This window comes from Pleurodeles waltl, chromosome 5, assembly GCF_031143425.1.
Source record: "Pleurodeles waltl isolate 20211129_DDA chromosome 5, aPleWal1.hap1.20221129, whole genome shotgun sequence".
Lineage (NCBI taxonomy): Eukaryota > Metazoa > Chordata > Amphibia > Caudata > Salamandridae > Pleurodeles > Pleurodeles waltl.
The window spans coordinates 1,719,822,320-1,719,894,408 of NC_090444.1; positions in this window are offsets into that span (position 1 = coordinate 1,719,822,320).

The window sequence follows — 72,089 nt, forward strand, 5'->3', positions numbered from 1 at the left end:
TCGGTTCTCACACTGAGTTTGCTTTTAACGATGGCCCTGGGCAACAGCGAGGGGGAGAAAGATCTTGACTTTAGACAGGAACGGACGTCAGTTGCCTGTCTCCCGTTTGGGTAGAAAATCTCTTTCTCACAGTTGAACTAGAGTTATCAACTTGCAGACCTCAGAAAGATGAAGCGGAGTGATAGGCCCTACGGTAATGCAATTTTGACTTTTATGCTTTGCTTTGAAGTTATGCTATAATATAATCACATGTATTTGCTATGTACATTGCAACTGCGAAGTACTTTGATATATTTTGCTTTCATTGCTGCGACTACTTTTAAACGTGTGCTTCCAACCTGCTAATCTCGTCTTTCAGGAACCTCGTGGTGAAGTAATAATAACAAGAAATGTCTTTTTTTTTAACTAAGAAGTGCATTCCAGAGAGGTTTTGTAAGCTCGGTCATAAGATAAGAGAAGGAAAGCAAAACACTGGGTACTAAAGGAGGTTTGTGAAGGGATATCGATCAATAGTGACACCCCTCACAGAACTTTCCTTTGACACCTTGAAGCAAGCTATGTGTACAGCACCCGTTTTGAAAGCTCTAGATTATTCTAAGCAGTTCATAGTGCAGATTGATGCCTCTGAGCATGGGATAGGAGCTGTCCTGTCCCAAACAAGTGATGATGGTATTGACCAGCCTGTTGCTTTTATTAGCAGGAGGTTAATTCCCCGGGAGCAGCTTTGGAGTGCCATTGAGAGGGAGGCCTTTGCTGTGGTTTGGTCCCTGAAGAAGTTGATACCATACCTTTTTGATGGCTGATGCAAATGAAAGGAGAAAACCCTAAACTGTTTAGGTGGTCCAAATCCCTATAGGGAATGGACTTTGTAGTGGAACACAGACCTGGTACTACCCATGCCAATGCTGATGGCCTTTCCAAGTTCTTCCACTTAAAAAATGAAGACTCTCTTGGGAAAGGTTAATCTCATCCTCTTTCGTTGAGGGGGGGTGGGGGTGTAAGGAAGAGCCTTCCTTTGCATGGCTACCCCCTGACATTTTGCCTTTTGTTGATGCCAGTTATCATTGAAAGTGTCCTGGGACCCTGCTAACCAGGCCTCAGTACCAGTGTTCTTTCCCTAAACTGTACCCTTGTTCCCACAATTGGCACAGCCCTGGCACACAGATAGGTTCCTTGTAAATGGTACCCCTGGTACCAAGGGCCCTGTTGCCAGGGAAGGTCTCTAAGGGTTGCAGCATGTCTTATGCCACCTTGGGTACCACTCACTCAGCACATGCAGCCTGCCTCACAGCTTGCGTGTGCTGGTGGGGAGAAAGTGACTAAGGCAACATGGCACTCCCCTCAGAGTGCCATGCCCACCTCTCACTGCCTGTGGCATAGGTAAGTCACCCCCTCTAGCAGGCCTTACAGCCCTAAGGCAGGATGTACTATACCACAGGTGAGGGCATATGTACATGAGCACTATGCCCCTACAGTGTCTAAGCAAAACCTTAGACATTGTAAGTGCAGGGTAGCCATAAAGAGTATATGGTCTGGGAGTTTGTCAAACACTAACTCCACAGTTCCATAATGGCTACTCTAAAATCTGGGAAGTTTGGTATCAAACTTCTCAGCACAATAAATGCACACTGATGCCAGTGTGGGATTTATTGTAAAATACACCCAGTGGGCATCTTAGAGATGCCCCCTGAATACCAGTCCGACTCTTAGTGCTAGGCTGACCAGTTTCTGCCAGCCTGCCACAACCAGATTAGTTCCTGGCCACATGGGGTGAGTGCCTTTGTCACTCTGTGGCCAGGAACAAAGCCTGTACTGGGTGGAGTGCTTCTCACCTCCCCCTGCAGGAACTGTAACACCTGGCGGTGAGCCTTAAAGGCTCAGGCCTTTTGTTACAGCACCCCAGGGCATCCCAGCTAGTAGATATGCAAGCCCCTCCGGCCACTGCCCCCACTTTTGGCGGCAAGGCTGGAGGAGATAATGAGGAAAACAAGGAGGAGCCACTCACCAGTCAGGACAGCCCTTAAGGTGCCCTGAGCTGAGGTAACTCCTGCCTTTAGAAATCCTCCATCTTGAGATTGGAGGATTCCCCCAATAGGATTAGGGATGTGCCCCCCTCCCCTCAGGGAGGAGGCACAAAGAGGGTGTAGCCACCCTCCAGGACAGTAGCCATTGGCTACTGCCCCCCAGACCTAAACACCCCCCTAAATGTAGTATTTAAGGGTGGCCCTGAACCCAGGAAATCAGATTCCTGCAACCTACACAAAGAAGAAGGACTGCTGACCTGAAAGCCCTGCAGAGATGACGGAGACACCAACTGACTTGGCCCCAGCCCTAACGGCCTGTCTCCAGACTCAAAGAACCTGCACAGCGACGCATCCACCAGCGACCTCTGAGGACTCAGAGGATTGCCCTGAACCCGAAAGACCAAGAATCTCCTGAGAACAGCATCACTGTTCAAAAACAGCAACAACTTTGCAACTTTTTTGCAACTTTGAAGGAACTTCCCCTTCCCGCCGGAAGCATGAGACTTCACACTCTGCACCTGACGCCCCCGGCTCGAGCTCCAGAGAACAAACACCGCAGAGAGGACTCCCAGGCGACTGCTGCGACATGAGTAATCTGAGTCGACCCCCCTGGACCTCCACAGCGACGCCTGCAGAGAGGATCCAGAGGTTCCCCTGACCGCGACTGCCTGGTAACAAGGAACCCGACACCTGGACCAAGCACTGCACCTGCAGGCCCCAGGACCGAGAGGAACCACCTTCCAGCGCAGGAGTGACCAGCAGGCCCCCCTTTTCCTAGCCCAGTCAGTGGCTGGCCCGAGAAGCCCCCCTGTGCCCTGCCTGCATCGCCTAAGTGACCCCCGCGTCCCTCCATTGCTTTCAATAGCAAACCCGACACCTACTTTGCACACTGCACCTGGTCGCCCCTGTGTGGCTGAGGGTGTGTTTTGTGTGCCTGTTTGTGTTCCCCCCAGTGCTCTACAACCTCTATTTACCTGCCAGCAGACCGGAACCAGAGCACCCCAGTTCTCCATAGACGCCTATGTGTTTTGGGTCCTCCTTTGACCTCTGCACCTGACCGGCCCTGTGTTGCTGGTGCAGTGACTTTGGGATTGCCTTGAACCCCCAACGGTGGGCTGCCTATGCCCAGGAGACTGACTGTGTACGTGCTTTACTTACCTGAGAAACTTAACCAAACTTACCACCCCCAGGAACTGTTGATTTTTGCACTGTGTCCACTTTTAAAATAGCTTATTGCCATTTTTTCCTAAACTATGTGTACTACTGTTTTAAATCAAAGTTCCCTAATTACCTGTGTGAAGTACCTTGCATTTCATGTACTTACCTCAAATTTTGAATCTTGTGGTTCTAATATAAATTAAGAAAATATATTTTTCTATATAAAAACTATTGGCCTGGAGTTACGTCTTTGAGTGTGTGTTCCTCATTTATTGCCTGTGTGTGTACAGCAAATGCTTAACACTACCCTCTGATAAGCCTACTGCTCGACCACACTACCACAAAATAGAGCATTAGTATTATCTAATTTTGCCACTATCAACCTCTAAGGGGAACCCTTGGACTCTGTGCACACTATCTCTCACTTTGAGATAGTATATACAGAGTTAACTTCCTACACTTATTTACTATAGAAAAAGGGAGAGAGAAGTCATCTTACAGGTGGCCAGGTGACAGAGACCCTGGAACAGGAGAACTCAAAGGTCATACTTTTTGCCTGACTTTTAAGTTGGCAGTACAAAAATAAAGGCAGTGCTTTGTGCCTGTGAAGGCATCACTCTGATATCACAACATACAATACATGGTGAAATTTGCAGGTGTACTGAAGGTGATATTTGAAGAAAAAACTAAGTATTTCTCACCCAGAGGCAGTAAAGGACTGGCTGGACAGCTGGCAGCCACTTCAATGGGAAAAACTGAAAATAAGACTGCATAAAAAGAATCCAGAGAACAATAATGCAGACCAAAAGAATGTCATAGCACAGGAGCCAGGGCAATAGAGTCACAGGCACTTTTTGGACTCCGCAAGAGAAATAAAGGACATGCCAGCTTCCACTCATGTGCCAGACTCAAGAGTTAAATTTAGAGGTGAAGAGGTTGCATTTTAGGACTAGTAGAGAATAGTGATATTCCACTAGTGATATACCCACAATTATAGGCTGGGTCTTGTGCAAAAGTGGGGACTGTTCATTGCTGAAGGTAGTCCGTACAAAGTGATGATTTAAAGGATAACAACACTGCTGGTATGACCTCTCCTGGGTATGGGGACCACCAGGGAGGAACCTCCCTTAAAATAGTGTTGTTAGAGTTAAGTCACTGTCAGAATGTGAAGAACCTGGGGCAAGGCTGCTGAGGAGGAAACACTAAGACTGCTTTACACAATTATTCTCTTGATGAAAATCCATTTGATTATGGGTAGGAGTGGTAGATATTTGTAGGTCCCCATTGTCAGAAACCTCATAGGGCTAGAATAAACTAATAGTGTGATGTTAAGGCAGAGTGAAAGGCTTCCTTTGAAGCGGGTGATGGGCAATTTTAAATTTATAGCTGAGTGCAGTGGGCAACAGGATGGGGGAATTGGGGCATAATTTAGAAGGTGTATTTATTCATGGTTGTTTAATACCACTATTGCAGAATGTGTTTCCATTATGGAGCAAGATGGTTTAGGTGTGGCATACTGGGGCAGCGGATGAGAGGTGAGTGACTTTATATTATGGCTAACTCTGTATTCTCCAGACATAAAATTGTATCCTGGAATACCAGTGGGCTAGGTAACGAGGTAAAGAGAGGGAGTTCTAAACATATACAGCCTGGATGTGATCTTGGATACACATCCTAAGGGCACATCTTATCTGACTCTTGGGGGTGGGGTGGGGGAGAAAGGGGATTGTTATAATCACGGTGAGGAAGTTTGTGACAGAACAGATGTGGAGTGGCCCCCATGACTGGAAAGACATATTGGTTGCTGGGGTTGTGAGACAGGGAAATGGTTGGCTTGTGTTCTGCATAATTTCACCCAGTCAATCATAATGGACAATACCAGTCCCCTCCTGCTTCACCTGCCAAGGGAATGATGGTGGTAGGTGGGGATTTCAAAACAGTACTAGATCACATGGACTTATTACAGACCTGAGCATGTTGTAGATATGTGCATACAGCATCTATCGTCAGCCCCGGGAGTGGTGGGTGTGTGGTGTGCCAAACCCCTCTTACCTGGCACTGGAACCCCTGGTGTGCTGGATCATGGGGAAGCATTAGTTTAGGGTCTGAGATGGGAAGGAGGATGGGATGAGCGACTATCACTTTTTGAAAATTATATTCTCCTTCATATTACAGAACTCAAATGTACAGTATCCAGATTGCTGCACATTTGTAGAGTCTTTGAAATCTTTTCAGGCTTTGGGATTAACTGGAACAAATTTGTGCTCTAGCCCCTCATGAAATGGTCCCCAGGCCTATATTACAGCTGTCCAGTGTCAATGAGTTAAAATTGTTTTAAGAATGTGTAGGAAGCTGGCTCTGTATATACTATATCAAAATGAGATATAGTGTGCACAGAGTCCAGGGGTTCCTCAGAGGCCTAACAGAGGCTAAAGTAGATAATACTAATGCTCTCTTTTGTGGTAGTGTGGTTGAGCAGTTAGGCTTATCAGAGGGTAGTGCAAAGCATTTGTTGTACACACACAGACAATAAGGGAAGCACACTCTCAATGACTAACTCCAGACCAATGGCTTTTATATAGCTAAAATATATTTTGTTAATTTATTTGTAGAACCACAAGATTAAAGTTGCAGGTAAGTACATAAGTAAATATTTCACATGTGTATCAATACCACTTTGATTAGAATTGGCAACTTGTACAGTTTTTTAATAAACAGCAATAATCTGTTTTAAAAGTTGACAGTGCAATTTTCAGAAACAGTTCCTGGGGGGAAGAACATTTAGTACAATTTGCAGGTAAGTACAAGACTTACAGTTCCAGTCTCTGGGGGTTAGGAAGTCCACAGGTTGGGGTTCAAGTTAACCTCAAACACCCACCACCAGCAACACAGGGCCGGCTGGGTGCAGAGGTCAAGGATGAGGCAAATTTAACATGGGCTCCTATGGAGACTGGGGGTACTCAGAATCAGATATGCTTGCAGGTAAGTACCCGTGTCTTTGGAGGGCAGACCTGGGGGGTTCAGAGGAGCATCGGGGGGTGGGGGGGCTTTGGTAAGCACCAAACACACACCCTCAGCGGCGCAGGGGCGGCTGGGTGCAAACACAGCATCGGACTCCAAATACTTTCCCATGAGGAGACTCTTGGGGTCACTTAGATGCTTCAGGCTGGGTCCAGAGGGGTCGGTTCCGGACAAGTAGGAGGTCGGGTTCCCCAAGGCCAGGGGCCTGCGAGTGCAGTGTACCTTTTGGCGACTAGTATATTCGTCCGGTGCTCTCGCTGTCAGGGGGGTCCTCTGGGTTCACCCTGCAGGTGTCGTCGTGGAGGACGGGAGAGGTAACCCAGGGTGGGCACTTTCTCAGAATCACCTGGGGATCCTCTCTAGTTGGTTGGGCTACCTGGATACGGGCTGTGGACGTTGGTTGCAGAGTGGTCAGGACTTGCAGAACCAGGAGGTGCTGGAGTCCTTAGATGTAGATTCTTTTCGGACAGGACCGCTGTCCACGGGAGTACTTGGTCCTCTGTGATGCAGACAGTTCTCTGGAGGTTTGGTAGAGGTCGCTGGACCCGCAGGACGCGTTGCTTTCTTTTGCAGGGCTTCTAAAGCTGGAGACAGGCCAATAGGGTTGGGGCCAAATCAGATTTTGTCTTCCATCTTCTCTGCTGGGGTTTCAGCTAAGCAGTCCTTCTTTCTTCTTGTGAGGTCGCCAGGAATCTGATGAACTGGGTTCAGGGGAGCCCTTAAATACTAGATTTAGGGGCATGTCAGAGGGCAGTAGCCAGTGACTACTGTCCTTGAGGGTAACTGCACCCTTCCTGTACCCACTCCCTCTGGGGAGAGGGGCACATTCCTAACCCTATTGGTCCATGTTAGAAATGGGGTCTTTGGTTGACAGTCAGGTTACCCCCTGTTCAAGCAAGGACCCTCACTCTAGTCAGGGTAAAAGAGAATCACCCTCAGCTAGCCCCTGCTTACCCCCTTGGTAGCTTGGCAGAGCAGTAGGCTTAACCTCAGAGTGCTAGGTGTAAAGTATTTGTACCAACACACACAGTAACTTAATGAAAACACTACCAAATGACACAACACGGTTTAGAAAAATAGGAAATATTTATCTAAACAAAACAAGACCAAAACGACAAAAATCCGACATACACAAGTCAAGTTATGAATTTTTAAAGATTAAACTCAAAAATAGCGCTTAGAAACAAAAATGCTTCAATGAGATGTTAACACGGCGTCGTGACGGAGTCGTTCCCAACAAGCCGACACCAGCGGCGCCAGACACAGAGTCGTGTAGACCCCCAAGTACAGTACCTTTGGTGAAGAGTGAAAACAAGCCGATGCGTGAAGTCGGGGATCGCGGCGTCTGTGCAAAACGTTGAATCCGCGCACTTCGAGCGGCGTCGGTCACGACGTGGTGCGGCGACTTCCACGGAGTCGCAGACTTCAGCGGGGCTGCTGCGGCGTCGGGCCTGCGAAGAGCGTCGCGTTCCAGCGAAGGTCACGGCATCAGGTGCAGGCGGCGTTACCGGATTTAGCAGCGGCGTCGGTCCGAAGTCGTGCGAAGTCGATTTCCTTGGATTCCACCAGCTTTCCTTTCAAGGGCCCAGGGACTGGATAGGGCACCACTTGTCAGAGCAGGAGTCTCTCCAGAGACTCCAGGTGCTGGCAGAGAGGAGTCTTTGCTGTCCCTGAGACTTCAAACAACAGGAGGCAAGCTCTAACTCAAGCCCTTGGAGATTTCTTCACAAGATGGAAGGCACACAAAGTCCAGTCTTTGCCCTCTTACTCTGGCAGAAGCAGCACTGCAGGAAAGCTCCACAAAGCACAGTCACAGGCAGGGCAGCACTTCTTCCTCAGCTATCAGCTTTTCTCCAGGCAGAGGTTCCTCTTGGTTCCAGAAGTGTTTCTAAAGTCTGTAGATTTGGGTGCCCTTCTTATACCCATTTTAGTCTTTGAAGTCACCTTTCTTCAAAGGGGACTCGCACCTACATGTGAAATCCTGCCTTGCCCAGGCAAGGCCTCAGACACGCACACAGTCCTTTCAGATGAGAGTGGCCACTCCACCCCTCCCTCCTAGCAGAGATGGCTAATCAGGAAATGCAGGTTACACCCCAGCCCCCTTTGTGTCACTGTCTAGTGTGAGGTGAAAAACAACCCAACTGTCAAACTGACCGAAACAGGGAATCCACAAACAAGGCAGAGTCACAAAATGGTTTAAGCAAGAAAATGCTCACTTTCTAAAAGTGGCATTTTCAAACGCACAATCTCAAAATCAACTTTACTAAAAGATGTATTTTTAAATTGTGAGTTCAGGGACCCCAAACTCCACATGTCCATCTACTCTCTAGGGGAATCTACGCTTTAATCATATTTAAAGGTAGCCCCCATATTATCCTATGAGAGAGACAGGCCTTGCAACAGTGAAAAACGAAGTTGGCCGTATTTCACTGTCAGGACATATAAACCACATTACTATATGTCCTACCTTATCCATACACTGCACCCTGCCCTTGGGGCTACCTAGGGCCTACCTTAGGGGTGCCTTACATGTAAGAAAAGGGAAGGTTTAGGCCTGGCAAGTGGGTGCACTTGCCAAGTCGAATTTACAGTTAAAACTGCGCACACAGACACTGCAATGGCAGGTCTGGGACATGATTATAAAGCTACTTATGTGGGTGGCCCAACCAGTGCTGCAGGCCCACTAGTAGCATTTGATTTACAGGCCCTGGCACCTCTAGTGCACTTTACTAGGGACTTACTAGTAAACCAAATATGCCAATCATGGATAAACTAATCAACAATAGAATTTACAGAGAGAGCATATGCACTTTAGCACTGGTTAGCAGTGGTAAAGTGCTCAGAGTTCAAAAGCCAACAGCAGCAGGTCAGAAAAAATAGGAGGCAGGAGGCAAAAAGATTGGGAATGACCCTGCATAAGCAAAAAAGTCCAACAGTCCATGTCCTCCAAACCAAGATGGAGGATTCTTCAGGGAGGGGGTCACCTCAGCTCTGGACACCTTAGGGTTGGTCCCATCTGATGTGGTCACTCCTTGTTTTTCCTAAGTTTACAGCCGAATTGGCCGCCAAAAGTGGGGCTTTGTCTGGGGGTGGGCATCTCCACTAGCTGGAGTGCCCTGGGGCACTGTAACAGAAGGCCTGAGCCTTTGAGGCTTACCACCATGTGTTACAGTTCCTGCAGGGGGAGGTGTGAAACACCTCCACCCAGAACAGGCTTTGTTTCTGGCCTCAGAGAGCACAACAGCCTCACCCAATGGGGTCAGAAACTTGTCTGCTAGTGGCATGCTGGCACAGAGCAGTCAGTCCTACACTAGAGGACTGGGTAAAATACAGGGAGTGTTTCTAAGATGCCCTCTGTGTACTTTTTAGAATACATCCACCATTGGCATCAGTGTGGGTTTATTGTGCTGAGAAGTTTGATACCAAATTTCCCAGCCTTCAGTGAAGCCATCATTGAGCTGTGGAGTTCGTTATGACAAACTCCCAGCCCATGTACTTAATATGGCCACACTGCACTTACAATGTCTATGAATGGACTTAGACACTATAGGAGCATATTGCTCATGTAGCTATGCCCTCACCTGTGGTATAGTGCACCCTGCCTTAGGGCTATAAGGCCTTCTAGAGGGGTGACTTACCTATGCCACAGTCAGTGTTTTGCTGGCATGGCACCCTGAGAGGGATATCATGTCGACTTTGCCTTTTTCTCCCCATCAACACACAATCTGCAATGGCAGTGTGCATGTGTTTGGTGAGGGGTCCCTTAGGGTGGCACAACACATGCTGCAGCCCTTAGGGGCCCTCCCTGGCCACAGGGCCCTTGGTACCACTGGTACCTTTTAAAAGGGACTTATCTGGGTGCGAGAGGTGTGCCAATTGTGGAAACAATGGTACAGTTTTAGGGAAGGAACACTAGTGCTGGGGCCTGGTTAGCAGGATCCCAGCACACTCTGTCAAGTCAACATCAATATCAGACAAAAAGTGGGGGGTAACTGCAACAAGGGCCAGTTTCCTACAGAATGGACGTGTGTTTATCCAGAAAAATATATTTGTTGGTTATTATCTGTATGTGGTGCTGTATAGGTTTCAGGGTCACATACCCCACAGGATTTAACTGCCACTTTCCATCTTTGGTTGGGAGGCCCTATATAAGATGGTGTTACTTTCCCAGGTCTTCTCTCTCCTCCTTTAAATGACTGGAGGCAGAACTGTGACTCTTCTTTTGGGATGGGATGCTCTGCAGTTTGAGTTTGATTTTTATTGAAGCATACCACTGCCTGATGTTAGGAAGTACTACTGGTAATCTCATCTGGTGATAGGGAGTGAGGGAGATTTCTTTCCCCAGCACGAAACATCACTCAGGGTGGACCAGCATACAAATAAACCCAGGGAGCTTTGTAGCAGCGCTCTATATCAAGCGTGGGCCAGCAAATTCACCTAAACACACCCAAACAGTGATAAAGATATGGCACATGTTAAATGCATGCTTGATTTGAGCATCTGCTTTGATTAAATGCACCCCACTCTGGAGTTCAGGACTCTTTAAATAAGTTCAAAGAATTTCATACATGCAACTCATTGGTATTTAGCTGGATTTGTATCTGGCCTTTGAACAACTCAGCAACAGAGATGTTTCCATAGGTCCAGTTTTGGCGCACACTTGCAGTGCAGATAATGGGCATTACAAAGCCACCAGTAAAAATGTGGCCCGATGCTGGAGCCATTCCATAAAGAGGCAATATCCCACACCTCTAAAAAGATAATGAACAACTTATCAACTACATTGAACGAGTTTAAGGAAAAGTTTGTAATGGACGTAGCATAATGGAAAGGGAAGAAGCCTTACACACCCAAGGGAGGTGGCTATCAGGGCAGGAGTCAGGATAGTTCAAGTTGAGATTCTTTATGGAGTCTACTATACTAAAATCCAAATGGACAGGTTTGTTAAGTCTGACTCTGACCACTGCCTAAGAAGAAACAGCCAGGTGTGAACCTTTCTTCATCCCATATTGTACTGCCTCTGTGTAAGCTCTTCTGGAGGGGGACTTAGAGTCTGTTTGGAACAGGTATTGGGTGATCTCCATGCAGACTGATAGAAAATTGATAATGGGAGTCTGGAGAGAAGAGATCCACTCCCCCACCACAGATATGTGAAGTTACAGTGAAATTTAGGCTTGATGGTGGCAACGCAGGATTTTGCCCATCACTGGGGAGCGGAGGACTCCTCCAAATTAGATGAGTGGCTGAGGAACATTTGATTGATGTAAAGCGGCTGAAAATTATATAAAGGAAGAAGATGCCACAAAAATATTACAAGATATTGGATCTATGTAAAGAATACTATGGCCCAGTCTAGAGTCAGGAAGGCTGATAAGGGGAAGATAGGGACTTAATCAAGAGGTAGCAGAGTCAGAGAGGCAAATGTATGGTGCCCAATACTTGTTCAAAATGCCATGTAGTTACAAGATCATTAGGCATTTCATTATATAAAGAGTCATGACAGTTCTGCTCTTCAATCAATCAGTCAGTACTTGTAGAGTGCGGCTTATCACCTGTAGGGTCTCAAGGCACTGTGGTGGGCATGCTGATCATTGGAATAGCCAGGTCTTGAGATCCTTCCTGAATTGCTTCAGTGATGTGGCCTTTCTGGGTTTGAGAGGGAGTGTGTTCCATGTCCGGGCTGCGAGGTAGGAGAAGTATCTGCTTCCAGCTGCTCTTTTCTTGATTCTGGCGATGGCGGTGAGGGCGACATAGGAGGATCGGAGTTGCCTGGCAGGGGTGTAGAAGGTCAGGCCGTGGTTCAGGTAGTCTGGTCTAATCCACCCCATCTCAATAAAATCCACCCCACTCAATCCAGTCTGCCCCACTCAATCCAATCTACCCCACTCAATCCAGTCCAACCCCACTCTAAACCACTGCAACCCACTCCAATCAAGTCCACCCTTACCCAATCCAGCATACTCTACTCATTTTCCCAAAGAAAACAGAGCTGTTTTTTGCAAAGTGCCTAGCTGTGGATTTTGGCCACTAGCTCAACCTGCACCTAGGGAAACCTACCAAACCTGTGCATTTTTTTAAACTAGACACCTAGGGGAATCCAAGATGGGGGGACTTGTGGGGCTCTCACCAGGTTCTGTTACCAAGAATCCTTTGCAAACCTCAAAATTTGGCTAAAACAACACTTTTTCCTCACATTTCGGTAACAGAAAGCTCTGGAATCTGAGAGGAGCCACAAATTTCCTTCCACCCAGCGTTTCCTCAAGTCTCCCGATACAAATGGTACCACACGTTGGTAGGCCTAGTGCCCGCAACATGAAATGCCCCAAAACCCTATGTTTTTGAGGGGAGGAGGGGACCTGCGTTTTTGGTCCTGGGCTCAGCAGCCATCCAGGGAAACCTACCAAACCCAAACATTTCTGAAAACTAGACACCCGAGGGAGTCCAGAGAGGTGTGACTTGCGTGGATCCCCCAGTGTTTTCTTACCCAGAATCCTTTGCAAACCTCAAAATTTGGCTAAAAAAACACTTTTTCCTCCCATTTCGGTGACAGAAAGTTCTGGAATCTGAGAGGAACCACAAATTTTCTTCCACCCAGTATTTCCCCAAGTCTCCCGAAAAAATTATATGCAGGTGGCCCAGGTGCCTGCAACAGAAAAATACCAGTAACCTATAGAGATTGAGGTTAGCCCAGCGAGTTGAGAAGCACATATTTTTCTTTTATACATCTTTTAGGCTGACTCTGCTTCTGGGACCCACACAAGTGAGGTATCATTTTACTTGGGAGACTTTGGGGAACGCTGGGTGGTAGGAAATTTGTGCCACAGCGGTGATCCTACAAGGAAAAGTGAGGAAAATATGCTTTTTTAGGCAAATTTTGAGTTTTGCAGAGAAGCCTGGGTAAGAAAATGTTGGGGGATCCAGGCAAGCCACACCACCCTGGACTCCTTGGGGTGTCTCATTTTAAAACATGTCTGGGTTCGGTAGGTTTTCCTAGATGAAGGCCTCACCTGGGACCATAAACATAGGTTTATGCAAAACATAGATCTATTGCAAAACAGGTAGTTTTGCAATAGATCATTTTGATGAGTCCACATAATTATGTGATGTTCCAAACACTAAAAATTGTGAAAAGAAATGCACTTTGGTTATGTTAAAAAGACCCCTCACCCACCAACTAAGTTGGTGGCATGCTTCATCATCGGGGTCCCACCGAGACACCTAGCGTGTCACTGGTGTGCTGTGACGCCTGAGTTACAGAGGAGCAGGTTTTGTTATTTTTACCACACATACTGGTTGGATTTGGCACGAGGGTGAGTGATGGTTCAGTAGATCACATTTTATTAACAAGAGATTTCACTAAAATGAAATGCACTGTTAGTAACTCAAAGGCCAAAAAACTGAACCAATGATTCACAGCTTGTGAGCTGTAAAGCCATGACAAGGCACCAATCGCTTTACAGTCCATTCACACACCTTTCATACATGATATGCACAAGTCCATTCACGCCGCCAGCCACGGGTCCAGCACATTACAACACTCGTATCGACAGACAGCACCACTCAAGTGCCCATCACTTACATGCGCCCTCATGCCTGATACAGCAATCACACCAACTAATGGGAGTGTGTGGACTGGCGTTTGGCTGGCAGTGTGTTGCAGTAGCCAACAGCAAGTCAATATTTACACCACCAGCCAAGCCCCACCCCATGCACACCGCCAGCCAAGCGCCACCCCACACACACCGCCAGCCAAGTGCCAGTCCATGCAGAACACCATCACTTTTTTTTTTTGAACAGCAAAGAAACCACTAATTATAAATAAGTGCAAAACTACAAACACAAAAGCTCTAACTGAATACATGACAGTAATGCCAACCATAAAACTGAACATATGAAAATATAAAACAGCAGTTTACGCTCAAGGTATTTCCCAATAATTCTTATGTGTGTGGTAGCTCCTGAAACAGTCACCCTCCCACAGCCCAGGCTTTGAAGGACAACCAGGGCAGTACACCCTAGTCTCCTTCCTGATACCTCTTCGAGTACAGACTCTACATCTCTTAGCAGGAAAGTTTTTTTTGGTTGTGGGAGGAATGTGCTCAGCAAAGTGACAATCTTTCAATCTAGCCACATCATCCACCACTGCTTCTCTAGGAACTCTTCCCTGTTCCAGCACAACAAGGCTCGCTATGATAGACTCGTGAAATTTCACAAATGTCAGTCTTGACTCTGGAGAACTATCCTTGAACACAACAAAAGCATTAAAGTTGCCAAGTGGAACAGGTGAACCGCTAATTTCTTATACCAGACATAAGACTTACGAGCAGCAGTGTAAGGTTCCAATCTCTGATCTACTCTATCAACACCACCCATGTGCTTACTGTAGTCTAAAATGGACACAGGTTTGCGCACTTCAGCAGCCTGCCCCCAAACAGCCACAGGTGAAGTACTGCCATCATGTATGGTAGTTAGCATGTACACATCCTTCCTGTCTACAAATTTCAGAGCTAGCAGCTCATCATTCCGCAAGGCACTGCACTGTCCCTTCTCAAGTGTTTTACAGACAAGCTCTCTTGGATAGCCTTTCCGATTAGAGCAGATTGTGCCACAAGCAACAGTGTCCACTCTGAACAACTCCTTGAACAACTGAACTCCAGTGTAGAAGTTATATACATATAAATGGTGACCTTTGTTAAACAGTTGTCTACCAAGTTCCCACACAATTTTCTCACTAACTCCCAAAGTGGGTGAACAACCAGGTGGGTCAATACTGGAATCCCTACCATTATAGCCCCGGAAATAATAAACACATCCTGTACTACTTTCAGACAGCATATACAATTTAATTCCATACAGTGCCCTCTTGCTAGGAATGTGCTGCCTAAAAACCAAACGACCCTTGAACAGGACCAAAGACTCATTTACAGAAATGTCTTTGCCTGGAACATAGATCTCTGAAAACCGATCTACCAAATGATCAAGGACAGGTCTAATCTTAAAAAGACGGTCAGAATCAGGGTGATCTCGTGGCAAGGCTAAAGCATTATCTACAAAATGCAATATCCGAAGAAGCTCATACCGGTTACAGCCCTTGATTGCAGGAACTATAGCAGTTGCCATCAAGGGAGCAGTAGACCAATATGAAGACAGTGATGGCTTCCTTATCAGCCCCATCAAAAAAGTTAAACCCAAGAACTTTTTCAACTCTCCAAGATTTGTGGGAATCCACCAGCTAGCTCTAGAGTGTGGCCTAAGTCTGGCAGCGTTGTCCCTCAAATACTGCTCTGCATACAAATTAGTCTGCTCAATAGTCTATTCCAGAAAATATATCGTCCATAAACAACTCAAAGGAGTTTACAGGCAAAAAGATTTCCATATTAACTCGACACCCTGGGAAACCAGTAAACGCAGGCAACTTTGGCTGTTCCATGTTTGGTGCAACCCACGTGTCAGGTATTCCAATGGGAAGCCTTTCAGCCGCTGGCTGCTGCACCATTGGCACATCAGTGTCCTCCTCTAAAACAGGCCCTTCATCAGCACTGAGTGGCTTCATCATCAGATGATTCCTCTATGACAGAAAATTCCCTTCCAGAATCTTGCACTTCCTCCTCTGCCTTGTCTGCAGAGTCAGCCTCATAATCACGACTCAAAAAGCACACAAACCACCTGCTAAGCGGTCATCCTATGGCTAGCCATGATCATTCCTACAAAAAGTAACTGGACAAATACACCACCTAAACCAGCACTGTGTCAGATAAGTTATAAACAAAGTGTAGCTTTATCACTAAGAGTTATAAACTCAAAAACTATACCGCTCACTTGCCTGTAAAAGCTTGACTCACCAGCAGCTACTCTGCACAGCCACAGCAATCACCAATGATATCCCACTATAAAGAGAAAAGAAAAGAAAATTAGACATAAGACAACACAAATCTCATTGTGCATAAATCTAAGGACAATTTCACACACAATCCTGCATTCAGTACACCACCTTCAAACATGTCATTTAAGCATGGCAACAATAGTCCTTTGGAGTAAATGTATTTACTTACCTAAAACATGCAACTACGCAAACCGCAGTACAACCACTGCCAAAACCGCAACAAGCCACAGCAAAGAAAGCAAAAGCTTTGAACTAGAACAAAAAGGAGAAATAAACTGTTATTATCATAAATGCAAATACTTCGCCAGTTGATAAACACCCCACCACCAACCACTTATAAATTTTCCCTGGTGTCTAGTCTTTTCTACTTGGGGGCAGATGGGCCTAAAAACATAGGCCAATCTGCCCCCAAGAGCGGCAGAAATGGCATAGATTATATTGCCCCCTTTGGGGGGGCGACCCTTGCCCAAGGGGCCACCCCCCCACACAAAGCACACACACATACATGATCCCTGGCGCTAAGTGGATTCTTCCCCCCATGGGGGCAGGTGGGCCTAAAAACAAATAGGCCGATCTGCCCCTAAGGGGGGCAGAACGGCCCAATAGTGATTTTTGCCCTTTGGGGGTGACCCTTGCTTAAGGGGGTACCCCCCTGTTCTGCTTTCCTACTTAGCTCATATCAGAGCTTACAGAACCTCTCTGGAATGCACTTCTGAGTTCAAAGAAGACCTTTATTGTTGTTAATTCTTCCCCACCCACAAGTTCTTGAGAGACGAATTAATAGATTTCAAGCACACGTTCAAAAGAGTAAAAGTAGTCGCAGCAATGAAAGCAAAATATATCACAGTACTTCTCAGTTGCAATGTACACAGCAGATATATATTATATGATTATAATAGCAAAGCATAAAAGTCAAATTTCATCACCGTATGAGCAAGTAGGACCTATCTTCAGCTTCATCTTTCTGGGGTCTGCAAGTTGATGACTCCGGTCAACTGCGAGAAAGAGATTATCTACCCACACGGGAGACTGGCAACTGACGCCTAGTTCCAGCCTGAAGTCAAGCAGATTCGAATCTAACTCACTGTAGCCCAGAGTCATCCTTACAAAAGCGTGCCCCCTCCTCTCAGACTCGGGAAAACTACGCAAGCCTTTGGAGACTGGCCAGATCTCCTAGACTTCTCCTATTCCCAAGGCTGAGCAGAAAGGAAAACACCAAATGTACTCTCTCTTATCAGGTCTAGTCTGGTGTGAAGAAAACAGCTTGGTTCATCTTGTGGAAAAACACAGCTTGGAAGAATACAGACATCTGCGATGTTTCAACTGCAATGTCTAACTCCACGTTAAAGCCAATAGGCATCTAACCTAAATATCAAATGTAATGTCTAATGTCATGTCAAAGCCAATAGGCAGCTGAGCTGAATACAAAATGTAAGGTCTAATATCATGTCAAAGCCAATAGGCAGCTAAGCTGAATACAGAATGTAATGTCTAATATCATGTCAAAGCCAATAGGCAGAATACAGAATGTAATGGCTAATGCCATGTCAAAGCCAATAGGCAGCTAAACTGAACAAAACATATAATGTGTTACTGGTGAACATTGAGCAACTAATATGTGCAGTGGTGAAACACAAAGTCATTGGTCAAACACAATTAATAGCATCACACCCCCAACACAGAAAAAAAACAAAAAAAACAAAAAAAATCTCTGGTGTCTTTATGGTTTCTGCTAGGGGCAGAAAGGCCTAACAAAATAGGCCAAAATGGCATAGATTATAGTGCCCCCTTTGGGAGGGGCGGGACCCACACCCACACATGATCACTGGTGCTAAGTGGATTCTGCCCCCCTTGGGGGCAAAGGCGCCTAAAAAAAATAGGCCGATCTGCCCCCAATAGTGTTTTTTGCCCCTTGGGGGCGACCCTTGCCTAAGGGGTCGCCACAACACACAAAAAAACAAAAGAAAGGAAAAAGAAAAAATCCCTGGCGTCTTTATGGTGTCTAAAACAAAATAGGCAAATCTGCCCCCAAAGGGGGCAGAAATGCCCTAGATTATATTGCCGCCTTTGGGGGGCAACCCTTACCCAAGGGGCCACCCCCCACACACAAAGCACACACACACACGATCCCTGGCGCTAAGTGGACTCTGCCCCAAAGGGGGGCAGAAATGCCAAATAGTGCTTTTTGCCCCATGGGGGCGACCCTGCCCAAGGGGGCACCCCCCAAACACAGAAAAAAAACAAAAGAAAGAAAACAAAAAAAATCCCTGTCGTCTTCAGAAATGGCATAGATTATATTGCCCCCTTTGGGGGGGCGACCCTTGCCCAAGGGGCCACCACCCAACACAAAGCACACACACACACACACATGATCCCTGGCGCTAAGTAGATTCTTCCCCCTTTGGTGGCAGATGCCCCTAAAAAAATTAGGCATATAGTGCTTTTTGCCCCTTGGGGGCGACCCTTTGTCCAAGAGGGCACCCCACAAAAACATAAAAAATAAAAGAAAGAAAACAAAAAAAATCCCTGGCGTCTTTATGGTTTCAGCCCCCCCCCCAAGGCAAAAAGGCCTAAGAAAAATAGGCCAATCTGCCCTCGAGGGGGGCTGAAATGGCATAGATTATATTGTCCCATTTGGGGGGTGACTTGCCCAAGGGGCCAACCCCGCACACAATGCACACAATGCACACACACACACACACACACATATGATCCCTGGTGCCAAGTGGATTCTGCCCTCCTTGGGGGCAGATGGGACTAAAAAAATAGGCTGATGCCCCCAAGGGGGGGCAGAACTGCCCAATAGTGCTTTTTGCCGCTTGGGGGCGACCCATGCTCTAGGGGCTGCCCCTCAACACAAAACAAACAGCCACAAAAAACAATCCCTGGTTTCTAGTGGTGAAGAAACGGCCATAAATATAATGGCCACCCAAGGGGAGCGACCCTTGCCCAAGGGGTCCCACCCCCACACTGTACAAGCACACATACACACCCAAACATTTATTCCCTGGTGTCTAGTGGGCATTCCTGCTGCCCGATCGCATTGATTAAAGAGACATCGGGGGGAAAGGAAAACCCTTTCCTTTCCCCTGATGCCTCTTTTTCTGTAATCCCCCCGCCCAGAGAAAAACTTACCTGTTCCTCACTAGATGCACTGGAAGCAAATGGCTTCCAGCGCGTCTTGCACCCTTTGATGAGGGGGCGAGGGGTCGGGGTGGAAGGGGAAGCGATTCCCCTTCCAACCCCCCCAGGAGCCGCCCTTGGGGGGAGCGCTAGCGCTTTTCCACGAGGGCCTGTACCTGGATGTAATGGTTACGTCAGTGGAGCCTGAGAGGCGCAGCCACGGACGTAACCATTATGTCCATGGGGGGCAACGGGTTAAGTAGCATACAAGGCAATTGTGCACAAAATGACGTTCAGAAAAGCACAAATGCATTTAGGATCACAAGTCAGTGCCAAGCAGGATCCTTGTTTAAATTGCACTCACATGCAGAGCTTCACAAAGCCAAATAGTGAATACATCACCAGTAGATGGCAGCAAATAGCATGTTTTCATGTGTCCTTAAAGTGCTATTTGCAAAGGGAAATAAACAATTACATCGGACACTGAGTACCTTTGGAGGAACCTTCAGAAAACATCTAGGGTAGGTTTTTTCACGCCAAACAGTAATCACACATAGGCGATAATCGTATTTTTAATACTGTGTGCATAAACATACATAGACACTGCTGATGCGAACCAGTATTATAGCAATTACACACTGAGCAAACTGTACATTAACGTCCTGTGATTACGCTAGTAATTGAAATACATTGAGTCAACGTAAATTCTGCCTTGCATACATTTTGCTTTCAATGTAGTTACTCTTTTAAAATAAATATTAGCCATTTTGTAAGCACATCTAAAGGGAATCCGTTAATAATTCTGGCGTCATTGTTTTATCAAGTGATACCTTAAGCTTTCCTAACAATCGTGAATATTAGTCACCTGACAGCACTTTTCATCACTGCTGTGTTCATTTCATCGGAAAGACATGCCAGAAAGATTTCAGAATTCTTCCAATTGAAAGAAAGGGCTCATCTGGTGGCGCACTCCAAACACCAGGAACTAACACACACAGCACCACACATCATACACGTCAGCGGATAGCTGTGTCTAGTTCTGAAATAACGGAGACCTCTCCTTCTTTATTACAGCAACATAAACAAGCAAAAGCCTTGTTAACCCCCAAGCGACATAATAAGAGATAGAAACATGCTGGTGCACAATAAATCCCTTATAATGGAGGGTTTGTTTCGAAAGGGCAGGTAAATCCACGCAAACTCAAACAACGCCCTGAAAGTTCACAAAAAGTGTTTGTTTTTAAGTCCGAAACCAATTAGGGTTGCGGATTTAGGATCAAAATACACAGCCCGACATGGATAATGTCACTGTTAAAACGGAACAAAAAGCTAACATTCCTAAAACATATGCTGGGTTGAAAACAACATAAACAAGCGAAAGCCTTGTTAACCTCAAAACGTGGACACGAAAAATAAAAAGGAACATTACCAAAACAAGGGGCTGGTCATCACAGTTAAAACGGAACAAAAGCTACATTCCTAAAACACATACTAGGTTGAAAACAATGTAAACAAGCGAATGCCTTGTTAACCGCAAAACGTGTGCATGGAAAATAAAAAGTTTAAAAAAAGGAACAATACCAAAACAAGCTGGTTGGCAAACAACTTAAAAAATAGTGTGCGCACATGAACTGAAATAGCCATAAGTGCGAGGAGACAAGTAATAGGTCACTGATCTGTGGGCATGACTGAAACACCAAAAGGAGGGACAACAAAGTCAGATTAGCCACATGCACGCAAGCATTTTTAAAGGAAAGGCAAACAGACAAAGCAACAAAGAAGGGTGTGATGTTAGCCCATAGAGTGCGCTCAGCATGTCTCGTTGAGACAGCGAATGCGCTGCCTTGGGGAGACCTAAAAAGGAAGGGAACTTAGTGATGCTAGGGAACTGAATAAGAAAGATGGTTTGACTTGGATTTGATAACTCTTTTGTGTGTTTCATTCAAATTATGCATTATTAATAGCTTGATTCACAAACAGTCTACACTTGTATTCGCATGTGTATACTGACATGGAGCTAATCCACTTGAAACAAATTTACTTCAACATGTTAGCGTGCGTTTCCCTGGCTTTCGCTAACAAGGCCTCAGTTAGGCATCAGCGCCATCTTGTCCAAAACTGATGTCATACCATTATGTTATTCTCTGTTTAGAATGCTGTCGCAAATAGTTAAGCCAGAAGTGGATTTGTTGACTTCTGAATGACATTGTTCTTGAAGTAAGCCTGCTAGAGAGCCTACTCTAACACTTTTTCAAGAACCTCCCACTTGCACTGGGCTTTGCATTCATTCACAGTGGTTCACCAATTTTATTTTGTAACTGTTTTGCTCCGAATCCTCTGAATGACATTAGGTCAGAGAAGCTGAATCAATATTGATATAGAAGATTAGTGCTAAGTTGCTAGGGATACGTGACGTTTTATAAGTCAGTGATTTGATTTGTTGAAAATTTAATTCTTTCCTCACACCACAGTGAATTTGCAGTTCTAATACTTTCTTATGGAGCTAATGATTACATAAGCCCATGAATTTGAGGGTGAGCCAGATCTTTTTGGGTTTCTATGAGGGATGTGCCTCGTGTATACAATGATTTTGCTCTGCATTTGAGACTTGGCCTATTATTGATTTTGTGCGTTAGGTTGCATTGTTTTATTACTGAGAGCTTTCATGGCAATGACTTTATGGATTTTTCATATAGTTATTATTGCATTTTAAGGCGACATACAAAACCATTGCATTTCTATTTTCAAGACATATGTGTATGACTAACTTTCTGAGCTCTCCCATGCCCCCTCTGCAACCCTGGCTGCTCTCATCAGTACCTTTAAGTTCTCCATACTCCTCAGTGAACAGCCCTCTCCTACATTGAGGGTCATCCAGTTCTGCCAATTACATATAGATAGTGCTCTCTTGTGGGTTTAAATTCAGTACCTTCTCCGATGAGCCGGGAATCACCCAGCCCATCACACACCCCTGTGCATTTGGACATTTTATACATTCAAGTCAATGTTGTCAACTGTTACTCCTTGAAGGAGGCTGTGAGTATGGGGGGGTCCCTTAGTGCATTCAACGTGGCCACCCATGCTCTTAAATCATCTTCCACCTTATCATCATGCATGGTCTGTTTCATGTGGGCTTTCTCCACCAATGCCCACTCCGACATGTCACTAAGCCACTCTCCTATACTGTGAGGATTACGTGCCATCCTCCTTATGGCTACTCTTTGTTTGGCCAAAACGACCCCCAAGAGTAGGAACCTCCTACTCAGCTGATTCCCTTTAGATGTCTCAGTACCCCCAGCAACACCAGCCTGATGTCAAGTGGTATGGTCCACCACGTGGTCCTATTAAGCCTATCCACTATCTCTTTCCATTAAGAACCCTGGGGTCTACAGGACCAGGCGATATGTATAAAATCTGAATCCCCTTACCTCAAAGCAAACAATGTGCCTCCCTTGCATGATATATAATATGTAGTGTCTTGGGGGTAAGGCGTACCTGGTGTGTGTAGTTGTATTTAATCAGCTTGAACCTTGCATTGGAGGAAACTGTCTTTGCTCCCACATGGGCCTTGACCTAGTCTGCCTTTCTTCCGCCCATCTCTCTTGTATTCATAGTAGAGGTGTGATCATCACGCAGTGCCCCGTATAGGTGTGAAATCAACCTTTTACCCCCACTAGTGCTAGGAATAGCCTCAGGGTTTTTGAATGGGACGGCTCTTCCAGGAAACAGGTCCATAATTCTCGAGCTGTTGATTACATTTTCGTATACTGGAGGTATTGTCCCTGTCCCAGCCTAAAGGTCTCCGTTGCCTCCTGTCTTGTGATGAATCGTCTGTGTACAGATCCCCCAAGGTGTTACATCATCCCCGCTTTCACTTCTCCACAGTCATGTTGGCATCCAAGTTCATGAAAGGCTGCAGCACCCAGATAGGCGTGTATGGTGCACATATGGTGCACTTCTTATTACCCGTTTTATTGCCCGTTCCTACAGTCTACACATCTGTTTCACTGTCTGTCTCACCACATAGGGCATCTCCATTGGCACCCGCACCCCCTGCATCAGCAACAAGGGGAGCGAATCCACTTCACAGGAGCCCCTTAGCAGTTGTTTCTACCAATTGTCCTTTGTGTCCAGCCAGTGGACGGAAGGTTGCAAGTTGGCCACTATTTAGTAGGCCTCCACATCCAGCAACAAAAGGTCTTTCTTTTGCCAAGTTCATTTGAGGGTGTGGAGCCCAACCCACACCCACTTCCCGACTCACAGCAATTCCGTAATTAGTTTATCTGTCTCAGTGAAGTAACGCCGTAGGACCGCATACAGAGAGCCCTGCAGTATGTAGAGGCATCTCTGCAGCAGCACCATTTTGATCAGGACAACTCTGCACATCATAGACAAGTGCAATGTCTTCCAAAATCAAATAGACAGGCCTATGCTGTCCACCACTCTGCCTACATTCAGATCAGTTGATTGAGGTTCAGTTTGTGCAACTCTAATTTCTAGATACCTCACACTCACAGTCACAGTCTTCCAAGGGAGACCTGACAAAGGTAGTTGTTCTAGCACCTTCCCTCTCAGGTTCCCCTGCGGGAAGAGTGAGAACTTGGCATGATTAATGTGCAGAGGTCTTCCCATACATGTGTCTCCTGCAAAAAAAAGTCTTCTAAAACCCCATAGCGCTTCATATATGTATGCACCTTCTTTCTCTTTTTCATCTGACCGAGCCCTCGAACATTCGGTGCAAGTACCTGCCATTTCTTTTCTGAGCACCATCAGCCATCTTCTCATTGCTGACACCTACTTGATCTACAAAGGCCCCGAAAACCTCCTGGCACTTCATGCACAATGGAGCTATCAAGAAGAACAATCCAACTTCCCCTTAAACAGAACTTTAATCCAGTACAAAATTCCTCACTTTCCCTCCCCTCCCTCTGGCAGCACACGTAACAAACCTGCCCCTTCAACTGGCAACACTTCCACTTCTCCAACTCTTCCACTGAGGTCAGCAGACCTCCTCCCCAACTAGTACTCGTGCTTCGCTAGCAGTCCTCTGACCAGAGGTAGTGGCGAGGCTGTAGCACTCAAGCCACCCTCCCCCAGCCACAGGGCCACTATTGCCCCCTGGCAATTATTATTGCTCAGTAAATGCACATTCAGTAATACATTCCAAACACCCATTGCTCCATGCCCTTACCTCCTCATGCGGTATTACCACATGCTGCAGCAATCAACAAAACTGCAACCCCTTACAAGGCTACTTCCACTGCCCCCAACCATCTCCACTCTAGCCCCTAGTCTTCATCAAGCAGTTCAGGAGCTTCATTGCAAGCCCCTGTCAGTTGTGTCACTGCCCGATCCTGGGTCTCCCCTATTTCTATTGAACAAGTCTCCTGTGTCAGTCAGAGTCCCATCAGGGAAAACCACTGTGTGCAACAAAAAAGGTTGTAGAGGGTTTTTGCTTACGGATGACAAGTTCCACTCCTTCAACCTTACCGATTGTCGCACTGTGGTTTGGCGTTTTTGTCCTCATAAGGCATCTCCACTCGAAGTGCCCCCAGGCAGCATTTCTAACCAGTTGTTTGCTTCCTCCGGTGTGTACAAAAAGAGTACTTTTCCATCATGCGATACCTGTAGTTTAGTGGGGGAACCTCAAACTGTACTTCAGTCAGTGATCGCGAAGCGGCCGCTTGACTGCCATAACGTTTTTACGCTGGTCCTTTACCTATTTGGTGTAATCCGGAAAAACAGAGATGTTATGCCCTTCAAATTGTGGCAGGCCATGCACCCGAACATGTTGCAATATAATATCACGGTCCCTATGATTAAACATTCGGGCTAGGACCATCGGCCCGACCCCCTGCTCGTGGCGGCAGAACCAATGCCCTGTGAGCCCACTCAGTGTTGAAAAATAATGGCAATTTCTTGGGCTGCAGTTCCCTCTCAATCCAGGTTTCCAAAAACAGCTCTAGCGATGGACCCTCCACCTTCTCAGGAAACCCCATGAAGCACAAATTATTGCTTCTGGACCGGCCCTTGGAGTCCTCCACTCTATCCTCCAGCATTGATGTTTGTGCAATTTAGAGACTGCCTCGTTCAGTTCCTTTACCTCATGTTGAAGCTCCGAGACTGTGCCCTCTGTTTACTTTCCTAAGATTGGTGCAGAGTAAGTTCAGGTTGATTGCTACTTAGTCTGTCTTAATCACCAGCTCTGCTTTTGAGCCATTTTTTGCTACCATCTGGTCCTCCAGTGTTAGGGCATGATCCTCCTGTTCCCTTCAATTAGGTCTCCAGTCCTTCAGGTTGAATAACATGGGTGTAGTTCACTATTTTATTTGCCTATGACTATTTGGTTTGCTTATAATTCCCCATTGTGGCTTGCAATTCATAGCAGCTCTGAGTATCCTCAACCTCCCAGGGTCCCTTACACTCAGTTGGCATGAGCAGTGTCAACCAGTCGTGCCTCTGTCAGGCACTTGTGGTGATAGTACGGGTTCCCCTTGGCCATCTTTTCTGGCCTTCTTTCCTCTTCAACCCTGCTGCTGTCAGGGAGCCCCCTCCTAGCCAGAAGCCAAGTGGGACGTTCACACAGTTATGCCTGCTGTCCCCTCCGGGAGTAGTACTATACCCTGAGTGTCAAAACCCCCCTCACTGGGCCCCTCGATACGGCCGCCTTCTCCGAGCTTATCACTCATGGGCTCCCTGGCCATGAGGCTCCCGGTCTGCTCCGTCACCTCACTCCAAGCTTCCAGGGTGGGTCCTAACTGTCCCCTTATGGTACATCAGTATTATCTTAATAGGAGAACTCTTAGATACTTTTGGGCTGTACAAAAGCCACAATTGTATTTAAGTGTGCATGATGACCACCGCACATGTTAGTTATCAATTTCAGTGAGTTTCAAAACAAAACAAATAAAATGAATCACACAAGTCTTAAATCATTGCTAGTAAGGTCATAATTCAAACACAAGTGACAGCCCATCAAAATTATACATTGCTGTTAGGTCATAACTCCAAAGGTGACATATCTCAGTCCAGTCCTAACCTCTGCTTGGCCTGTTTTCTGTCACTTTCCTTGTTAGGCAATCATATGCGCCACTTGAGGGGATGTTCTTGGCATATTGTTGGTTTTGTCTCAGTTTGTGAGAGTGGGGTAGCCTCATGTTTTGTTTAGGCATATTTCGCTACCATGATTTGTGACTGTGCCCTGCCGTCCATCTGGCGAGTCTGTGCTTCGAGTGCCATGCTCTGCTTACTCCCCCCTGCCGGCCAGGTTCACCCTCCCGTAAGGCATCCCCAGGTGAGTGGCACCTGTTTTGGCCCACCGCCTTACTAGGTGAGCCTTAATACCAATGATTTTCCCCTTTCTTTTTACGTAGTTGTGTTGCGTGCTGTCCCCCGGTCTTCCCGCATGTATCCCCTGGTGGGGGACAGCGCTCCTTATACCCCAGCGAAAACCCCCAGGTCCACTTCTCCTGCCCACTTATTGGGGGTTTCAAAACAATACTTATTCCCTCATTCGCCTACGCACATTGGCGCCACGTTTGGCGCTCATGGGCGCTTGGTGGGGGGGCATGTAGGTTGTAGATGCCATTTCTTTAAAGTGGCAGCCACCAGGCCGGTCAAACCGGTTCTTTCGAGTCCCAGGTGGTGTTTAAGGCGTGGATCCAGCTCAGCCCAGTATTCAGTCTGTAGTCAGGCTCCTCAGAGCCCACGGAAAGGTCTACACTGCAGTATGCTCTCCCCCTTGCTGTCTCGGACCCGTCCCAGAAGGCACCTCTGTTTGTTGCTAGAGTCACGGCCACTGAAATACAGCACTGCCACCTGCTGCGCCCGCCTACCTTGGCTTCATCACGTTGTGGCCAAGTGCAAGCCTGCTTATAGCCCTTGCTGCTTCCAGCACCCGCAGAGGGCCTCCTCTCATTCAGGCTGCCAAGGCCGCCCAGTACCACCACTCTCTTCTCTCGACCACTCTGATGCAGTCCGCTTGCATGTGGGGCTCTGGCATGTAGGGCTCTGGCCTTGTGTCTCATCAGGTCCCATTCTCTCTGTGCAGCAAAGCAGGATCACAGAAGGTGGGGCCACCACCTTGCCATGCAGCCTCCTCTCCTTTGTTGCAATGCACCCCGTCAACCCCGCCGCCCCTAGGCTCTAGTTTCACCCTCAAGCACTTGAGACACTGAATTGGTGCCCACGAGGTAAGTTTTGGTGTCAGAGGGTCCCCGATGCCTCAGGATTATTACCAGGATCTCTGGTTGCCGACAAGAGCTACTGGAGACACATCTAGTCAGTCATGTTCCTTGGCCATGCCCCGACTTCATGCATCTAATTAGGATTTGCTGCATCTGAACTTTACTATTTGTTGTATTGTACTTTAAACTGTTAGCCCATGTCAAGGAATCCTGATGAGGAAAAATCCTGACAATAAAATTAGTGAGAGATTGGTAACAGTAGGATGTTTTGGAAGGGAGATGGGGAAAGGAGGGTTAATGATTACCATGGCCTCTGATGTTGAGCCATTCCCCTAGGGGTGATCAAAGATTTGCAGGGTCCTGAGCGTCTGTGGCATGAGACTGCTGCATTTAAGCCTTGACATGTAATGTATGATGGGTTGCCAGGGGCAGGTGAACTTCTTATCCATGTTGGCTATATTGTGCATGACACGCTCCATGGCGAGAACTTGCCACATCTTGAGGAACCATAAAGATCTGGCAGGTGGGTCCTTTTTTCTTCCAGTAAAGGGCAAGCAGTTGTTTACCTCCTCCAGTCATATGGCATGCAAGTGTCCATCCCTCCCACCATTGCGATCAGTCTCTCCCCTAAAAGAACAGTGCAAGGACAGTCGGGATAGGGCTTTTAACAGTTTTAGTCTCTAACTGACCAGGGAGAAGGCATTTTTGATCCATTTTGCTCCAGAGTCCCTGAACTGCATGTGTTCAGATTCCCTGGTCAGTCACCTAGGAATGCCTCTTATACCCGTTTTATCTGGCCTGGCCTTGGATCAAGATCGTGGCCACTAATCAGACTAACACTCTCTTCCCCTGCATATACTCCTTTTAGCACTGACATGGAGGAGAATGTCACAACCTGTTATTCTTGGATTGAGTCCACCCTAACAAGCACATTGCCCCCAAATAACATTGCAAAGCTCTAGAAAGAGCTGCTGATGCCAGAGTAGCCTGTGGAATTACATTAAAATGCACAAAAAGTATTGCTTTAGCCATTTGTCTCCAATTCCCCTATTTTATCTGACAACAGCAACTCATTGTGAGAAGCCTATAACACAGTCAAAAACTTCTTTGAACTTGTGTTGGGCAGCACTACTCTATAGCCTACTGATGAGCTATGCTCTTCTATTTCTCACTTTAACAAAGTCCAAGATATTGGTCGCCACTTTAACATTCCTTCTAACAAATCGTGTTTTGAATCTAGCCCTAGTGAAAAGCCAATTTTCATTAGTTATCTTCCTCTTATGGATAAGGCTACAAAGTTTTCATTCGTCCAGCATCACCCTGTATCCCCATGGTCTTAAGTCTCGGTCTTGGTGGTTGAACCTGAAGAATACCTGAAAGTGGTTCTCATTGATACTAGAGCCTCATCAGGTGGCCTGGGTGCAGATGGGACTTGTCTGGATGTACAGTCAGAATTTTCTATCTTAGCCTCAGCTCTATCAGTTAGTCTACTGGTGCCTGACGCCCTGCAGTATGACCTTTATTCTGTTGCAGGAGTGCATAAATATCTTCAAGAAAAGCTTGTTCTCCTTCTTCCAGGTTGTTTTGTTCCACAAAGTGGAGAATATTTTGTATGCAGTGCATCTCAAACAATTGTGATCCTTTGGAGTGTTGAGAACAAACTTCAGCCTTATATTTATCCAAATTGTATTTGCAATATGGCTTTATTAGAGCTCACCTGCCTGGTGTTGAAATCTATAGAACATCACCTGGTAAAGCTTCTTTCTTCAAGGTAACTTTTTAGGAATGCTAGTTGAATCTCCAGCAGTTATGTTGGTCGAAGTTGTATTCACTTGGTACTAAGGTTGAAATCGATTATTGTGTTCCACATTCAAATCATCATCTTTAAAGTTCACTCATAGCTGTCCTGAGAATTCATATCTTTGAAAATACTTTAATAACATACTTGAAAAGTTGTAGCACAGAGGTTTCATGCACCTGCCACTTTTGCAAACAACCCAGTTAAAATGCAAATATGTAGGCGGTGCAGAGTAGAGGAAATTAGCATTTTGGTTCCTTTAATAAGGTACCAGTTATCTTCAAGTTATTTGATGGTCTAAAAAGAATATACTCACCAGTTGGTAAAAATGCTTCTATCTAGGAGCTCAGTGTTGTTCTTTTGAAGTTAATAGGTTCACCATTTGAATTTGTGCATAAATGGGAGATTAAGGTCCTCATTACAACCCTGGCAGTCGGTAAAAAAGCAGCGGTAATAGAGCCAACAGGCTGACGGTAACAAAAATGGAATTATGACCACGGCGGAAACCGCTCAGACAAACAGCCACTTTAACACACCGACCGCCAGGGCGGAATAAACAAGCACCACAGTGGTAACTGCCAACAGCTAGGCGGAAGACAATGTACCGCCCACACTATTATGGCCGGCCTGTCCACCACCTTTTCCGGAGCGGTACCAATGACATCAAAAGCCTGGCGGAAACAGATCTCAGAAGTCAAAGGACTCACCTGTGGAGACTCAGGGACAACCACAACGCCATGGAGCCCGAGTTGCACATATTCCCCATGCCCGTCTACCTTAAAATGCATTATGAACATCAACGCCTGCGAAGACAACCACGGTGAGTACTGCCGCCTAGCACACAAGGAAGGGAGGAGGAAAAAGAGAGTGACACACACACGCAACACCCCCACCCCCAACACCATACACACAAACAGATACAGTAACATTACATATTTTCCCCATACAACTCAGGAATAAGGCAAGGACAAAATGATATGAAGAAAGTGAGTGTAATACGAAAAAATACTAGGAAAAAGTGCATCAAAATCCAAACGTTTATACATATTTACAAATGTAGGGACACTGCCCAGTCCTCAATGTCCATGGGCCACAGGACCATATCACATAGGCCAAGGCCCCACTTTACTACTGCAACAACACAGAGAGAACACTGCAGGGGCATCAGGTCGAAAATACACAGGCACCTCAGAGGGATGGGGAATAGGGGTGGGCACATCATCCAGAAGATGGTACAGCGTCACTGGTCCTTGATGGGACTACATGCCCACTGCTTGGTTCTGGTGAGTGCAAGGCCACAGTCCCTCAAGTGGGTGGTTTGCCCACTGCTTGGTCCTGGGGAGTGCAAGGCCACAGTCTCTCAAGTGGGTGGTTTGCCCACTGCTTGGTCCTGGGGAGTGCAAGGTCACAGTCTCTCTAGTGGATGGCTTCTTCAACTGATTCCGGAGGGGGCATTGTGCCCAGTGTGCATCATCCTGGGAAGGGTGGAGCGAGTGGATGGCTTCTTCCACTGGTTCTGGAGTGGGCGTTGTGCCCAGCGATGCAGATCTTGGAGAGTGCAAGGACACAGTCTCTCACCTGGGTGTCAGACCCACAGGATTTGCAGGGTCCAGGCCGCACAACAGCCCATGGATGCAGGACTACACACTGCCCGGTGACGGCTGCTCAGTGGTGGCAGTGGCGATTCAGGTGTCAGTGCTGGCATGGTGAGGGGCGGCTGTCAGGATACTTCAATTCGATTTCCTCAGAAGCAGAAGATAACTCCTCAGTCCCGACCCGAGCTACTCACAACGAATATTAATCCTTCGTGCTGAGTACCCCGGAGGGGGAAAGGGGAATGGGATGGTAGAGAGACTGCCACAGAGATGATGAACGCCAGTACTCAGTCTGCCTCTTCACATCTAAGATTGGATACAGCACCTGCAAGAGTCACAGTCGCAATTACTAGGGACATACAACATCAGTTTTTTCACTTTCTACTCTCAATGCTTAATTCTCTTTAATTCTATTATTTCTTCACTCACCCTGAGTTCTCTGTAGCCTTGCTTCTCTCTATAAATGATAGCTCTTCTTAAAAAAATGCTTATTACTGATTCTGGAAGAACTTCTATACCTTTGTTAGAGATTGGTTTTATGTTGCTATATACATATATATAGTTGGTGATAATGCGTTCTTCAAATCAGCTGATGTTATTTAATTTCTCCTGTCTTATTGTGACTTCTGTCAATACTTGTATTTGTAAATGCTTGTTTATTAAAGTTTGTTTCTCCTTTCTTACTTCGACATTTGTTGATAACTTGTATTTGTAAATGCTTGTTTATTACAGTTAGTTTCTCCTTCCTTACTTCCACATCTGTCGATAACTTGTAGTTGTAAATGCTTGTTTATTTAAGTTTGTTTCTCTTTTAAACTCTATTTTGGTTTATTACCATTGAATTTCTAAATGCTTATTTGTTAACAGTTCGTTTCTCCTTTAAACTTGGCCTTCGTTTATAACCTTGACATTTGTAGATACTTGCTCTTTTAAAGTTCGTTTTTTCTTTGACTTTAATATCTTAAACAAGAACCTTGTAAACATAAGGTTAATTCATACATTAACTCTGTAGCCTTGCCGACTTCCACGGGAACGGTCTACTATCAAACTCTTCGAATAAACCTTGACAATATTTATCAGTTTTCTGTAATATAATCTTCAAATGTAATTTTACCTCACAGGAGTTTCTGTTCTGAAGCGCACTCTCTCTCCACACAGCTGATTCCTGTCAGACCTCAGTTGAAGTGCAAGGCTTCCAGCTGGAGAGCTCGTAACCTAGCAACCAACCGATTGCAAGACTAGAACTGTAACTAACCTTCAGGACTCACAGCGGCCATCTTGGATCTTCTCTTCTTGATTCTTCCTTTGAAATAAGCGCAAGATTACTCTGCAAACCTTCTTCCAGTTTGGGCTTTGCTGTCTCCACTGAGGATATCTCTTTGCTTTTCTCATGCACTTCTTTGATTTGACTTGGCAAGTTTGTGTGGTCATGACAGTACTCCCCCTCAAGGAACAGTTCTCCAATTTAGGTTTGCTTGGGTAGGTTCTATGAAAGTTTCTCACTAATCTTGAAGCATGTACATACTCGTGCGGCTCCCAGGATCGTTCCTCTGGACCATAACCTTTCCAATCAATTAGATAATAAAGCTGGCCATTACGGATTTTGGAATCTAAGATTTGATTGACCTCATACTCTTCTGCAGAGCTAATCTGGATAGGAATTGGAGGGGAGTTTTGACGTAAATTTGGAGGACTGTTCTTTAACAAGGAGACATGGAAAACAGGATGTATCTTTAGATGAGCTGGCAACTGCAATTTAACTGCCACTGGATTGATCATCTTGTCAACTTTGAATGGGCCTATAAATCGTGGCTGAAATTTGCGATTTCCTTTGAGACGTAAATGACGAGTGGATAACCAAACTTTGTCTCCTTTCGAATAAATGGGGCTCTCTCTTCTTTTTCTATCAGCCTGAGTCTTACATGAGTCTTTTGCTTGAATTATGTTTTTTTCTAGCCCTAACTAACGTGGTCTGCAAATCCCTCACCATCTCTTCTACTGCAGGCACTGAATCATCTTCTTTACCCAACATTACGTTAGGATGTCTACCATGGTTCAGATAAAAGGAGGTGAACCCAGTGGTGGAAGGAACAGCATTATTGTAAGCAAATTCAGCTGCCCACATCAACTTGGGCCATTCCTTCTCTTTATCGAATAAATTGAGTCTTAAATACTGTTCTAACTCTTGATTCACTCTCTCTGTTTGCCCCTCGGTTTCAGGATGGTAACTGGTAGAGTAACGAGAATCAATTCCTAATCTTTTACTAAAGGCCTTTCAAAAGCGAGAAACAAATTGGGACCCCCTGTCTGAAACTAGAATTTTTGGGATACCATGGGCGTGTACTATGTGTTGTGTAAACAACTGTGCAACCTGTGGGGCTCGAGGGATTTCTTTCAAAGGAATGAAATGCGCCATTTTAGTGAAAGTGTCTACAAAAACTAGGATAGTGTTAAAACCTTGGCTACTAGGGAGGTCCACTATAAGATCCATAGTAACAGTATGCCAGGCATGGGGTGCAGTGGGCAAAGGTCTTAACAGACCTTGTGAAGCTGTTCTATTTGATTTCCCTCTTTGACATTTGTCACAAGTTGACACATATTGTCTTATCTGAGTTTTCATTTTTGGCCACCAAAATTCTCGTTGTATTAGATTTTGAGTCTTTTGAATTCCTTTGTGTCCAGCCAATTGATCGTCATGATAAGCCTGAAGAATTATTTCTTGCAGCTCCACAGTCGGAACATACAGTGCACCTTTAAAGTATGGCAAACCTTTTTTGATTTTTCTTCCTTGGCCTTCTTTGGACCACTTCAGCATTCCTTCGAATGTTAAGTTTTCTTGAATTTCTTTGGTTAAATTTTCATACAATATGGCAGATATGAACTTCTCTTGTGGAATAATCAGTTCTTTTTCTGGAGGCTCTTTAACTGCACCGGTATCAATTCGAGATAGAGCATCTGCCTTCCCATTTACTTTTCCTGGTCTGAAAGTGATAACAAAATCAAAGTCTGCAAAATATAGGGACCAACGCATTTGTCTAGCTGTTAGAGTTCGAGCTGATTTTAAAAACTGTAAATTTCGGTGGTCCGTGTAAACGGTCACTTTATGCTTAGCTCCCAAAATGTAATGCCTCTACTCACGAAAAGTTTCTTTGACTGCCAATAGCTCCTTATCCGCAATTGAATAATTTATCTCTTGTGGTGTTAATTTTCGAGAGAAATAGGCCACTGGATGTAATTGACCTGTATCTTTATGACGCTGGGAAAGGATACCTCCTATGGCAACATCTGAAGCATCTGCTCCACATAATATGGCTCATCTGGATTGGGGTGGAGCAAGATTGGAGCTGAGACGAAGGAATTCTTCAAAAAATTAAAAGCATTTTCTGCTTCTTTTGTCCACTCAAACTTCACTCCTTTCTTCAACAATCGAGTAATGGGTGTAACTGTTTGAGAAAAATTGGATATGAATCTTCGATAAAAATTAGCGAACCCCAAGAAACTCTGGATCTCTTTGACATTGCAAGGAGAAGGCCAATGTTGCACTGTCTTTATCTTGGCAGGATCCATACTAACTCCTTCTGGTGACAAAATGAATCCTAAGAACTCAACTCGTTCCACATGAAATTCACACTTCTCCAATTTTACATAGAGATGGTTTTCTTGCAACCTTGAGAGGATGGATCGAACATGGGAAATGTGCTCCTGTAGATTGTCGGAAAAGATTAAAATGTCATCTATATAAACCACGGCAGTCCGGTCGAGGAATTCTCGTAGTATATCATTAACGAAATGCTGGAAGGCAGCGGGAGCATTGCATAACCCATAAGACATCACTTGATATTCAAATAATCCGTATTGAGTCCGAAAAGCGGTTTTCCATTCATCCCCTGAAGCCACTCGAATCAAATGATATGCTCCTCGCAGGTCCAATTTGGTGTAGATTCTAGCATTCTTTACTTGATCTAATAAAACTGACACTAAAGGCAGTGGGTATCGATTCTTGATGGTAACCTGATTGAGGGCTCGATGATCAATGCAAGTTCGAAGACTCCCATCCTTCTTTGGTATGAAAAATAGTGAGGATGACACTGGAGATTCAGAAGGACGAATAAAACCATTAGCAAGATATTGATCCAAATACTCCTTTAAATGTTGATTCTCTGCTTCGGTCAATGCGTATATTCTGCTACATGGCAATATCGCCCCTGGTTCCAGTTCAATTTTGCAGTCGTAGGGGTCGATGTGGTGGCAATTTCTCAGCCTCCTTTTCATCAAAAACGGCGACTAAATCCTCATATTCTTTTGGGATTTCTGCTGTCTTTAGTGCACAGATCACTGAAGAGTGTGATGATAAACAGGCCGCTTGGGACTTGGTGGACACTTCCACTCCATCATGAAAGCAATTCTCTTTGCAGTAAGGGGAATTCATCTTGATCGTTCTTTTGCTCCAATCAATTTGTGGATTATGTTCTGTAAGCCAGGGCAGACCCAAAATGAGTTGAAATTGTGGAGCATCTATCAAATTAAAGATTATCTGCTCCTGATGTCCACCAAAACCTTGCATCTGAATTGGTTCGGTCTCATGGGAAATGGGTCCTGAAGAAAGATTGGTTCCATCCACAGCTCTTACTACTTCCAAAGTAGATTTCTTGATAAATCGAATACCCATTTTACGAGCGTATTTGATATCACAGAAATTGCCCGTAGCTCCAGAGTCTATCATAACTGAGATCCCTTGAATTTCCTTCTCAGGGGACTTAACTGATACTGTTTGTACCAAATGTGGCGCTGCGGTTTGTAAGGTATTCGCCACTCGTTGATCTAAAGGAGTTGTCTTGGGTTCTGCTTTCATCAGGGCAACTCCCTCTACTGATGAAGCTGGCCTTTTCCCGACTAAAGAGCTTTGGGTTTCTTGGGACAGTTTTTAACAAAATGCCCAGATGCACCGCAATATAAACATAGTTGATTCACTCTTCTTTTCTCTTTTTCTTCCTTAGATAAAGGACCTCGGATGGAACCAATTTGCATTGGTTCTTCTATCGTTATCCCTTCTCCGGCTCTCGTATGATAATTTCTTACACAATCAATTCTCAGAGGAAATGGTCGATACTCTCTTCTCTTTTCTGCTCTTCGTTCAGTTAACCGGTGGTCAATCTGTAACACAAGATCAATTAACTCCGAAATTTCGGTGGGTCTATTTGGAACTTGTGCTAAGGCATCTTTCAATTCATCTCTCAGTCCACGATAAAATATGGCGGCTCTTTTTGACTCCGGCCAGGCAGTCTCTACAATGAGTTTATTGAAATGAGCCAGATAGGCTACTAGATCTTTATTACCTTGCCTGATTTTCAGTAGTTCATTGTCAGTGGCTTGAGCTGCAGTCCGCCGATCAAATATTCTTAAGAACTCTTCCTTGAAATTTTGGAAATTATATAAAACAGGATCATTTCTGGAAATTATTGGCATGGACCATGCGGCTGCATCTCCTGTCAGATAAGACAATATAAATGCCACTTTGGATTGGTCTTTGGAAAAAATGAATGGTCTACATAAAAAATGCAATGAGCATTGGGTCAGAAAAATCTGCGCCTTATTTGGATCCCCACCGAAGCGCTCGGGTTGAGCCAAAGGAATAATAGGGGAAACTGCATGAATTACTTGAGTGGATATACCTGCAGACTGTGAAGGGCTAGGGATTTGTGAAAACACAGATTCATTTGATTTAGCGGTGTTCCCTAACTCATTCATTCGCTGTTTTATTTGGACTGTTTCTTCTATGGTGTTATTTAATTGTTTCTGTAACCCTTCCAAAACGGTGGCTGATGCAATTCCTTCTGCCATTCTGCTCAGGAGGAAATCAGTTTTTTCCCTAAAATTAGGGTGATGGCACTTCAATCTGTCAGGATACTTCAATTCGATTTCCTCAGAAGCAGAAGATAACTCCTCAGTCGTGACCCGAGCTACTCACAACGAATATTAATCCTTTGTGCTGAGTACCCCGGAGGGGGAAAGGGGAATGGGATGGTAGAGAGACTGCCACAGAGATGATGAACGCCAGTACTCAGTCTGCCTCTTCACATCTAAGATTGGATACAGCACCTGCAAGAGTCACAGTCGCAATTACTAGGGACATACAACATCAGTTTTTTCACTTTCTACTCTCAACGCTTACTTCTCTTTAATTCTATTATTTCTTCACTCACCCTGAGTTCTCTGTAGCCTTGCTTCTCTCTATAAATGATAGCTCTTCTTAAAAAAATGCTTATTACTGATTCTGGAAGAACTTCTCAACCTTTGTTAGAGATTGGTTTTATGTTGCTATATATATATATATATATATATATATATATATATATATATATATATATATATAGTTGGTGATAATGCGTTCTTCAAATCAGCTGATGTTATTTAATTTCTCCTGTCTTATTGTGACTTCTGTCAATACTTGTATTTGTAAATGCTTGTTTATTAAAGTTTGTTTCTCCTTTCTTACTTCGACATTTGTTGATAACTTGTATTTGTAAATGCTTGTTTATTACAGTTAGTTTCTCCTTCCTTACTTCGACATCTGTCGATAACTTGTAATTGTAAATGCTTGTTTATTTAAGTTCGTTTCTCTTTTAAACTTGGCCTTCGTTTATAACCCTGACATTTGTAGATACTTGCTCTTTTAAAGTTTGTTTTTTCTTTGACTTTAATATCTTAAACAAGAACCTTGTAAACATAAGGTTAATTCATACATTAACTCTGTAGCCTTGCCGACTTCCACGGGAACGGTCTACTATCAAACTCTTCGAATAAACCTTGACAATATTTATCCGTTTTCTGTAATATAATCTTCAAATGTAATTTTACCTCACAGGAGTTTCTGTTCTGAAGCGCGCTCTCTCTCCACACAGCTGATTCCTGTCAGACCTCAGTTGAAGTGCAAGGCTTCCAGCTGGAGAGCTCGTAACCTAGCAACCAACCGATTGCAAGACTAGAACTGTAACTAACCTTCAGGACTCACAGCGGGCATCTTGGATCTTCTCTTCTTGATTCTTCCTTTGAAATAAGCGCAAGATTACTCTGCAAACCTTCTTCTAGTTTAGGCTTTGCTGCCTCCACTGAGGATATCTCTTTGCTTTTCTCATGCACTTCTTTGATTTGACTTGGCAAGTTTGTGTGGTCATGACAGCGGCTCAATCCCTTTCTCTGCAGCCTCGAACGGCTGCCCACTGGGGTTGCTACTGCTGGTGGCAGTGCTGGCAGTGGTGGGGGGAGGCTCCAGTCCTTCCCCTGCAGCCTCAGACGGCTGCCCACTGGGACTGCTGCTGCTGGTTGCGGTGCTGGCAGTGGTGGGGGGAGGCTCCAGTCCTTCCCCTGCAGCCTCGGACGGCTGCCCACTGGGGCTGCTGCTGCTGGTGGCGGTGCTGATGGCGGTGCTGGCAGTGGTGGGGGGAGGCTCCAGCCCTTCCCTTGCAGCCTCGGACGGCTGAACCACCATGGTTGTTGGTGGGTGCTGCGACTGAGTCACAGCACCAGGCCTCATGTCCTTTTTTCCTGCTGTTACAGACCCCTTGCCCCTCCTGTCAGCTGCCGGGTATTCCCCCTTGCCCTTCCCTGTAGCATCTGGGGGTGCCTCCTTGCCCTTCCTTGAAGCAGCTGGGGGTTCCTCCTTACCCTTTTCTGTAGCAGCTGGAGGTGCCTCCTTGCCCTTCCCTGAAGAAGCTGGTGGTGCCTCCTTGCCCTTCCTAGACACAGCTGGTGGTGCCTCCTTGCCCTTCCTAGATGCTGCGGGTGCAGGCGCCCTTTCAGTGTGGCTGCCTGGTGCCCGGGATCCTCTCCCACCTGCAGTAGCTGTCAACACTACTGTGGCCATGGACTGGGCGGCTGTGGTGCTCGCCTGCGTTCTGACCACCCTAGCCCGACGTGAAGGACAGGAAGCTTCCATCGGAGGAGGTATCACTGTCCGAACTGTCCCCTCCAGTCTCTGCCGTGGTGCTCCCCTCGCCCTCTGCCCCACTGTTAACCTCACCCTCGGTGGATTCAGCCTCTTGGGCCCTGTGGGATGCAGCTCTCCCCGTCGCCGGTGTCTCTGCCCCTCCGGCAGGTGATGCTAATGCATATAAGGACAGGGTGACAAAACAAAAAGGGGGGAGAGACAAAGGATACACTTGGTCAACAGCGGCAACAACACCACCGTTGGCGTACACAGCACACTCACACAGGGAACAGCCCTACGCACTAGGCAATGCACTAACAGTCACAATGTTAGTTACCAGCCCATGGAAAGGGACACCTAATGCCAATTGCAGCATACCTGAGGCCCACAGACCCCTGCCCAGTAGGGGATGCCTACTAGCTTGGTTGGAGGTACATCAAAACCCTGCCCAAATTGGGACCTACCCTGCAATGTCCAGCCTGGCCTAGGGGCACCCACAGGCCCACATCCCCCACCCGGATGCCACCCCACCATGCGCAAGTGGTAATTGGGGCACTGAACTCACCCCCTTGTGGCTGCTCTGATGCCCCCAGCTCCAGATAGGCCAATGCCAGTATGCGGGCCATCAGGGGGGTCAGGTTTCGACAGGCACCCCTTCCTCGTTGGAAGGCCATCCCAAGCTGGGCCTCCGCGGTCTTCCGTGCCCAGCATCTCAGGTCCTCCAACCATTACGGCTGCCGTAGACCCCCAGGGTCCGCACGTCCTTGGCGATGGCATGCCATATACCCTTTTTGTGATGGGCTCCGACCTGCAGAGAAATACACATGGGAAGGTATCAGTCAGACTGTCCTGTGTCCTGCCTGTTACACTCAGGGCCCACCATAGCCCTCACCTCTCCTTACGCACAGACATGGTCCACCATACATGCAGCACACTGCCCAGTGCCCTTCCACCAACCCCCCCTACACAAGGCCTTCACACACACCACTCCATGCATTCATGCCCCATGCATCGTGCTCACAGTGTACTCACCTGTTGGTCTGGAGGCCCATACAGCATTCAGTACTGGGGTAGGACCCCATCCACCAGTCGCTCCAACTCTGCCACGGAGAAGGCAGGGGCCCTTTCCCCAGTGACACGAGCCATGGTAGGTTCCAGACACAGGTCACAGCAGCACAAGCAGTGTAGGTCCTCTCCTGTTGAAGGTCAGGTAGCAAGTGAGTGAACAGATAGAAAATGGCGGTCATGTCCACGGCGGTACGTACTGTCACCACCGGCGTACATCATCATTGGCCACTGCAACCCATAGGGCCCAATGTTAACCAATGAAGAGTTGCACTGCGGTTTTCAATAGCATCCTGCAACAGCACACAACATCTGCGGAATTACTTAATTTCCACATGTCCCTCGTAACAGGACAGACAGACGCCATTTCAGTGGGGGGGCAGGCCATGGCACCTAACTGCGTCACAGTACACATAAGCACCATTTGGGCCTATCCAACAACATACTGTTACAGTCACAACATGCAATGATGTGTAGTGTTTGGAAATATGGGATACTGACCAGCTGCTCGCCATTTTGCCCCCTAGATTGCAACCGCTGCGGATGAATAGGAGATGGAGACACCCCCGTGTACAGGCCCCTGGTGGACTTGGCAACAATGGAGGACAGGCACATTATCCTCACCTATAGACTGGACAGGGTCAATATCACAGAGCTGTGTGCCCAATTAGAGCCTGACCTGATATTTGCTATCCATCACCCCACCGGGATCCCCCCTCTTGTGCAAGTGCTATCAGTGCTCCATTTTTTGGCAACTGGTTCTTTCCAAGTGACAGTGGGCTTGGCAGCAGGAATGTCATAGCCAATGTTCTCAATAGTGCTGAGCAGAGTATTGTCTGCACTAATTAAACACATGCGCAGTTACATCGTTTTCCCCCAGGTGGAGGATTTGTCCACAGTGAAAGCGGATTTATATGCAATGGGACATATCCCCAACATTATAGGGGCTATTGATGGTACACATATTGCATTTGCCGCCATTCCCCCCAATGAACAGGTGTTCAGAAATCGAAAGAGCTTTCACTTACTGAATGTGCAGATAGTGTGCCTGGCGGACCAGTACATCTCCCATGTCAATGCAAAGTATCCTGGGTCTGTGCATGATGCGTTTATCCTGAAGAATAGCAGCATCCCATATGTGATGGCTCAACTCCAGACACTCCATGGCACAGGGTGTGGCTAATAGGTTAGCCTTGGTTCCCACCCAGTGGATGTTGGTGTATGGGTATGGTGTGGGCCCTAAGGGTGAGTGTGTGGCTAACAGTTGTCCCTCGATATTTGCAGGCGACTCTGGTTACCCCAACCTCTCATGGCTACTGACCCCTGTGAGGAATCCCAGGACAAGGGCAGAGGAACGTTACAATGAGGCACATGGGCGGACAAGAAGAATCATAGAGAGGACATTCGGCCTCCTGAAGGCTAGGTTTTGTTGCCTCCATCTGACAGGATGTGCTACTCATCCAAGAAGGTCTGCCAGATCATCGTGGCATGCTGTATGTTGCACAACCTTGCCTTACATCGCCAGGTGCCTTTTCTGCAGGAGGATGAGGCTGGAGATGGACGTGTGGCAGCAGTGGAGCCTGTGAACAGTGAAGATGAGGGGGCAGAGGATGAGGATGAGGACAACAGAAGTGCAATAATTTGACAATACTTCCAATGACACACAGGTAAGACAGTGTAACTTCACATTTAAATGACTGTTTTGTGTTTAACATTGTCACTGGCAGGCTGATTTTCCCACTTCTATGGACACTCACTGTAGCCTTTGGTATCTCTATTTTCAGATATTTGTGCCCCACTATCGCTCCTGGTGTGTTGACTGCAGCCAACTACAGGTCATTCCTATGTATACATTACTGTACAGTTTTATTGCAGTGTTTAAAGCTTGTTAAACAAATACATAGTTCAATCATTTGACAGGACTCCATACTTGTATTTTTTTCAAATGGTGTTTATTTAAGTGCTAATAAGTAGAGGGGGATGTGCAATGGGCTGGGGTGATGGTGGAGGAAAGTCCAGGATAGAGTCCAGTCTATGTGGATCACAGGTGCATTGTCCAAGGGGGCATAGGAAGTGGAGCAATGACAGTTCAAAGGTGACAGGGTGACACACAAGGGTGACAATCAGGAGAGTCTTATTTCCTGGTGGGGGTCTTGGCAATAGTCTCTGCCTTCTGCCTGGATCGCAGGGGCTGTTTGCGGGGTGGTTCTCCTTCTGCAGGGGGGAGGGGTGCTGGTGGCCTGGGGACAGAGTTATGAGCCCACTGGGTGAGTACTGTGGTGGTGTTTCCTGAGCAGGGAGGCTCTGTGGTGGTATGGGAGCATGCCTGGGTAACCGACTGTCCGGAGATCCCTGACGGGCCAGGTTGGTCATCCAGATCCAAGTGTCCAGAGCTGCTGTCATCACTGTGGGCCTCTTCTGGGGGGAACTGGATTTTTCTGGCACCTCCTCTCCGGTGACGTTGGCTGGGGGACGTAAATGCAGTTGCGATGTAAATGCAGTGTTATTGTTTCTGCGTGTGACATATTGTGCATGGGTGTGTTGCCCTCTGAGGTTTTTATTGCCTTGGCAGCTTTGCCTTGTGGGAGTAGTTATTTGGTGGGCTTGCTGTTTCCCTCTGGTGTGCATGCTTTAGTGATAGGTGTCCATGCAGGGCTTGGTATTGGTAGAGGTGGGTTGTGATGGTGGGGTGTGTAGGAGGTGGTAGAGTGATGGGAGTGTGGGGAAGGGTCAGGGTTTGTGATGGTAGGGGGGGTGATAGTAGTAAAGGGTTGACTTACCAGAGTCCAGTCCTCCTCCTACTCCTGCCAGGCCCTCAGGCTGTATGATTGCCAAGACTTGCTCCTCCTATGTTGTTAGTTGTGGGGGAGGAGGTGGGGGTCCATCGCCAGTCCTCTGTACAGCTATTTTGTGTCTTGTTGCTGTGGAACGCACCTTCCCCCGTAGATCGTTCCACCTCTTCCTGATGTCATCCCTTGTTTTGGGGTGCTGTCCCACAGCGTTGACCCTGTCCACGATTCTCCGCGATAGCTCCATCTTCCTAGCAATGGATGTCTGCTGCACCTGTGATCCGAATAGCTGTGGCTATACCCGGATGATTTCCTCCACCATGGCCCTCAGCTCCTCCTCAGAGAATCTGGGGTGTTGTTGTGGTGCCATGGGTGTAGTATGAGTGGTGTGGGTGAGGGTGTGTGGGGTGATGTGTTGGGGGTGTGTGATGTAAGGTGCGTGGATGGTGTATAGGTGATGGTGGTGTGAGGCTGTGGTTTTGTCTGTGGTCTTGCTGTCTCTCTTGTGGCACTTGTTTGTATTCGTAAAGGGTTGTGGGTAGTGTGGGTGGGTGTTTTATAGTGGTGTGGGGGTGTGTAGTTTGAATTGTCCAATGTGGTGTTGTTTTGTATGTGTGTGTGTGTGTATTTTAAACGTGGCGGCATGTACCGGCAACATTTTACCGCCATTGAATGTCCGCCGTGGGTCATAATGATGTGGGCATAGTTCTGTCCGCGTAACTGTGTGGGTTTTGCTGCCACCTGTTTATCACTGAGCTTTGGGCTGGCAAACTTAAGTGTGTGGCTGTATAGTGATGGATTGCTATATGTGTGTCATAATATTGGGTAGTGGTGATCCGCCGCCGCGGCGGCGGCATGTTGGCGGCAGTCAGCATGGCGGTAAGCGGTACTTACCTCCATTGTCATAATGAAGTCCTAAGTACTTGAGGTAGGAGATAGCCTTTTCTGTTGCAATTTTCTCTGCCACAATGGTTAGTGTGTTCCAGGTTCTCTCAGTAGATTAGCCTTTACCATTTTTTATCTTGATAAGATAGTCCGTAAAACGTATTTTGCCTTTCTGTCAAAAGTTGAAGTAAGGTTATGGGGAAAGTCGAGGGAAGGTGGAAATCCAAGGGAGACCACTTTGAGCAGGTTCTTTCACCACATACAGTACATTCAGACTATTCAGAGCATACACAACATATTCAAAATATACTTTTCATTCTGAACGGTTTCACCTGCAGTGACCCAGCCTTCGACTTCTGCTTCAAGATTCCCCATTCAGGGTGGCTGCAGTCTCCAGCTTTTACTTTGCCAGTTGCTCTCCTAGAGCCTGTACTACTTCTTCTGCCTATTCATACATTGTCTTTCATCATTCCTTATGAATGCCCTAGGATATCACAAATGTCTAGAGAACAACTGTGATTTCATAAGCATTCTAGGAGCTCTCATCACAGATGCATGTGTCATCAATCCAGATTTAGGCATCCAAATTTGTCATTCAATATCTACATGCTGTTCAAGATCTATGAAACGCATATATGCTTCTCCTCATTCTTCAGTTTCTACTTTGAGCCCCCTCTAGCAAGAGTCTTGTTAATTGATGCCATTACATCGTTTAATAAGGTCAGGGGAGTTATGAAGTATAATTTGCTGATTCCAACAGCTCAGTGTAAAAAGTTGTTTGTTTTTGGAACCCTAACTCTGCAAGACTGTTACTCCCATTAGTCTTAAGACTATTAGAACCAGGTATGGAGTTTTTTGTAACTCCAGGCCAGCGCAAAGTGAGTGCCTGCATGTTTGCCGAAATAGTACAAGCCACTGAAACAAGGCTTTGTATTCCTACGTGCAGATCTTACTTTAGATTCAGCAATTGTTTTATCTGCAAGGAAATATCACCCTATCTGTCCATTCTCTACACTGCCTAGGAGTAGGAGAGCAAAAGTATTACTAAGATATCTTTACTTAGATCATTGTATCCTTTGAGTTTCTAATTCTGAATTCCCAGCTGCAGTTAAGTCCACTGCAGCTGTGCCGGTCTATGGTGCTAGTTCTCAGGTAGTTGTGAAGACAAACTGATTCTTTGTCAGATCGCAATCCAATCTCTTCCCTGGTGGTCTCATTAGATGTTTTTTTCATAAGGATAAAGTTGTGAAGAGAACTTATCAAAGTTCTGTCAACAAATTAGTTTCAGACATCATGTTAAACTATTTCTATTCCAACTTCCTTCTAGAATACACCCTCTTCAGCAGAGTTGTAAAACGTTACTTCATTTAAACTAAAGACATTAGTCAATTAAAAATTCTCTTCATTTATTACAGCCCCTTACATGTTTACCCACTATGAACAGTCCACATCTAGGTGTATTGCATCCCTTATTTACTCTTCCATAACAAAGCTAATAGAACTTTATCTGGGAGTCCCAAATCTGATTACAAATGAGGTAAAGCAGCTTGTACTGATTTACTAAGAAATGTATCAATTTAATCTGTTAAGTCGCCACTTCGCAGTTTGTACATCCATTTAGATGACACTGGGCCTTATTTAGAATTTGCTAGCTTTCCAACATAAAATACAACAAACCAACACACCTAAGACCACCTTACATGCATCCACCTATCGACCGTGGAACAAGCTAAATTTTTGAATACTTAGAAACACAACTAACATCCAGCACAGGTCTAGACACAATAAATTCAATTCAAAAGCTTTATGGGTGGCTATATGATGCTCTTGATATCTTAATAACACTAGGAACAACGAAATAGGACAAAAGAAAACAAGCACCTTGGAGAATAGCAGAACTAAAAAAGATAAAATAAATTAGAAAGCTGCAATGCACCTGCCTCAAAACAAAGAGCAATCAAGACAAACTTTACCTGAAGAAACTTAACAGAATATTCAAGTCAACAATCAAAAAAACAAAAAAAAGGTACTATTCAGACAGAGTTCAAAATGCTAAATGTGCAAATAAAGAATTTTCTAAAGTTCTCACCGAATTTAATTGAATATAACTCCATACTTCTGATGGATACAACTAACTGTGGATTCCTCACCTTATGAATTCTCCCATGCACCAGCATCTGACGGAAAATCTTCTTCCCAGCTTTCCACGTCGACGAGGACGCCACAATTGTACGGCTCCATGCGACTCCGTCTGACGTCACCATGCCAATAAGAGGTTCCCTTTTTTCTGTGCCTTCAATGCTAACGTTTTTCTCCTGTTTCTCGCTTCTGTTGGAGGGTTTCATTTTGTTGCTATCAGAATTGTTAGTTACAATGTCTACCCCTGGGAAGTCCGGTTTCAAGCCATGCAGAGAGTGCTGGGGTCGCATGTCGGTCACTGATCCTCATGATGATTATCTTTGGTGCCTTAGCTCTGAGCATGATGTCGAGGAGTGAGTGTCTTGCCAGAGCATGAATCCAAAGGCGTTAAAGGAAAGGGAGGCCAAACTCTGTTTGGCTAAAGCGAAGAAGGGTCATAGGAGCCATTGTAGATCCTCTTCCCATGCTTCTTCGAAGAAGCATAAGAAACGGCGCCGTCATGACTCACGGCGTTGTTCGGCTTGGAGCCAATCAAGATCGAGATCTCCATCTCGTCGGCGTTGTGCGACGTGGGAGGTGAGTCTGACAGTGACTCCTCAACCCCAGAGCCCTGGGGCTTCTCCGGCACCCTCTGTCTTTGAGGTTGTGGCGCCTCCGGACAGTCCACGATTTTCACCTGCTGCTCAGGAGTCCGATGTTCAGCAAGCACAGGTGCATCAGGGAGACCAATGGTATCCTGCCTTCCCGGCTCCGGGAGCAGATCCAGTGGCATTTTTGTTCTCTATGTTCAATGCGATGGCCCCTGCTGGTGCACCGGCTGGTCCCACGGGTCCATTGGCATTTTTGTTGGGGTCCCCTGCTTCGTACAAGGCCATTTATGCCATTCTATCCGGCTGAGGGTACCGGACCGGCGCCGATGACATCGCCTCGAGGCCCTGTGGATCATGATGTCGCCTTCTAGATATATGGCGCCGATTTCATCACCCCGTCAGCCGGCGACGATGGTGGAGCCACGAGCATCCTCAGCGCCATTAGGATCCGTGCCGGCGCCGGATCCGAGTGATGGATTCGAATGGAGTCAACCTTCCTCTCCTGTTCCACGTCAGGTGTTGAAGCTGGTGTCTTTGACTTCGGCAAATTCCATGTCGACGCTGAGGTTGGAGGCTTGATTGAGGTCACGCAGGAAGGCCTTGCGACTCTTAGAAGAGGAAGAGTATCAAAGGCAGTTGTTGGAGGAAGGACAGATTCTCGAACCCTTGGGAGAGTATCAAGGCCTGGAGTCGGCCAGTGGGCTGGTTTACTTCCCAGGAATGGGACTTGTCTTCACCGGGGTAATTTTCGGAGGAGACAGCTTCTTTTCACACAGTGATCAAGAAGGCAGCAAAAGTTTTAGAATTTCCATTGCCTGCTGCAGAAGTTAAGACAAACATTTTAACAGAGGTCCTGCATCCTTCTTTGGCTTCTGCAGACCCTTTGCTTCCAATCAACGAGGCTCTTACGGAGCCCATTTTAGAACTTTGGAGGAAGCCTGTATCGTCGCCTGCTGTGAATATAGCTGTGGCACGGAGATACAGAGTGGCGCCTGGTGATCCGAGGTTTTTATCACAACATCCTACCCCGGAGAGTTTGGTGGTTCAGGCCTCTTGCTCTACATGGTCTCCTCCAGGCTCCTTCCCTGTAATTCCCTCAGACAGGGAATCCAAGCGGATGGGGCAATCCGCAAAGAAGACTTTCTCACTTTGCAGAAGGCTCTCAAGGCTGCAAGCGCTACCTGTATGCTGGGTAGATATCTCCACGCCCTCATGGACTCAGGGAAGGCCATGGTTCCTTACCTGCCGCAGGATGTACAGAGCCCATTTGGGGAACTCCTGTCTGATGCGCAGGCTGCGGTGAAACAAATAATCCAGTCTGGCCTGGAGTCTACGGACTCGGTATCCAGGGCAATGGGTACATCTATTGCTACTAGGAGGCACGCTTGGTTGAGGTCCTCTGGGTTTTCTTCAGATGTAAAGTCCACTTTGTTGGATTTGCCCTTTGATGGGGAAAAACTGTTTGGAGAAAAAGCGGACTCTGCCCTAGAGCGCTTTAAAGATAGCCAGGCCACGGCAAAGTCTTTGGGATTGCAAGACTCCTCTGTTACCCCTTTTAGGACCTTTCGGAGGTTCAGGGAGTTTGGTCGTGGTGTTGAAGTAAGCCTCAGCAAGGCCTACTAGTGCAAGGGGTTCGCCCTTCTCTGCACAAAGTCCTCAGACCATGTAGGAAGAAGTTGGCACAGAAACTGAAATAAAAGACAAAGTTTATTAAACCTCATGAGGTGGTACTACAGTTCAAAGAGCACCCTTCGGTAATGTTTGAAGTAGCACACTGAACTGAGAGAACATGGTCCTTTTATACCCACGCAGGGGCTAAAAGGAGGTGGTACAGTTATAGAAGCAAGACTTCTATACATATAAGGTCATGTGGAAATGCACAGTCGACAGGTAGGAGGGGCTAACAGTTTTCAAGGACTAACAGCTGCAGACCTTACTGGGCATGTGCGAAAGTGGGAGATGCTAAATATAACTTGTCACTAGACAGATTTTCAAGAGTAGTTAACAGGAAGGTAGGACAGAGCACATGGCAGCATGTGGCAGAGAAAATGGCTGCCATGAATACAAAATGGATTCCGCGAAATGTTCACAATAGTTGCTAAATACAAGATGTCTTCTGCTAATGCTTAATCTAATCGCTACCAAACTTTAACAGACGACCCTTTCAGCATTAGCTGAAGACATTCGTCTTTCTGGGATAATCTAAATATTCCTCTTGTATATTTATGCTCATCTTTTCAGCTATTTCCTTATCTAACATATGTTGTGCTTTCATTTCTGTAATATTTCTTTTAGTAGGCATACAAGCAGTAATACACATGGGGCAGAACATTGGACCACACTGAATACAGATACAGCATGTGAAAAATATTGCAATCATTACACACACACCTGACCACCCAACAGGTAGTTGGTAATATCCATAGTTACCACAAACAAAATATGTATTATGTGAAGCTGTAAAACTACTATTATTTACACCCTCAATAGGTCAAATCAAGGTACAATCGCTTATCCCACTGGAATTCGCCCAATGCTACATATACATAAATCTGCTTTAGTTTTTGTAACAGAAATCACAAATTGTTCTTTCTTGTCAGAGTCTCTTATATTTGTGAAGACATATGGTATTGAAACATTGTACAGTTGATACTCTTCCCATTCCCATTTAGTTCCTTTGGCTTGGGGACACCCATCTTTGTCTTGGTAGCATACTTTATTAAGGCGAAAAAAAAGTCCGCCCTCTGTACGTTTTCCAGATGCAAACAAAAGCGTGTACCAAGCTTGACAAGAACCATAGTGTGAAAAAGGAAGAGAAATTAAAGATGTTCCTCCTTTCTTTTGATGCGCACATATCATTCCACATACCCAACAGTTAGTAGTATTTGTAGCATTATGAGTTTGATGCAACATCTGAATGAAAGTATTATTGAAGTACGATTGACGGTGCTTCTGCTCCTGATAGGGAAGCGTAAAGTAATAGTGATCCTCTGGTACTGGAGTAGTGGCAACAAATAACTCACGAGCAGGAGCCTTCTTTTCAACAAACCAGGTGATTATTGCTATAACCACCAAAACAACAACAAACCCCGTAGTACTAATGATCAGTTTGTTATTCATTTTAGCAACAGTGATAATCGACCCTTTCAGAAATTAATTAAAAACAATCGTTGGAGCTCTTATCCCTGGGCAGCCGCTGATTTCTTCACCACGGGCCAAGATGGGTGTCACTACTCTAATGCATGGCTGATTCCCCCCCCCTTGCCACATTGGCTCTCCGTTTCACTAACCCAGGGCAGTAGCTCAACCAGTTTTTTTCAGCACTATCCTCGGTCTCAAATTATACCGCGATACTCCAGAAATCGTATGGTCCGGGAAGAACTCTGCAGATTCGTCAGGTGATATAGCACGGCCTTTCTCTGTAGTCAAGATCTCTCGATGATCGGTCAGCACAGCAGGTTCCACCAAGGTAGGTAGCACTCTCTTGCAGTGAGTACTATAGACCCAATTCTTTCGGTTCGTCACTCGAACTGATGTCCTTGTCGCAAGGAGCACCTGCTCTGGGCCTCGCCACCTTGGTTCCAAGCTGCTTGATCTTTCAAAGGACTTAATCATCACCTGATCACCAGGTCAGAGTTCATGGCCTTCACCTGTAGATCTGTCAGGAAGTGCTTCTCGAACCTGTTGATGAATAGAAACCAAATTGTCGGTTAACTGTGCCAAATAATCATTCATCAGGACACAAGGTACATCATATACAGAATTTGGCTTAGGGACTCCCCAAATGTTTATTGGCCTTCCAAACACTATTTCTTAGGGAGTAAGGCCAATTTGAGAGTGTGGCACTGACCTAATAGACAATAATGCCAACTGTAATACATCCGGCCAAGTTAAGGATGTGGAAGCCTGTATCTTTGCTAACTTCAGCTTCAAAGTAGCATTATACCTTTCCACCAACCCTGCTGATTGTGGGTGGAAAACCGCATGGCACATCTGTTTGATCCCTAATCCTTTCAGGAAATACTTAATAGCTTCCCCCAACAAAACGGGGTCCGTTATCATTCCATAAAAGTCTGCAAACACCAAACCTAGGGAAAAATTCTTTCAAAAGCACCTTTGCTGTGGCAATATTATCCTTTGTGGGGTACGCCTCTATCCATTTACTGAAGGCACATACCACCACCAAGACATACTTTAAATTGTTGCAGCGTTCAAGCTGAATATAATCCATTTGTAGAACTTCAAAAGGTGCAGTTGGTGTAACAAACCCTCCCGCAGGAGTACGTGTCCCTTTTCCAGGATTGTATTGTAAACAGATCAAACAAGACTGTACTACTTTCTTAGCTGTACTGGAAATTTCTGGATGCTCCCAAACTTGCGTAAGCAACTTTGTTATTGTTGAAGCTCCAACATGTGCCAGCCCATGTGCCATCTGAACCATAGGTTGTACAAAAGCTATAGGCAATTTCCATTTATCCATCTGCTTATTCCGCCAACAGCCCTCATCATCCAATTCTCCTTCTTCAGACCATTGCTCACGTTCTTTCACAGAGGCAGATTTCTGTATATCTAATACGTCTTGTCTAGCATTATGCCAACGTTCAGCTTGTGACTTCACTACATACATAGAAGTAGTACTTCGCTGCATCGCAGTCTCACGTGCTACGCGGTCCGCAAGGGCATTACTTTGCCCTATCTTATCGGTCACTTTCTTGTGTGCACTACATTTTACAATAGCTAGTTTCTTTGGATATGTCAATGCTAATTCTCCGTGCATTATCTGCATCCCGTGGGATGTGAGAAAGCCTCTCTCCTTCCAAGGCAAACCAAAATCATGAGCCACTCCAAAAGCATAGCAGCTGTCTGTATAAATGTTCACACATAAGTCCGTACTAAGCTCACATGCTCGTGTCAAAGCTATTAGTTCAGCTGCTTGAACTGACTTCTGTGGTATACGAGCTGTCTCCACTACTGTGTGTATTGTGGTGATTGCATATGCAGCTGAGGTCGTACCGTCTGGTAACTTCAAACAAGACCCATCAACCCACAATTCTCCGTCTACATCTGGAAGGGGGGTATCTTGTAAATCAATACGACCCTTTATCTGTTCTTCGGTAAGGAATATACAATCATGTGTTTCTTGTGACTGAGGCTGAGTCACCGGATATGGCAACAAAGTGGCTGGATTTAGTGTTGCACATCTCTTCAGTGTAATGTGAGGAGCCAGCAATGTCAATTCATATCCTGTCAGGCGAGCGCTAGTTAAATGTTGTGTCTTTGTTTGATTTAAAAGAGCATTAACCGCATGGGGTACTAACACCAACAGCTTATGTGACAAAACTATCCCTTCACTCTGACGTATTGACACAGCTGTTGCGGCAACTGAACGAAAACACCCAGGCAACGCTCGAGCGACAGGATCAAGTACTGCTGAAAAATATGCACAGGGACGCTGCTTATCGCCATGTGTCTGTACTAAAACTGACAATGCACATCCATCTTTCTCATGTACGTAAAGTGCAAAAGGCTTCATGTAATCTGGAGTGCCTAACACTGGTGCTGAACAAAGGGCTTGTCGTAGCTGCCGGAAAGCAGTCTCACATTCATCTGTCCATGGGAGGGGCATTGGAGTATCTTTAGTCAAAAGTGCTAGCAAAGGTTTGACAATGTGTGAAAACCCTAGTATCAATTGCCTACAAAAAAGAAGTAAGACCAAGGAATGCACGAACATCTTTCTGAGTAGAGGGTACTGGTGTGTCTAAAATTGCTTGAATACGATCTGATGTAAGTGCACGGCCCTCCTTAGACAAAAGGTGACCTAAATAGGTTACCTTTGGTCTACAATATTGCAATTTCTTTTGTGACACTTTATGATGGTGTGAAGCAAGAAAAGAAAGTAAGGACAAAGTGCACTTTTCACATTGCTCAGGGGTATCAGCTGCCAACAAAATATCATCAACATATTGTATGAGAGCCACACCTTCAGGCAAAACAAAAGAATCAAGTTGTCCAAAGTCATAGTACAAGAACTAATTGCTCCCTCTACTTCCTCATAAAAGGCGGCTGTATTTTTCTGCGGGTCAGTTAATGCTATTTTAAGTGCCATTACATCTGCCCTATTCCAAGGAGTATACACCCAATTATAAATAAAATAACCCTTAGCATCAACAGAAGTTTTATCATCACTTGTACCCGATCCTTTAGGAGGAACGTACAAAGGCGCGACCTCCCGCATTGGTTTCGCGTGAACTATCATAATCTTATCTGTTCCAAAGATGGAAGCTTGCACCCCGCCTGTCTGAGATGTCTGTGCAACTACGTCCACGGCGCTTTTCTCCTCTCGCAAACGGTCTGCTGCAACACATAATTTCACCAAACGCCTGATTGCCTCAGCCACCTGGGAGAAAACAAAAAGACCATCATGCATTTGCTTATGATCAGCTGCTACATCATCGGGCTCTAACTCATCAGAATATTTCAGAAATAGTTCAATAACTTCTGTGCCAAATGCCTCCGTAAAATATAGCTGCTCCTTTTCCGTCCACCCTTTCATGTTGTCTAAAAGTTCAGAAGCAGAGACAACGCTACAAATTGTTTAACGAGCAATAGATATAAGCTCAGACGCACGGTCAGCAGGCAACATAGAGCGACTGTCTCGTATCTTCTGTTGCTCCGAATCGGAGACCTTAGCTAACTCATGAGGTGCAGAAGGAACGACATACGGAGGTGGAGGGCGATCTAGTAACAAAAAATCATTGTGTGGTTTATTAAGGATAGGATAGAGAGGTTGCCTAACGGTGTATTGGCCAGTTACCTGTAATTTACGTTCTTTCTCTTCTAGCTATTTAAGTCATTTATTTATTTATTTCTCATTTCCAATGCTTTCACATATACATTCTTCCGCTGCTCTTTCTCAAGCAAAGCTTGCTCACGCTTCACTTGTCCACGCACTTCTTTCTCCCACATTCGTACATAGTCAAACATATCTTGCCGAGACTTTCGCTTATACATACATTGTTCCACATACTCAATCTTTCGCAAATCAAATGACCCATGCATAGGCCAACGTAATTCAGGGTCCGCACGAGTGTATTTATTCCATAATGTGCTGTACATTATAGAAGACAGACCATGTTTAACATACATATCTCTATTGGGCGTCCCCTCTGGGGGTGCCGGTTGCGATTCTTCCAGTCTCAAATTGGTACCTTACAAAAGCAACACATCCTAAGAAGTGCGCTAAAAACAGGCTTGCCAAAAATAGTGCAGAGTATGCAGTATTATAATCAAAGTAGCACTTAAGGTGCGGTTCAAATCAAAATTAAATTGGAGAAAATTCTCCTCATTACCTGCCTATATAAATTGCAATTTATATATCAATTCAAAGGACACAAATTGACTAGTCACCCAAAACAGGAGAGCCACAGTAAGTAGTGCTAAACTTCATTACCAAACAAAGGCATCAAAACCCACAGCAAGTGCCGTAAAACGGCTCTTACCAATCACAGGGCGTCCAGGTTCCAACTGCCAAGTTCTAAAATCGACCAAATGGTCACTGCACGACGAATAACAAAAAGGATCTCAGTCGAGGACCGGCGCCACCTGGATGGTCAAGTTAGAAGGAAGGGAAAAGCGCCGTGGTTGCCAAGACTCGGGTCTCCTCAGGCATTGATTGTCCGCAGCGAGATCCCAATCCTTCGTCGCAACCAATCCGTCAGGCGTCCGAGTCGCCGATGAGGCCCTGTTCGGGCGCCAATTTGTTGAAGTAAGCCTCAGCAAGGCCTACTAGTGCAAGGGGTTCGCCCTTCTCTGCACTAAGTCCTCAGACCATATAGGAAGAAGTTGGCACAGAAACTGAAATAAAAGACAAAGTTTATTAAACCTCATGAGGTGGTACTACAGTTCAAACAGCACCCTTCGGTAATGTTTGAAGTAGCACACTGAACTGAGAGAACATGGTCCTTTTATACCCACGCAGGGGGCTAAAAGGAGGTGGTACAATTATAGAAGCAAGACTTCTATACATATAAGGTCATGTGGAAATGCACAGTCGAAAGGTAGGAGGGGCTAACAGTTTTCAAGGACTAACAGCTGCAGACCTTACTGGGCATGTGCGAAAGTGGGAGATGCTAAATATAACTTGTCACTAGACAGATTTTCAAGAGTAGTTAACAGGAAGGTAGGACAGAGCAAATGGCGAGCACATGGCAGAGAAAATGGCTGCCATGGATTCCACGAAATGTTCACAATAGTTGCTAAGTACAAGATGTCTTCTGCTAATGCTTAATCTAATCGCTACTAAACCTTAACAGTGGAGCAGTTTATCGAGGGTCCAGCAGCCTACCAGCCTCCCATATCGGTCCTTTGGGGGGGGGGGGGAGGGTTAGGACAAGAGGGGCCACCCAGCAGCACCCTACGTCATCCTCTTCCTCAGGAGGACAACAGCAAGGGAAGCAGCCCTAGTTTTCTCCCCTTTATCGACCATGCTTCTCCTGTAAGGGGAAGATTACATCTTTTTCTCCACGAGTGGGAAATAGTTACATCAGACGCATGGGTTCTAAATATTGTGAGAAAAGGATATGCACTCCCTTTTCAGGAGTATCCTCTTCCATCCCTCCCCGTCCCCCGTTTTGTTTAGAAGACCATCTCCGATTGTTACAGCAGGAGGTTCAGACCCTATTGTCAAAAGGTGCAGTGGAGTCAGTTCCAGAGCAGGAAAGGGGTCAGGGTTGTTATTCAAGATACTTCCTGATCCCCAAGAAAGACAGTAGTTTGAGACTAATCCTAGACCTGAGAATTTTAAATTGGTTCCTCAAACAGGAGAAAATTAAGATGCTGACTCTAGCGCAGGTACTTCTGGCGTTGAACAAAGAGGATTGGATGGTGTCTCTCGACTTGCAGGATGGGTACTTTTATATCCCTATACTCAAGTCGCACAGGAAGTATCTCCAGTTTGTGGTGGGGTCTCAACACTACCAGTTTGCGGTCCTTCCATTTGGTCTTACTTCAGCACCTTGAGTCTTCACAAAGGTGATGGCAGCCACCTTCCCGGAGTGCTGGAAACACGCCGAGATCAGTGCCCTGCTGAAGAAACCAACTGCAGACCCCTCCGACCTCAAGAACTACCGCCCCATCTCGCTCCTCCCGTTTCCTGCCAAAGTAATCGAGAAGACCGTCAACAGACAGCTAGCTGCCTTCCTCGAGACCAACGGATCCCTCGACCACTCGCAATCCGGCTTCCGAGCCAACCACAGCACGGAGACCGCCCTCATCGCAGCCACAGACGACATCAGATCCCTAATGGACAATGGGGAAACTGCGGCCCTCATCCTCCTGGACCTCTCCGCAGCGTTCGACACTGTCTGCCACCGCACCCTGGTACAGCGCCTGAACAACACCGGCATCCAGGAGAAGGCCCTGGAGTGGATCACCTCATTCCTCGCCGGAAGAACCCAGAGAGTCCACCTCCCCCCGTTCCGGTCAGCGGCCACCGAGGTCATCTGCGGAGTTCCACAAGGGTCATCGCTCAGCCCCACCCTCTTCAACGTCTATATGAGCCCCCTCGCAACCATCGCACGTCAACACAACCTCAAGATCATCACCTACGCCGACGACACCCAGCTGATCCTCTCCCTCACCAGCGACCCGGACGCCGCCAGAGCCAGCCTACACGAAGGGATGAAAGACGTCGCCGAATGGATGAAGAACAGCCGCCTGAAACTGAACTCAGACAAGACGGAGGTCCTCATCCTGGGATCATCACCATCCGCCTGGGACGACTCCTGGTGGCCCCCCGCCCTGGGAGCCACCCCCAAGCCAACGGACCACGCTCGCAACCTAGGCTTCATCCTGGACTCCTCCCTCTCGATGACCAGACAAGTCAACGCCGTCTCATCTTCATGCTTCAACACCCTGCGCATGCTTCGAAAGATCTTCCGGTGGATCCCCACCGAGACCAGGAAGACGGTCACCCAGGCCCTCGTCACCAGTCGGCTGGACTACGGGAACGCCCTCTACGCCGGCACCGCCGCCAAACTCCAGAAGAAACTCCAACGGATCCAGAACGCCTCAGCACGACTCATCCTGGACATCCCCCGACACAGCCACATCTCCGAACACCTGAGAGACCTGCACTGGCTCCCCGTCAACAAAAGAATCACGTTCCGACTCCTCACCCACGCACACAAGGCCCTCCACGACCTGGGCCCCAAGTTCCTCAACAGCCGCCTGACCTTCCACAAGCCCACCCGCCAGCTCCGCTCCGCCAGCCTCGCTCTCGCCACCGTCCCCCGCATCCGCAGAGCCACCGCCGGAGGAAGATCCTTCTCCTACCTGGCAGCCAAGACATGGAACTCCCTCCCTATCCACCTCCGGACAACGCAAGACCATCTCGCCTTCAGGAAGCAACTCAAGACCTGGCTGTTCGAGCAGTAGCGTTCCCCCCCCCCCAGCGCCTTGAGACCCTCCGGGTGAGCAGTGCGCTATACAAATGCCTTTGATTGATTGATTGGTGGCAGCAAGTCTCAGAAGAAAGGGGATATCGGTATTCCCTTACTTGGACGATTGGTTGATCAAAGCCAAGTCTGCAGAGCTTGTGTTGCGGCACTTGCAGATGACAACTCAGTTGTTGTTCAGGCTGGGTTTTTCGATAAATGTACCCAAATCTCACCTGGAGCCCTCTCAACGCCTCCTGTTCATAGGGGCAGTACTGGATACAACATTGAGTCGGGCCTATCCTCCGCCTCAGCGGATCCAGGATATTCAGGCGTGGACTCCAATGTTTCAAAATGGAGCGGTTGTTCCAGTACTCAAGGTCTTACGCCTGCTCGGTCTGTTCGCTTCTTGCATTTTGTTGGTCATTCATGCACGTTGGCACTTGAGGGCTCTCCAATGGTGCTTCCACAGGCAGTAGTTTCAAAACAAAGTGGATCTCAAGGAGTCAATAACGATCTCCAGAGACGCTGCAGCGGATTTACTATGGTGGGCTGTGGACGGCAACCTTTCTCAAGGGAGGCCGTTTTCACTGCCCCCTTCGGTGGCCACGTTCATGACGGATGCTTCCACTCTAGGGTGGGGAGCTCATCTGGGGGACCTGGAGATCAAGGGTCGTTGGTCTCCAGTGGAATAGACTTTTCATATCAATCTGTTGGAATTGCTGGCTCTCAAGGCCTTCCTCCCGTCCCTTCGCGGTCAGTCAGTTCAGGTCCTGACGGACAACACTACCGTGATGTGGTATATAAACAAGCAGGGAGGAGTAGGGTCGTATGTTCTCCGCAGAGAAGCTCTGTGTCTCTGGTCCATCGGATTTGCTTGATAGTAAATCCTCTGTCCGGGGTGCTCAACGTGCGTGCGGACTCTCTGTCGGCATCTTTCGGCCAATCGCGATCTGGTCTGGTCCTGCATATCTTTCAGATGTGGGGTTCTCTAGCGATAGATCTGTTTGCCACTCGGGAGAACGCGCACTGTTCGTCATTCTGCAGCCTCCAGTATTCGGTGCTTTGGGGGGCGCATTTCAGATCTCTTGGTACAACCAGTTTCCTCCATACCCTTGATTCCTCAGGTTCTGAGGAAGATTCGCCAAGATTGGGCTCAGGTTATTTTAATAGCCCCGGATTGGCCAAGAAGGGTGTGGTACACGGACCTTCTCCAACTCTCGCTGTGCCCTCCGCTCCGTCTCCCTCTCAGGGCAGACCTCCTCTCGCAGTCGCAGGGGCAGGTTCTACACCCCCACCTCCAGAGCCTGCACCTTCATGCCTGGAGATTGAACAGGGCAACCTGAGTTCCTTTTCTCTCCCGCCAGATGTAGTGGATGTTATTTTATCGGCCAGGCGACACTCCGCTAAGTCAGTTTATGCCGGCAGGTGGGCAAAATTTGTGGCTTGGTTTGGAGAAAAGCAAATTGATCCTTTGAAGGCCCACCTTTCTGATATTTTATTATTTGCTTTGGACTTAGCAAAGAAGGGTTGTGCTATGGTTAATGGTTATTTAGCTGCTCTGTCAGCCTTTCTTTGCCTTCCGGATCAGCCCTCATTGTTTAAATCACCTATTGTGGTTAGGTTTCTTAAGGGTTTACTTAATAAGTTTCCTCCCACTCCTTTTCATGTGCCTCAGTGGGACCTAAATCTTGTTTTAACCTTTTTAATGGGGTCACCATTTGAGCCCATCCACCCTTGCCCGTTAAGGTTTTTAGTGCTTAAAACAGTTTTTCTTGTTGCCATAGCCTCGGTTAGGTGGGTTAGTGAGCTTCAAGCTCTTTCTGTTAAACGCCCCTTTTCCTTGTTTTTCCCCAGATAAAGTGGTGTTGAAAACCAGGACGGGTTTCCTGCCAAAAGTTGTCACTCCTTTTTATATAGGGCAGACTAGTACCCTTCCATCTTTCTACCCTCCTCCTCAACCCTCGAAGGAGGAAGAAAGACTCCACCACTTGGACCCTAAAAGGGCGCTTCGTTTTTACATTGAAAGGATGAAAGACTTTCGCCTGGAAGATCAGCTGTTCGTGGGGTATATTGGACAGAGGAAGGGCAGAGCAGTCCATAAAAGAACAATCTCCAGGTGGTTTATCCTTTGTATCAAGATCTGCTACTCATTGGCGAAAAAGGTTCCCCCTGAGGGTGTCAGAGCCCATTCCACCAGGGCTGAGTCCACTACTTTGGCCCTGGCAAGGGGGGTTCCGGTGGTGGATATTTGCAAGGCAGCAACTTGGGCTCTGAGGTTCGGAGGGACGGCCATTTAGCACGATCTGTGTTGCAGGATTTCTTGGTGTAATCAGACAGGCACCCACCTCCGAGTGCGGTACTGCTTTGGGACTGTATTCATAAGGTGAGGAATCCACAGGTAGTTGTATCCATCAGAAGAACAAGTTACTTACCTTCGGTAACGCTATTTCTGGTGGATACAATAGCTACCTGTGGATTCCTCACAGTCCTACCCGCCTCCCCGTTGCCTGTCTGATTGCACTAGGATATGTGGTTGTATAGATGTATGTGTATATTGATAATGTTACTGTATATATAAATTATGGTTTTGATTATGTTGCATCATGAAGGTTTTGTGTATATATGTTTTTATTGTAGTTATTTTGGAGTCGGTTTTCACCTGTTCGCCTCAAAGGCACATAAAAAATGGGTGAAACTGACATCAGCACACCGGCTAGGAACTCTTATTGGCACGGGGACGTCAGACGGAGTTGCATGGAGACTTGCAATTGTGACGTCCGCCTCAACGTGGAGAGCTGGGAAGAAGATTTTCCGTCGGATGCTGGCGCATGGGAGAATTCATAAGGTGAGGAATCCACAGGTAGCTATGGTATCCACCAGAAAAAGCATTACCGAAGGTAAATAACTTGTTCGTTCAGACTACTACACAGGATTCCACACAGGAGGAGGCACATAATCTGCCCTCATCACCTTCTGGAATGACCTGAAAAACACAGTAGACCGCAATGGCGTTGCTACACTAATCATCTTAGACCTCGCTTCGACACAAGGGACCATGACACTTTGATACAAAGACTCTACAAACTGGACATAGAGGGGACTGCTGTAAACATCAGTGTACACAGTAGATTAGTTAGCCACATTTTCGCACTTCATAAATATGCCAACTTAAATCACTCTGTACAATTCGTCTGATGTAATACAAAACAGGGGGAGAAAGGGGCAGAACAATTAACAATTTCAATCAAAAACCAATGATTGTGGCTGGATGGTGAAATGTCAAAGTCAAGCAATCATTCGGCTATCTGGGTTATCTATCAGACATCCTCAAAGAGCTCATCCCATTGCCACTGCCCCATCACCCTCACCATCAACCCCATCGTCATCCACACCCGCATTTGTCACCGCTTGCGCTGAAAGAAAAGGCACCAATGGGTACCATATGTCTTTAGGGCATGCTCATGTGGGCATTAGTTTCCAAAAGTTATTCAATTGCTCCTGGCAGTAGGTAGCATCTTGAATGCAGTTAGCCACCTTGGGTGTAGCTCGCCCGCCACAGAGCATTGCCACATGGCGCTTGCCAAGCAGCAACAGCAATACAATACATTTTTGGTTCTTCGGGGGTGGGGCCTTTTTCACGTACCCCAGAAGTCTGATGAGAGGGGTGCACCCCAGCAGTCTCTGTGATTGCCGCCACAGTTTCAAACACCCCCACCCAGATTCGCCTCACCTCTGAGCAGTCCCATGCAAGGTGCAAAAAAATACTGCGGAGGGTCGCACATCTCACACAGTGCGCATCTGCAATTAAACCTGCCCTGTGCATATGCCCCGGCATGTAGTGTAACGTATGCAAACAATTAAAGTGAACCAGACACAATTGGTAGTTAGGAGAAAGTGCGCAGGACTGAGTACAACAATAGCGCCATTGGTCATCCAAGAGGGGAGACAGCAAGTCTACATACCATACCACTTGCCCTGTAGGGGTCTGCACCGGGGCAGTTTTCTGCAGTCTGGTGGCACTCAGAGACTACTCCTACCCAGCCCTTAGACACCAAATACACAGGGGGAGGTGGTCACACCTCTTCCTTGCAGGAAATCCTTTGTTTTGCTTCTCCGGCCTGAGATAGGCTCACCAGCCGGGAGGGCAGAACAAAGTCTGGGATTAGCAGCAGTGTGGATTGGCAGTTAGACCCCATAAGGCTGCACAGTTAGACATGGGGGGTTCCTCTAAGAAACCCTCAGAGTTCATGGTGTCATGCAGCTAACACTGGAATCGGTGTAGTTGCATGATTCCAACATATTTGATACCAAACATGCCTAGGATCGGAGAAGCCATTTTGTAGTCTGGCCACTTGTGGTGACCATTGTCCACTACATACCTTAAGATGGGTTCCCTGCACTTACAGAGTCCAGGAAATGGAGCCTAGGGTTCATAGAGTTACCCTCACACTTAGGACCATGCACCCTGCCCTTGGACTGAAGGGCCTACCAGAGGGGTGACATACAATGTCTAAGTGCAGTGACCAGGATATAAGGCAAGCCTTATATCTGTGGTGAAAGGGCGCTTCCACCATTTCATGCAGGCTGCAATGGCAGGCCTGCAGACACAGTTTGCATGGGCTCCTATTGGTGGCACAATACATGCCACAGCCCAGGTGTACCAATGCCCTGGGTACCAAATACTAGGGACTTACATAGGTGCACCAGTATGCCAATTGTGGGAGTAAAAAGTTCACCAGTAACCAAATTTAGGGGAGAGAGCAGAGACACTGGGGTCCTGATTTGCAGGATCCCAGTGAACTACAGTCTAAACACACTGTGAGGCAAAAAGTGGGAGTAACTATGCTAGAAGGATGACCCTGTCCTACACCAGACATCCCCAATTCCTAGTTTGGTTTATCTTAGTCCTCAGACTTTTCAGGTGGAAGCATCAATCTCACTGCACCAGAGTCTCCCTCAGACGTGGTGGCCCACACGAGCAGCAGCTCCCCAGGCGGGCAGGGGGTCAAGCACAGGTGCAGTCCAGCTGCTCCTCCCCCAGCACCTCCGACAGTCAAGCAACGGCACCTGGATCCAGCCAACTTGGGGTCCAGGCAACAGCCCACGTCCGGGCAGCACACGTCAGGCCCAGTGTCCCGCAGTGAGGAGTCCAAGGTCGCTGCCACCTATAGAACAGCAGCCGTGAGGCACCCCAGCCCTGGGCATCAATGCAGGCACTGCGTCCGGCTCCAGGCCTTCTCCCACCATGCGTCAGACCTCTCACTGCACTGCTCCATTTCATGGCCAAACCATCTCCATACGTGCCCCCAGGTGTTATGTGCTCAGATGAGGGTTCCTTTCCCCACAATCGCCCCTTCTGCATCAGGATAAATGTCAGATTTATGTTCCGGCAGGCTAAGCCCCACTAGGAAGCAGCATTTTGGAGCCGGGCTCACTAGTGCCCCCTAGTTTCTCTCTTGTACTGTCTAAACACAATTGAACTGTTAATGCGTCCCTTTAAGATAATTTATTACACATCAGGACTCGTTTTAGGCCAATGAATCTTTTGACCCAGTTGAGAGACACCTTAGGACGAGATAACTAATCAATATGTCAAACAATGCGTCAATAATGTCATCAATATATGGGTATGCCCAGACGTGGGTCCCGGGCTCACTGTGCCACTGGATTCAAGCTGTCCTGGCTGATGAGGGGTGAAACCCCGAAACCGGTCCCAGGATGCTTGTTTCCGGTCCAGGGAGAACCTGGCCTGGCAGTTCGGGCTGGACTGTTCCCATGAGGAACATGGTCAAGACTGATTTGCATATGGCTGGGTTCAAACTGGGGTGGCATGGTGAGCAAAATAATGGATGGATTCAACCCAGATCTGTGACTGGGGGTGAATGTTTGATTGGTTCCGCATTCCGTCCATCCAGTTACGCTATCCCACAGCGTTTGTGTTTTGCTTTGCTTTTGCCGCCCTAAGTGCGCCGGGTATGCCCAGACGTGGGTCCCGGGCTCACTGTGCCACTGGATTCAAGCTATCCTGGCTGATGAGGGGTGAAACCCCGAAACCGGTCCCAGGATGCTTGTTTCCGGTCCAGGGAGAACCTGGCCTGGCAGTTCGGGCTGGACTGTTCCCATGAGGAACAGGGTCAAGACTGATTTGCATATGGCTGGGTTCAAACTGGGGTGGCATGGTGAGCAAAATAATGGATGGATTCAACCCAGATCTGTGACTGGGGGTGAATGTTTGATTGGTTCCGCATTCCGTCCATCCAGTTACGCTATCCCACAGCGTTTGTGTTTTGCTTTGCTTTTGCCGCCCTAAGTGCGCCGGGTATGCCCAGACGTGGGTCCCGGGCTCACTGTGCCACTGGATTCAAGCTATCCTGGCTGATGAGGGGTGAAACCCCGAAACCGGTCCCAGGATGCTTGTTTCCGGTCCAGGGAGAACCTGGCCTGGCAGTTCGAGCTGGACTGTTCCCATGAGGAACAGGGTCAAGACTGATTTGCATATGGCTGGGTTCAAACTGGGGTGGCATGGTGAGCAAAATAATGGATGGATTCAACCCAGATCTGTGACTGGGGGTGAATGTTTGATTGGTTCCGCATTCCGTCCATCCAGTTACGCTATCCCACAGCGTTTGTGTTTTGCTTTGCTTTTGCCGCCCTAAGTGCGCCGGGTATGCCCAGACGTGGGTCCCGGGCTCACTGTGCCACTGGATTTAGGCTATCCTGGCTGATGAGGGGTGAAACCCCGAAACCGGTCCCAGGATGCTTGTTTCCGGTCCAGGGAGAACCTGGCCTGGCAGTTCGGGCTGGACTGTTCCCATGAGGAACAGGGTCAAGACTGATTTGCATATGGCTGGGTTCAAACTGGGGTGGCATGGTGAGCAAAATAATGGATGGATTCAACCCAGATCTGTGACTGGGGGTGAATGTTTGATTGGTTCCGCATTCCGTCCATCCAGTTACGCTATCCCACAGCGTTTGTGTTTTGCTTTGCTTTTGCCGCCCTAAGTGCGCCGGGTATGCCCAGACGTGGGTCCCGGGCTCACTGTGCCACTGGATTCAGGCTATCCTGGCTGATGAGGCGTGAAACCCCGAAACCGGTCCCAGGATGCTTGTTTCCGGTCCAGGGAGAACCTGGCCTGGCAGTTCGGGCTGGACTGTTCCCATGAGGAACTGGGTCAAGACTGATTTGCATATGGCTGGGTTCAAACTGGGGTGGCATGGTGAGCAAAATAATGGATGGATTCAACCCAGATCTGTGACTGGGGGTGAATGTTTGATTGGTTCCGCATTCCGTCCATCCAGTTACGCTATCCCACAGCGTTTGTGTTTTGCTTATCAATATTTATCACAACAATACATTTCACTTTAGTCAAAGTCATTAATCAATTCAAGACACTACCATGACCTTGCAGTCATGAATAACCACACCAGTTTAGTAGAATTTTATGAGTTTTAGTCCCTATTAGTTACAATTCTAAAAGTAGACGTGTTAATCTCAAAACCAAGAAACATAATAGCATAGTCACGATATGGCAACTTTGATAAGATTTCATTAAGGCGAGAATCACAAACATCAAGACATAACACAGCGGAAACATAGATCAATTTAGCAGAGTGTCAATAACGCATTGGTTCAACAAAGCATAGATTCAGTCATGTGTCTATTTGCGTCAGCGTAGTGAACCCCTGTCCAAACCACTGATTAGCATTAGCATGTTGGGCTTCATGCAAAACAATTTAGAACACCAATTTGGAAAACATCTAGCTATGGTCTCTGTCAAAAGTAAGCAGCTACTACCTAGAAAGGAAAAGCAAGCAGACAAATCACAATTGTATTGTCATAGTTACTCTCCAAGGGAGGAGCCAAGATGGCGACCGGGATGGACGCCTAGTGCGAGCGCTCCATCCCGGATCTGCTACAAATATCCTGCAGGACGCCCCCGGGGTGACGGGGGCGCGGTGGCGGCCTCGACTCGACTGTCGCACCCCGACGGAGCTTGGAATTGACGGGGGAGAGCTTCCAACCTGAGCTCTCCTCCCGAACTGGGTGCCGGAGCGCGGAGCGCCCGCCATTTTGTGTCGGCGGAGGCGCAGAGCGCTGCCCGGGGCCACGAGTGTTCGGCCCGCGACCTGGAGAACTACCGCGGGACCTCCCGCACCCGTGCAGCACAGGAGAACGCAGCGCTTCAGAGCCGGGGAGCGCCTCTCGCCTGGAGCGGCCGCTAGCGAGCGAGTTGCGGCCCGCCCCCTCCCTCTGCATCGGGTACGGGGGCACCATCCCGGGGCCGAAAAGCTTACAGGCGGCGCCCGTCTCCAGGGGCGCTGGCGGCCAGCCTGCGAGAAGAGGGATCGCCGCGGGGGTTCCCGCATCTGCTCGGAGCCCGGGGGAGAAAACAAAATAAAAATAAATAAAAACTAAAGTAAGTGCCGCTCTGGACTCAAGGGGTGCTCCCCCCACCCCTAGACGGGGACGCTGCCACTGCGGAGGCGCTATATTTGTATGGGCAGAATTGCCTGGCTGAGGCGGGCGCAGACGCCTAAAGACTTGCTCCCCTCAAGGCTGACGGACTGTCCTACATAACGGGGTGCGGCAACAAGAGGGCGGTTGGAAAAATTTGCTGTTGCCTACCAACCACGGGTGAGGCAGAGAGGCCGGGCCCGCGCATCCCCTCTACCTTTCCCTCCCCCCCCCTGCTCCCGCGCCCCCCCCACCTGGCGCCGGACCCGCCTTGGATGTGCGCTGGCGCGGGGGGACCGGCGGGAACGGACTAGGGCACTACAGGAACAAAGGCTGGCATAATTAGCCTCCAGCCAGTCTGGACCAGACTCTTCCCCCCTGCGCCGGGGGCAACTGAGACCAGACAGCCCCCCCCTGGCGCCCCGAAAGTCAACAGGGGAAGGCCATGAACATCAGGCCCGCAAACTAGGTCCAACTAAAGCCTGCCCCCGGCACGAGACCTGGCGACAAGGAACCATAATCTGAGCCGGCGAAGAGGGACAAAAGGGGGGGAAGCCTGCCACAATTCTACACCGAGGAGTGCCTTGCTGTGACCCGCGGCGCCCCCGCCGGGCGTGCACGATGGCGGGCAGACTGAAATCAGCCAAGAATCAAGATCGAACCACGCAAAGCCCAGCGGCCACCGACCAACAGCCAAGTCCGACTCTACAAACGTTGGGGAGCACACTTGTGTCACAATCCGTGCAATTGGAGAGGGTACTACAAGCGATAATGGACACTAAAACCTCTCTGGAAGGTAGAATAGATGCGGTATCACAAGACCTGAACCTACTTCGAGTGGATCACCGCAAGCTATCGGAAAGAGTCAAAACAGTGGAGGAGGGACTGACCGAGCTATCTCCCACGACCCAGGATAACCAAAAACAGATTCAACGCATGGATGCGGAATTGAAGGCGCTATGGAAACGAGCGGAAGAAGATGAGAGTAGAACGCGCCGGAATAACATTCGCTTTCTGGGATTTCCCGAAAATATGCAACAACAAAGCATGGAAATATCCCTAGAACAATGGCTAATCAAAGAGGTGCTAGGCGGGGCCCCATCTAAGCTATTCATGTGGAAAGGGTGCACAGAATCCCGGGCAGGACCCCGCTCCCTGGGCAACCACCCAGACCATTGATCGCCAGATTCTTAAACTTCCGGGACCGCGATGCAATTCTACAACAATTCCGCAACAAAGGCCCATTCAACTATGAGGAAGCAACCATCAATGCATACCCAGATTTCACCCAAGAGGTGCAAAGAAAACGCAACTCATACATCAAGGTCAAACAACGCCTGCGCAAAATCAACATTAACTATGCATTACTCTTTCCTGCCAAGCTGAGAGTGATAGCGGATGATCGTACCCACATATTTAACTCCCCGGAAGACGCCTGGACGTGGTTACATGACAAAGGCCTGGCACGCATGACTGACGAAGCTGAGGGGGGAGAAGAATGGTTGTCCTCGTCATCAAGGAAGCGATCCAAAAGGCGTACTAGGGTTCAGCTGTCTGCCCAACAGGTAGTGGAAGAAAGAGCAAAAGTCTTGAAAGAAACGCCCCTGCTGACACGAAACAACTTTGAAGTAATCAGGGAACTACCTGAGATCAACTCGGACTCGGACACGACCAGCTCTGCCTCTACTATAATAGATGACTCAAAAGGGCCAAGGGTCACCCCCAGAGCGGCGGATGATCTCTGACCACTCCCAAAGACACCATCTTTGTTCTGTTACTCTGGGGAGATGAGGCCGGAAGTTCCGGAGGTCCTAGGCGTGATAGGGATCCCCGGAGAAGCAGCATCCTATTCAACAAATGTGTATCTTTTGCATAAACTCATCCTTGCTTGGCGGGGCTGCGGGCTGGGTGGTGGTGGGGCGTGGTGGGGGGGACCGGGAGGTGACACACCCAGAGCGGCGGATGATCTCTGACTACTCCCAAAGACACCATCTTTGTTCTGTTACTCTGGGGAGATGAGGCCGGAAGTTCCGGAGGTCCTAGGCGTGATAGGGATCCCCGGAGAAGCAGCATCCTATTCAACAAATGTGTATCTTTTGCATAAACTCATCCTTGCTTGGCGGGGCTGCGGGCTGGGTGGTGGTGGGGCGTGGTGGGGGGGACCGGGAGGTGACACACACTCCGGGGGCGCCCACCAGTATTAGCAGACAAAGTCCACGGTCTGATGTGAGCCCCACAAATGAGCCACATTAGACCGTCATGATAACACCACCATGGTTATCCAGCAGGATACAGTTTTTTTTATATATATATACGAGTTAAGTAGTTTCATATCAATAGATAAGAGTGTGAGGGGATTAGTTGGGGGGAGGGTAGTAGTAAATTAATAGAAACGCACACCATAGATCCATCACAAATATGCAAGCACTGCTGGGATAGGCAAACATACTTAATGGCACACTCGGAGGGGCAACCCATCGGAAGACCAACGAGCAAGACTGAGGCACAGAAGCAGACCCACCCCACGCTTTCTCATGACACCACAAAATAATCGTAACAGTAATCAATACGACATAATGACATGGAATGTGAGGGGTATGGGCACAAGAAATAAAAGAGCTCGCATCCACACACGCCTCAAGCGACTGGGAACACACATTGCTATCCTCCAAGAGACACACTTACTGGAACCAGACTTGCAGGAGCTCCGTGCGAAATGGGGCGGACAACTGGCAGGCACAACATACTCCGCGTTCGCACAGGGAGTATTGATATGGATTGCAGGTAGAGTCCCATTTCACCAAACAGCACATAGAGTAGACTCAGGAGGTAGATTTGTGGTGATGGAGGGCCAGCTAGACGGTAGACAACTTTCAATAATAGGCATATACGCCCCAAATGGTGGCACAGCGGTATTTTTGGGCACCCTCACACCGGCATTACTAACAAACCCATCAGCTCCGGCAGTTTGGGGTGGGGATTTCAACAGTATACTAGACACCACTATGGACAGATCCAGCGCTCAAGCGAGCGCAGTAGCAAGGAGAAACATCATAACCCCACTGCAACACTGGGCGGGCGACCTGAGGCTTTATGATATATGGCGTCCAAGACACCCCCTCCAAAGGGAATATTCATTCTACTCAGCCCCTCACAAAACACATACTAGAATAGATATGATGTGGGGCACCCAGGACATAGTCGCCTTAGTAACTGGAACGGAATACCTAGCGAAAAGACTTTCAGACCACTCACCGTTGAGAATATCACTAGGCTGGGACAGGAGTCGACGGGAGATCCCAAACTGGCGAGTACAAGTAGATGCGCTTCAGGACCCGGCTTTTGTGGACACGTTAAACACCACACTACGACAGTACTGGGAAACAAATGATCTAACTGCAAACTCACGCGCCGTGGAATGGGACGCACATAAAGCAGTGATCAGAGGGCAGTGCATCAATACAAGCTGGGGAGTAAGGCGCACACTTCACACGGAAATTAATAAAATTGAAAAGGATCTAAGATCGGCGGAAATAGCAACTGCACGGGGGGAAACCCCCACACAACATTAAAAGCAATCCGTATAAAATATAACGAAGCAGACAGCAGACTTCGGTGTCATGACTACAACTATCACTTAATGCGCTTGCAAACGGAGGGCGACATGTCGGGCAGAATGCTGGCTTGGTTACTCTGTGAGGATAGACAGCATTCTCCCATTGGAGCCATCTGTGTGGATGCCCACACCATGGCCACCACACAGGTAGAGATAAATGAAAAATTCAGAGACTACTACAAGAATTTATACACCAAGTGCACCTCGTGCACAGCCACACAATTTGAGTCTTTCTTAGGGGGCTCCCCTCTACCGCAATTATCCCAAGTAGGCAGGGACACACTAGAAGCCCCATCACAGCGGGGGAAATAGACCTAGCTCTATCACTGAAGCCCAGGAATAAATCGCCTGGAATAGACGGCCTCCCAATAGAGTATTACTCCACATTCTCGCCCCGCTTGAAACCCCAACTACTGAAGGTGTTTGAGGAAGCCTGGTCCACTGAATTGCTGCCCCCTTCCCAGACGGAGGCCATGATAGTGGTACTCCCTAAACCGGGCCGCGACCCCACGGACGTCAAATCCTATAGACCACTCTCACTTCTGAACTTAGACTGTAAGATATTGGGTAAAATATTGGCCAATAGACTCGCTCCCATCATTCATACCCTAATCCATGAAGACCAGAACGGCTTCATCCCGAAGAGAAACACTTTTTTAAATATCCGAAGACTGTTGAGTGTAATAGGGGATACCCCCCCTGAAGCATATAACGAAATGGTGATGTCATTAGATATCGAAAAGGCATTTGATATGCTGGAGTGGGATTTCCTCTTGACTACAATGAGACAGATGGGAATAGGTCCTAACTATGTGCGCTGGGTCCGTACACTATACTCCAACCCGCAAGCCAGAGTGAAAACGGGTGCAGTGATCTCTTACAGTTTTCCCGTATCAAGAGGCACGAGACAGGGCTGCCCTCTCTCCCCATTATTATTTGCGATCGCAATGGAGCCACTAGCAGCCAAAGTGCGCTCCATGGCAGATAAATGGGGAATAATCAGGAACGGAACATACCACGCAATCTCGCTATATGCAGACGACGCTCTTATATATACCCGGAAGGGTACGGAGTCGTTATCCTCTATAATGGCACTCCTAGCGGAGTTCGGTAGGATATCCGGCCTAGCAGTAAACTGGGACAAATCGTGTGTGTTCCCACTGTCAAGATGGCCACTGGTAAGGCAGGAGGTGGCACCACGTGGGCGCCTGAAATGGTGCTTTGAAACATTTAAATACCTGGGGGTTCACATATATCACAGCTCGGAAGACCTCAGAGATGGCAACCTGGGGAGAGCACTAGCCTCCATGAAAGGATCCTTACGCTTCTGGAACAAACTACCGCTCTCCCCACCAGGCAGGGTAGCGATCGCAAACATGCTGATTCTGCCTAGGTTACTATATTACTTTGCGGCACTGCCAATCATCCTTCCACGCAGCTTTTTTAGTAACCTAAATACAACGCTGCTGCAGCTCATATGGGGGGGTAGCATAGCGCGGGTGGCACTATCTACATTGCAGCTACCGGTGGACATGGGCGGACTGGGGGCCCCCAACTTCGAGCTTTATTACGCAGCGGCGCAACTACAGTGGCTGCAGTTATGGCTCCACAGGCCGTCGGCTGCTGAGTCTGTATGGATGCAGAATCAGATCAAAGGAGCTCACCTGTTAACATGGCTGGCAAATAAATACCCCAAAAATGAATCCACCAACCCACTACTGGCTGTGGCACATACATGCTGGGTGAGGTATGTCCAGAAAGGGCACGGGGCGGTCCCATACACCCCGTATGTCCCACTGGAGTACCTCCTAGACCAACAGACACCAACGTTGCACTCGTCTCGAGTGTGGTCAGAGGCGGGAATACGGCTGGTGGGTGACTGTTTTGAAGACGGCAAACTAATGCCATTTGAGGCCATCCAAGCCCTTACGGATGTGAACCCTGGTCAATTTTTATCGTATCACACTATATGCCACGTAATTAAAAAAAACTTGGGGAACAGGAGCCCTAGAACCAGAGACGTCCCCCACAATACACCACATACTACAGGATGACGCCCAAACAAAAGCAATCTCTAGGCTATACAAATTTCTAAGCAAATCTTCAAAACCCTACCTAGAAAGAGCCAGGGAGAGGTGGAACACTGTTCTTTCCGTCCCGATACCACAAGAAGACTGGCCGAAAGTACTGAGTCACGCCCGGGGGATATTGAGGAACCCCAGATTCCAGTATACCCAGTTCAACTACATACACCAAACGTATCTGTCACCGGCCAGACTGAAACGCATGTTCCCCGACACAGCACCGACATGCCCTAGATGCACGGAATCAGCTGCCCACTTTTACCACATGGTCTGGGAATGCCCCCGGGTGCAAATAGAATGGAACAGGGTGGTGGAGCTACTATCAGACTGGACGGGACTAGTGCTGGAAGCGGACCCCAGATCTTGCTTATTGGGAATGAGGACAAGGGCAAAAAAACATCGACACCTACACAAATTTGTAGACTTAGCCTATGTGATGTATAAAAGGCTGATAGCAATGCACTGGAAAGCACCTAATGCCCCAGACCAGACATCCTGGCATACCCTCACATTGAAGTGGGCCCGCACAGAACACCAGGTGCTCATAAAACGGACACAAGAAGGTCAGACACACACGGGGTGCGACACCTGGGAAACACTGGTATCCAAACTCGAAGCAAAAAACGACGACAAACCTCCATGATGGGGCCCCTACACCACTTAAACCACACTCACCGGAACATAACCAGTCGTAACAGTAAAGGTTATGACTAAGACAAGCACGCCGTGATGAAGAGCTTATCCCCACACCCCTAAAAAGGGGTCAACCCTTATGTGCACACCGACATAGGAGAAATAGTAAAAACACAGGGCACACTAGGTACTCCCACTGCCCACTGATAACGAGCGCAAGAATGTACACCAAGTCCCCACTGGGGAGCGACCATAAACAGCAGGTGTCCCATAGCAATCATAGGGGGAGCCTCTCCGATAACCAGCTCAAGCCCAACATTATGTGCAACGCAGCAGAAAACAATAATATTGTAAATGATACATGGTTAGTTAAGTGTGTAAATGGGGGGGTTTGGCTGTTTAAACGTAAAATTAATTCAGATAAATGTGATCCTGTATTTCTGACCAATGCTTGTACTGTTATCTGCTATGTAAAACCAATAAAAATGTATAAAAAAAAAAAAATAGTTACCCTCCAAGGTTTAGGTCAGCACTCAGGTTCAGTCTTCGTCTTCAGGACATCAGTCTAATCGCCATCAGTCAGAATTCAGCTCCAGGGTAAAAGGGGCACTTCCCTCATAAGGAGGTAAAGTGTAAAATGGGCAATCTAAGGACGAGGATGGTTCTAAGCAAACCAATAAGT